Raw genomic sequence first — 72089 nt, 5'->3', positions numbered from 1 at the left:
AGAGATTTAAGGTTAGAGAAAGCTTTGGAAGGATGTACACCAAAATGTTGAGTTGTGAGACCATGAGTAATTTTTATACTAAAGTAGAACCTTTGTAAGTTGACCACCCAAGGAACTGTAACAAACGAGTCAACATTCTGGAGGTGGTCAACATAAGGAACTAGGCCTACTGTACTGACATGTGTGTAGGGTTCATGTTTGGTCTATGAAAATTGGATCAACTTAAACAGTTGGTCAAATGTAGAGAGGTGGTCACCTATGGACATTCTACTGTATTTTTCTCTTACAAACTCAAAGGAATCTCATCAAAGATTCCTCCTCCAGACTTGCCTCTCATCTTCATTTGAAACCAAGTTTCCCTGGCTTTGCTCCCAAGGTGGAAAAACATTTCAAACAATAATCCTTCTCACACTTTAACTCTGTAAATTCATCCCCAGACTTCTGTTCTCACTTATTTGCCCTAATCTTTCTTCCAAATATCTGTTTTTACCATTTTGTTGTGGTGATGGCTGTCTTCCTAAACTGTCCAAGTCTCAGGCTTAGATTGTGGTTCTTCACACGTGGCATATGGCCTCAATAAAGGTCTGACACTGAGTTCTACAAAGGTATATTTTCATAGTTTTGTGACTAATTATTGAGGTCATCTTTACTATTTATAATGCCAATAAGGATGTGCTGGGAATGGTTTGCAGCAAGTTTTCAGCCATCTCCTCTGACACATATATACCCAAGGCACTCATGGAGATTGTCTTTGTCAGGGCTCTCTCTAGCTATATTACATGTGTGTGTGTTTATTATAAGCAACCAGCTTATAAAACTTATGGAGGCTGAGAAGTCCCAAAGTCTACAGTCAACAAGCAGGAGACCCAGGAGTACCCATCTACAAGGTTGGCGGACTCAAAACTCAAGGCAAACTGAGATTTCAATTTGAGTCTGAAGGCGGGTAAAGACCCATGTCTCAGCTCAAGGCAGTCAGACATGAGGCATTTACTCTTATTTCAGGGAGGGTCTGCTTTTTTGTTCTAATCAAATCTTCAGGGGTTGTATGCGGCCCACATCCATTAGGGAGGGTAGTTTGCTTTACTCAGTCTACTAATGTGGATGTCCACTGCATCCAGAAATACCCTCACAGACACACCTAGAAACATGTTTGACAAAATATCTGAGAAGCCTGTGGCCAGTAAAGTCATCATATGATATTAATGATGGTGAGATTTTAAGGTTTGTGGCTGAGACACACTCTGTTGGCCACAGAGTATCTATCCTGGCCCATGTCTCCTCTCCTACTGCTACTGCTCCCAACTGTTGGGTGCATCCAGAAGCTTGGACAAGAACAGATACTTCCATGAAGGAAAGTCATAGGTGTTACAGCAAGGAGAGATAGGCCCACAGGAACTGAGAAACTTGTGCAGGGCCTTATGTTTTCCAAGCAGCAGAGCCAGGACTAGTCCCAGGACCTGGACATTATTGTGCCCTGGTGTTTATCCTCACAGAAGGGAGGGTAGGAAGGTAGGAGGGTAAGAAAACCCTAGTTCTCATGAGTCCTGGTAAGGAGCATACCTTGGTGCACCCCATTGAACTTGCTATGCTCCTGTGGCCTCCCACCTTCTCCACCTGACTTCAGACGGTCACGTGTACTGCAGATTTCCCAACTCCATCAATACTCACTGCCATGTGGACACATCTCTCCCTCCAAGTGAAGCTCTGGTGTTGTGTCAAGTTGTGTGGAACAAAATTAGTTAGCAAATGTCTATGAAAACTCTCTGAAAATGAGGAGAAGCACAGACCTTACACTCAGGCAAGGCATGTTTCTTCCTGTCCCTTGGGCAGTCCAAGGCCTGTGAAGCTGCTGGTTTCTGGGCAGGAAGGGGGACCAAAGGGCTCCCCTGATGAGTTCTGGGGAGGATAGACCTAGAACACCGAGGGTCCTCTTTGAGCTTTTTGGTTTGGTCTATTCTGGTTGTTGCTGCTGGGTTGTTTCCTGCCTTATTGATCCTTCCGTTTTCATGACATATTCTCCCTTTGAGATCTGCGTCCAGTCTACCCCATGATTTCAACGTTCAGTGACTTTGAAGGTCCATGCCTTGTTCATCCTGTGACATTTTATTTCTGCTCATTAGGGCCTTACATCTAAGCTCATGGAATGTATTGAAAACTAAGAGAAGTGAATCTGGGGCCAGTAGCACAACTAAATCTTACTGCCCTTAACGTCCACTTGGACTAAAAAAATGGGGATAAGTAGAGGTCATGGTTTCTTATTCTCAGTAGCTAGGAAATCTTACATACATTGCTAGAGGTTTTGTACACTGGGACTTTTGTCATCCTTGCTGTTGTTGCTCTTGAACTTTACATTGTAGAGTCGCTAAATGCTCAATTTAGCATTTCTGCAGGTGCTGATTTTGCTCCAGAGTATTACGTAAAGTGCGTGTTTCTTCTCTTGCCTCTTCTTCCTCAGAGCTCCACCCTGCCCATAACTCTCTCCAGAGCTTGACATCCCAGGCCTACCAGGGGATCAGAGAGGTCTGCACAGCACCCTCACCGCATATGCTTACCTGCTCCAGGTGGGAGAGGTGATACTAGGGATTACCAGAGGGATATATAGGAAAGGCAGGATAGGTACATCAGAATCCTTTGGGGCTTTGCAGCAGACAAACAGATCAGATCCTCACTCTACCACTTCCTAGATGAGGGTAGGGCATGCCACCTGGAATGCAGCAGGTACTCAGTAAATGTCAGTTTGCTGTGGTGTTAGAAAGATTCTTAGGGCTTTTAGAGAACCAGAGGGCAACAGAAATTAGCTGTCTTCCGTTAGCAGTCAGCCCAGGAAAGAGAGTACCTAAGGGAGGAGTCACCCTGAGAATCGCCATCTCAACCTCAGGCTTGGTGTTTCAACTGCATGTCCAACCTCCTGCTGGTGGCCCAAGCCTGTGGCCCTCTGTCCAACCCTCCTAGAGCTCAAGGGCCTATACATCACACAGACTGAGAATTTCTACTCTACCCCAAGGACATCCAGACAGGGTGGGAGTTCCTTTCCCCTGGCTCTTGCCTTTGGTGCTGACAACAGGAGTCTTTAGAGCCAGGAAAGCCAGTCCCATTTTGAGGTACCCAAAGAATCTTTGCAGGGTTGGAACTAGAGAATCTGATTTTTAAAACCCTTAATCCTGCCTTTAAAAGACCCCAACTACTTTCAAAAGAGGGCAGTTCTATTTGAAAGTTGTATTTGAACCACATCTTTAAAGGCATGGGAGAGCAGACGAGACAGTCAAAAATAGACGATGGCTCAGCTTCACCAGCCTGCCTATGCCCTAGGATGTTCTTAAACAAAAACATTCTCAAGTTTTTCAAGAAAATTGGAGGCTTGTCCTCTGCTCCTGGGGCATTAGCGTGGCTCACCTCCTCATCCCCCTACTGATTAAGCCTTTTCCCCTCTCCACCTGCGGGTTCCAGTTATTGCAAGAGCCCCACTTGCCTGTAAGCCTTAGGAAGGGCCCGCCCCACAGCTCCAACAAATCTAAAACCAAGCCAGAGGAGAGGGGTGTTTTGCAAGAAGAGGGAAAAAAACTCCCATAGCTGGTGGTCCAAGGATAGGAAGGAGGAAGTGATCCAAGTCATCTCCTGAGGCTGGTGGCAATGGAAATGGAGGAAGGCAGAGTCAGCAGACAGGGCAGCCGATGGCACTTCTAGCCCTTGGTGAGGTTGCTGAGCACAGGGTCTGCCAAGTGTAGGGCTGGAGCCTCCTGTGAACAGTCCTAGGAAGCTGTATTGCCACTATCCCACCCTATGGAGGAAGAAGTGACCTTGGCACATATGTATGTAGCCCTCCCTTGCTCATACGGTTAAGCGGTAGCTCTGATCCTCCAAGCCACGTGGTCAGATGCCCTCACCCATTCTCTTAGCTGCTACTGGCCAGGGATCAGCAAATATTTTATGTACAGGACCAGATAGTCAATATTTTAGTCACTCAGAGTTGCAAGAGTTTGTGTGGATACTTAACTCAGCCTTTCCCCCATAACACTCAAATGAGTTGGATGGGCAGGATTTGGCTTCAGGCCAAGGAAGACAGTGCTCCTGGGTGTCAGGTTTCCCTTCTGCAAAATCGGCTTAATACAACATCTCTCTGAACACAGTTGTAAAGGATCTAATGAGATGACACATGTGCAAAGATTCACCCAGCGCTATATTTTTCAATAAACGTAGCTTTTTTTCTTCTTGCTCAAGGACTTCCAAGGGCAGTTCTGAAGGCGGAAATCGCTGGTTGTCGAACCCTAGAGCAAGAATAATAATCACAGCACTTGGTAATCGGCGATGTTCACAGTACCGTCACAGTACTGTCACACTTGGGTTTCACAAAATCCATCTAGAGCACACCTGTCAGATCACAGGCCGCTTTTATTTTACAGATAGTAGGTCGGAGACTTAGACACAGTAAGGGATCCTCCTGAGACCACCCCTCTATGTTTTTTAATCCCTGGATCCCATGTATTTCATAAACTCAGGCCAGTTTTGCAACTTCCTGTGTGGCCCATGTGAGCCCTTAGCCTCTGTGTCTCCCTTCTTTTATACAAAATGGGGAGAATGACTCCATGCCCTTCCTGAAGTGACAACGACAATGATTTAATGTTAGTAAAACGCTGGTTGATTAATCCCGTGAGAAGGCTGACTTACTGACCTTTTTATGACCGCTGACTGTCTAAGAGAAGTCATAACAGTTGTCCCTCCGGACAGTTGGGTCAGCTCTCTTCCTCCTGTGCCCTGCAGTGTTTGAAACTCCTCTGCCCGCTTCATCTTCCTGGCTCAAGGCTGCTGTTCCTGGCCCTTAAATTACAACTGAGAATGATAGAGGTGACACAGTGCTTGGACAGTGGCCATGTGGCCTTTGTGAGAGCCTGGAGGGGCAGACGGGGATGGGCCCTTACCCGAAGGGACCTTTCTTCATGGGCAGAACCGCTCTTCTATGTGCCGTAACAGGCTGTGTTCCACATGCGGGAACCCAAGTTGGGCTGGGCCAGGCTGTGTTGCTGGGCCTTCAGGGACAGCGGGCATTCTGACTGGTGAGTGCTGACTATTTTTGATGGCGGTACTAGCAGTAGCAATAGAAAAGCTAAATTAATCATTGAAAAATGGCCCAAATCCTCTCCTGGAAAGCTAGTGGAGAAAAGTGATTTAATTTATAAAATTGTTGGATCTGTAACTTTTCAGTGACATGACTCTGTCCTGCTATTTCCTGTCCTTGGCAGCCTTCTTTTGGGGTTCCATTTCATGACTCATAATGAGTCTTTTCAGGCAAGTCTCTCAAACCACCAAAGCCCCCGTTTCCACAAGCCCAAACGGGAATAATGACATCAGGGATGTTTTGAAAATCGGTTATGTTAATGAATGAAAAAATACTTTGTGAGGTGTAGGACGTGGGTGGAACACAGGTGGTGGTGGCCCAAGTCTTTTACGTGCTTATGTATTTAGAATGACACCCAGAGGGAAGCCGCTCCCCCTGTGTTGGGCTCACAGTTGGATTTTCCACGTTTTAATTGCTGAGGCTATTCACAGCATTTTTCTCTTTCTGGAATGTTCCCATCTCATCTCCATCCATCCTGAGCGCTGAGCGCTGTTCCCATGGGCTGTGCAGGGCTGGCTGGACAGCACTAGTTTCCTCTGCAGCTGCCAGAAAGCCACTGCCAACCACATTATGTGCGTGTGTTGGCGGGGAGGGTGTTTATGACAATTTTATTGAGATACAAATATAAGTCACAGAGCATAGGATTTACCGTTATCAAGAGTACAATTGTTTTTCTTAATATATTCATAGCATATTGTACCATCATCACCATTATTTAATTCCAGAATATTTCATCATCCTTGAAAGAAGCCCCATAACTAATTAACCATCATACCCTATTCCTATGCATTCTTCTCTCAGCCTCTGGAAACCACCAGTCTACTTTCTGTCACTGTGGTTGGGTCTATTCCAGACATTTCATATGCGTGGAGTTACGCAACACATGGCCTTTGCATTTGGCTTTTTCCAAATATTTTTAGCATAATATATACAAAGTTCGTCCATGTTGTAGTATGTTTTTCATTCCTTTTTATGGCCTAATAATATGCCATTGTATAAATATAACACATTTTGTTTACCCATTCATCAGTTGATGGACATTTGGGTTGTTTCCACGGTTTGCCATTATGAATAATGCTGCTATAAACATTTTGTACAGATTTTTGTGTGGGCATATGTTTTCAGTTCTCTTGGGTATATACCTAGAAGGGGAATTGCTTGGTCATATGGTAACTCTATGTTTATCTTTTTGAGGAACTGCCAATTGTTTCCCAAAGCAACTACACCATTTTACATTACCTCAGCAACGTATAAAGTTTCCAGTCTCTTCACATCCTCCCCAACACTTATTATCTGACTCTTATTCTAAGCCCAGTGGCTTTACATTTTAGATTTGGACTTTTCTAGTGACTAATGATACTAAGCATATTTTAATGTGCTTGCTAGATGTGTGTGTATCTTCTTTGGAGAAAATGTCTTTTCTAATCTTTTGTCCATCTTAAATTGAATTCTCTTGTTTTTCTTGTTGACATATAAGAGTTTTCTTATATATTCTCCATATAAGACTTATCAAATGTCTGATTTAGAAATATCTCTCATTGTGTGGATTTTCTTTTAACTTTCTTGATAGGACTATGTGAAGGCCCCAAATTTTATAATTTTGGTTACATCCAATTTATTTTTTCTTTGTTGCTTGTGCTTTTGCTGTTATATCTAAGCAATCATTACCTAATCCAAGATTATTTTCCTTGAGAAATTTTATACTTTCAGCTTTTCCATTTAGTCCTGGGACCCACTGTGAGATATTTTTGGTGTATGGTGTAAGGGAGGGAGGGACCCAACCTTACACATTAGCATTCATATTTCCCAGCAGCATTTGTTGAAAGAAATATTCTTTTTTCCAATGAATTGTCTGCATACCTTTGTCAAAAGGCAATTACTCATAGTGTATGGGTTTATTTTGGTACTCTCAATTCTATCCCATTGATCTATATGTCTATCCTTTTGCTAGTCTTCATTACTATAACATTTCTAGTAAATTTTTCACACAAGAAGTGTGAATCCTCCAATTTTCTTGTTATACTTTAAGATTGTATTTTTTTTTTTTTTTTTTTGCTGCAGTTCTTTTGGCCAGGGCTGGGTTTGAACCCGCCATCTCTGGCATATGGGGCCAGCGCTTTATTCCTTGAGCCACAGGCGCTGCCCTAAGATTGTATTTCTATATTAATTTTAGGAGCAACTTGTCAGTTAAAAAAAAAGGCAGGTGGGATTATGATTGGGAATACATTGAATCTGTAAATCAGTTTGGGGAGTACAGTTAATTTATCAATATTGAATATTCTTGTCCATGAATATAGGATGTGTTCCCATTTTGTTTAGATTTGCTTTCATTTCAAAATGTTTTGTGCAAAAATCTTATACTTAAAAAAATAATTATTCCTATGTATTGTATTCTTGTTGATGTTTTTTGAATGGCATTTTTAAAAATTGCTCTTCTGGATTGTTCATTCATACTGTTTATTAATACAATTGCTTTTGCATATTGAGCTCATCCTATAATTTTGTTGAAGTTGTATATTAGTTGTAAAAGATTTTTAGTGGATTCCTAAGATTTTGTGTGTGTGTGTGTGTGTGTGTGTGTGAGATCACATTATCTGTGAATGAAGATAGTTTCACTTCCTCCTTTCTAATTTAGATACCTTTTATTTCCTTTTCTTGTCATACTGCCCTAGCTGGAACCTCCAGGACAATTTTGAAAAGAAGTAGAGACACAGACCATACTAGTCTTGTTTACTAATCTTAAGGGGAAAGCACTGAGTTGTTCATCATAAATATGATATTTGCGGTAGGTATTTCATATATGACCTTATCATGTTGAGGAAGTTTTCCCCCTATTTATAGTTTGTTGAGTATTTTCATTATTAAATATTGTTGAATTATGCCAAATGCTTTTTCCTTGTCTATAGTTTTTGTTCTTGATTCTATTACTATTGTATATTATACTGACTGATTTTCATACATGTATTAAACCAGTTTTGCATTCTTGGGACAAAATCCACTTGACAGTGATATGCTGTGTTATTGTGTTACTGGATTCCACTTGATAGACTTTGTTGAGCATTTTTGCATCCTGATATAGGGTGTTGGTTTATAGCCTATCTTAGGATGTCTTTGGTTTTGGTATCAGGGTTTTAATGGCCTTATGAAATGAGTTGAGAAGTATTTCCTCCTCTTCTATTTTTTGGAAGAGTTTACGAAGAATTTTTGTTAATTCTGCATTTCATAGGAATTTACCAGTGAAGCTTTTCTTTTTTTGATTACTTGTTATAGATTAATTCAGATTTTGTGCTATTTATTTCCTCTTGGGTCGGGAGCAGTAGTTTGTGTACTTCCAGTAATTTGTCTATCTCATCTAGGTTATCTAATTTGTTGACATATGATTATTCATAACCCCCCTTCTAATTCTTTTTATTTCTGTAAGGTTGATAGTAATTTCCTCTCTTTTAATCCTGATTTTACTAATGTGAACCTGTCTTTTTTGCTTGGTCATTGTCACTTTGTTCATTTTGTTAGTCTTTTCAAAAAATTTCTGTTTTCCTGGTTTTCTCACTTGTATTTTTATTCTCCATTTCATGTATTTTCACTTAAATCTTTATTATTATTTCCTTTTTTAAAATTTGCTTTGAGTCTCATTGGCTTGTCTTTTTCTGGTTTCTTAAGGTAGAAGATTTTGTTACATGCACTACCATATTGGTTTATGTAAGACTTCAAAGCACCCCTTCTTGGGCCTGATAAACTTCTGTCCATCACACTGCAATTGTTTCCTTAATCTTCTTTCTTCAGACTTAGTGAGATTAGCTTCTACTTGGCTATCCTTTCAAAGCTTTAGGACTTATATATTCTGGGATGTGCTTATAATTTTTCAGTCTTTCCATTAAATATGACTCATAGATGATGCTAAATAAGAAGTCATATAATTTTGGAAATTGAAAGGCCTTTGGATATCATGTAGTCCATTCTTTTCTTTTTTCAGATGAAGAAAGTGGAAACCAGAGAAGTGAAGAGATAGTAGTTAATGGCAAGGGCAGGGCTGGAACTCAAGTTATTCAACTCTTTATTACTCTTTTTACTGAACCATCCCACGTCTGTATACTAACTATGTTTTTCAGCAGTTTCTTGTGCCTGTCTACAGACTTGTGCTGGTTGGAGAGTCATATGGGAATCTTATTTAAAAATGTATATGTCTATGCATATGCATATGTATATGTATGTATTCCCTGTCTGTTTCTCTCTCAGGGATTCTCATTCATTATGTATGGGATGGGACCATAAATCTGCTTTGTGGGAAATCTTCCTTAGATGATGCTGATACATGGCCAGGTTTCAACACACTGGATACCAGCATAGATTCACAGTCTTTTGCTTGGTCCTACAGTTTGATGATATATACACCCTCTGTTAAATTTTTCTTAAAAAACACTAGCTCTTTTTTGTTAATAATCTTTTGAATTGGTTTGTCATTAGGCAGTCTTATTTATACTCAATGATCACAGTTCCCTGGGTTCTTCTTTCTCTCTTTCATGTAGCAAGTGAAACACTGAAGGTAGTGAGTAGTTCTCCATCTATCTTGGCAAAGAGGGGACTGGCCAGGAAAGTGGGGCTGGCTGGTGACAGTTTGGGCTGGAACAGAAGGCATCTTTCATTATCCTCAGTGCCTTGTTACATTTCTATCTCTCTCTCAAAGCAGGAGACTCAAGTTTTATGGAATCAGAGAACAACAGGGAGACTATTTCCATCCTTATATAAGCAAGATCAGGGCTATAACCTATATCAGGGCTTTTAAATCATGGATCCATGGATGCCTAAAGGTCTGAGAATGGGCTTCAGAGAGCTTATTACCTCCCTTGAATGTTAGTCCAAATTTCATATGCACATACTTGCTTCGTTATATGAGGGCCTCAGGTGTCATCAGGTTTGCTAATGTCCCACAGCCTTCAGTAATGAGAAGCTATTGCTAGAGCAGGCTCTTTGCTGTAGGATCATTTTGGGGGCCACATTACCCCTTTAAGGTTTCTAGTGGTCCCTTGTGTTAATCACTCAGGCTCGTAGGAAAGGTAGAAACAGAACTCACAATCAGTTATGTCCCCACCTCGGCAGATAATCCTTTTCTGTGTTATAACAGACATAGAGCAGATGAGTTGAGCATGACAAAATGAGAAAGGAATGTAGACTTCAAGGGACATTTACAGTGGCTCATAGCTATTTATTTTATTTTATTTATTTATTTTTTTTGAGACGGAGTCTCACTCTATCACCCTGGAGTTGAGCGCCCAGTGTCATAGCTCACAGCAACCTCAAACTATTGGGCTTAAGCAATCCTCCAGTCTCAGCCTCCTAAGTAGCTGGGAATACAGGCATGTGCCACCATGACTTGCTAGGTTTTTGTATTTTTTTAATTTTTAATAGAGCTGGGCTCTCGCTCTTGCTCAGGTTGATCTCAAACTCCTGAGCTCAGGCAATCCACCTGCGTTGGCCTCCCAGAGTGTTAGGATTATAGGCATGAGCCACCATGCCTGGACTATAAATAGCTATATGAGATCTTTGGTATCTTCAATAAGGAACAAATCTGAAAGGCAAGTTTTCTGCCAACTTTGACGTAATGCAAAATGTAAGGTGTTAACCCAGAAGGATAACCCATGGCAGGGCCTCAGCAAACTTTCTTTTTGAAGAGGCAGACAATAAATCTATGAGACTTTGTAGGTCATACAGTGTCACAGCTATTTGATTTTGCCATTGTAGTATGAAAGCCACCATAGATAACATGTAATCAAATAGATATGGCTATGTTGCAATAAAACTTTATAGACATTAAAATTTGGATTTTTTTTTTCTTTTCCTTGAGACAGAGTTTCATTATGTCACCCTCGGTAGAGTGCCATGGTGTCACAGCTCACAGCAACCTCCAACTCTTGGGCTTAAATAATTTTCTGGCCTCAGCCTCCCAAGTAGCTGGGACTGCAGGAGTCCCTCACAATGCTCAGCTATTTTTTGGTTGTAGTTGTCATTGTTTAGCAGGCCAGGGTTAGGCTTGAACCCACCAGCCTTGGTCTATGTGGCTGGTATCCTACTCACTGAGCTATGGGTGCCGAGCCTAAAATTTGAATTTAATATGCTTCTCTGATGGCACAAAATATTTTCCTCCATTTAACATTTTTTCAACCATTTGAAAATGTAAAATCTATTTTTAGCCTGAGGTCCATGCAGAAAAAAGACTGTAAGCTAGATTTTGCCTGTGGGCCTGTAGTTGGCTGACCCTTGGACTAGGGTAATTTAGAATCTTGACTTTTAGAATCTCAGTTAAATGAATATCATTCTCCAGTTTTCTACTTTGGCCTTGGTCGAAGAACTTAGAGCAATTGTAGTAATTGAATTTTAATGTCAGAAGGTCCTTAAAACTTGATTAAATCTTGTCCTATACAGTATTATGTCTTTCCTTAATTATACTGAGCCATTGTATGGTATTTTTCAGCTCACATAGGGCTTACATTTAATTATCTCATTTAATCTGGTTAAAAATCATTTTAAAATTTGTTTTATTCATATAAGTAGAACATGAAAATATTCTTATTGTTTAAAAAAATTTAACACAGAAAATGCAAAAGTATTCCTTGGCTTTCTTACTGAAGTCAACTCTTTGCACTGAAGGAAACTTTGAGTTTGGTGTAGATTTTTCCAAAACTCTCCTATGTATTTTGATTTAAAAAACAAAAATAAATTTTACTGTGTATATTCACAATATACAATATGATGTATGGGGTACATATAGATAGCAATAAGGTTACTATAATGAAATAAATTAATATATCTATCATCTCACATACTTAGCTATTTTTTTTGTTTCTGTGGCAAAAGACACTGAAATTTATTCATTTAGCATGAATCCTGAATACAGTGTAGTTTTATTACCAATAGTCTTTGTCTTGTACCTTATATTTTTAGGCTTGTTTATCCTACATCTTATGTATTTATGTAACATTTATACATATTGTTGTGTTTTGCGGATTTTTTGTGGTTTGCGATAATGTACATATTCCACACTCACTTTTTGTTACTTTACAACAAATACATCGCAGAGATCACTCCGTGTCAGTGCATGTCAAACACAAGACCTATTTCCTTTTAGCTTATCAGGAGTCGTAAAGAGAGTATACATATAATAGCTTGTTTATTTTTTCCTTGATGATTGCTTTAGCTGTTTCTAATTTTTCCCTTTGATAAACAGTATTGTGGCAAACATTATCAAGCACATTTGGAATGCCAGGGTAGAGAATTATTCACATGTTAAAATTTAATAGATACCATCTAACTGCCCTATGGACAGAATAAACAGTCTACACCTCCACCAGTAGCATGTGAGAATCCCTGTTCCCATTCAGATGATCACAAAATGGCATCTCCTTGATTTAATCTGCATCTTTTCACCTGTTTATTCGATGTATATATTTCACCTTCTGCAGATTTACTATTCTCAAAATTTGTTCTTTTCTATTAGGTTAGTTTTCCTTTGATTATCTTAACTACTGGTGCTTACATGTAAGGTAGATAACAATTCTTTGTCTACTATATGTGTGTATTTTCTTACTGTGCAACTGATTTTTAGTTTTGTCTTTGCTTGCACAGATTTTATTTTTTTGTGGCTGTACTGATCATCTTTCCTCTTTGTTTCTGTTGGCATTTGGTATAAAAAACTAGACCTTCGACTCCATAAAAATTAAGGATTTCTGATCAATAAAGGAAACTATAGACAACTTGAACAGATGGGTGACAGATTGATAGAAGATATTTGCAAAATAAAAGAGAAATTGACAAGAGATTAATATATAATACACACAAGAAAATCTTACAAGTCAACCAGAAATAATATTGGGAAAATATGAGCAATGAATATGAACAGCAATTCATAGAAGGGGAGCCCAAACAGTTAGTCATCTAAATCAAAGGTTATTCAACCTTCTAGCAATTAGAGAAATGACAATGAAAATGAGATATGTCATACTTATTAGATTAGCAAACGTTTAAAAATTATATACTACTAAGTGTTGCTGAGTGTTTAAAAAAGGGGAAGACTCATGTACTGCCAGTTGGAGCCCAGTCTGTTGCAGCCTTTCTGGTTAATGGATAGGACTTGGTGGTTGCACTCCTCAGTGTACCCTAGAGAAATGTATCTGAGGTCAAGCTTGTGCCACTCACTGAAGGATAGCCCATAAGTTGAGAGGTAGCTTTTATTTGGAAAGCCAGCAAACCAAGAAGATGGAGGACTAATATTCTGAAGACCCATCTTTGTGTTGCTATAAACTTTGGATTCCTTTTCATCTTACGGGAAGGGGAAAGGGGGAGTTGTTGCAAGAGGTAACCAGGGACCACACACATGTGGCTGTCAGTGAAGATCTCAGAAGGTAGTAAATGTTTTTTGCTCTTGGTTAGTTAACTTTGGGGGATGAAGGTCACATGTTTGACACAGCATCCTTACTGTATGCTTTCCATATCTCCCTGGGAGCTAGTTTTGGAGAAGGAACAATTGTCACCTTTCTTCTAGCCTATGTGGAGAGCTAAGCAGAAGCTTGTAACCTGAAGGATATTACTGCAGAGGGTCAGAAGTATTATGAAATGGAGCTGCTTATGCTAAGCCTCCCTTCCACTGTTACAGAAACTCATGTTGAATCTGTAAAAAGGCATGCTCTAGAGAACTCACTGTAGCCTTTTTTATGGCAGCAGAGTTAAAGGTAACCCCTATCTCTAGATGACCAGATAGGCCAAGTGTGCTGGGTATGAAGGAGCTAATCGCATAGAGTTGAGAGTGGATCATACAGAACAGTATCTGTAGCTTAGTACTATATGTGTGCATTTATACCATTAGTGTAAAAATGCAAATTCATTACAATGGGTGGGTACCTGTGTGGGGTGGGAAAAGTGGAATGATGATCTGGAATGAAGTTGAGAAGAAATCTTGTACAGGGTGTGGTGGTGACAGTCTATCAGCCAGGGAGCTTGATTAGCTTAATTCCCAGCTTCACAATACCAAAGGGAGAGGGGTCTTTCTTATCTTATGATTACAGATATAATCATTGGTGTTTCCCCCCCAAATAAGACACTGCCTTATATTTATTTTTTTCTCAAGAAGACACACTAGGGCTTATTTTCAGGGGATGTCTTCCTCTTCCCGCTGAAATGCATGGCTTGGCTATGCAGATAGACACACCCATGTATCTGCATAGCCATGCCCATCACTAGGTCTTATTATTGGGGTAGGGCTTATATTTAACAAATGCATAGAAATCCTGCTAGGGCTTATTTTTGGGTAGGTCTTATTTTGGGGGAAACATGGGTATTATCCTATAACCATTTCTAACATTCATAGAATTTGTTTACTAGACAGCTTTTTCATCTTTTGAAATTTATTTTTCAGTATGTTTTTAATGAGAGATGTAACTTAAATCCCTTTTCACTGACAGCTAATGGCTTTAATGTTATTAAAGAATCCAGGCTTTTCTCACCAACTTGAAATACAACCTTTTATCATGTACTAAATTCCCACATGAATGTGTGAAACACTCATTAATTTGAATATTTTTGTGGCATTTTCATGCTATTTTAATTACTATAGCTTTACAAAGTGTTTGTGTCCTGTCAAGCAAATTATCAGCTATTTTTCCACTTTTATCTTTCAGATTAATTTTATGATTACCTTATAAATTTCATAAAACTCTCCATAGGAAGTTTTGACGTGATTGGATTTATTGCATTTATAGATTAATTGAGGGAGAATATTTATTTCTCCACTTATCCAGGTCTGCGGTTCATGCAGCATTGACAGACTTGATGTTAAGTTTATTTATAAATATTTCTTAAAATGTTCCTTCTTCTCATAGTTGTTTCTTTTACAATTTTCTAACAATATGACTGCATAGTCCAATGATTTTAAGGTTGATTTTTACATCTGGTCATGTTAATGAATTGTTGCTGTCTAATATTAGTTTTAAATTTTATTATTTTGGATTTTTCAAGTGGATAATTCTATATTTTACCAAAAAAATGACAGGTTTTCTTCTTTCTAGTATTTTCATCCTGTTGTTTTTCTTTTTGCTATGTATCAGGTCATATTACAATGCTGCTTGGCATTGTTGAAAGTGAGTGTCTCCACTTCAATAAGCCTTCTGTTGTATCATCATCTTGTATTTGATTGGTTCTCATTTCCTGGTGAATGTTTCTTATTGAGTCAGGAGGTGGGAATTTTTCTTCCATTCCTAAATTTTCTATTACATTTTGTCAGTTTTCTTCCCTGCCTCTATTATAGCGATAACAATCACGTGGGTTTTCTCATTTAATGATTTGACTTTCTCAAAACCCTACTTCTCAAAAGTGAAGTAGGAATTACTGTACCTACTTTACGGATGGAAACTAGACAGCATGGAAGTTGAGAAAATTGCTCAAGTTGTTTGAATAGTTTGGAGCCGGGGGCAGCAGCGACTTCTGCTCTTGCTCTGTTGGCCATGCTGTGAGAGCAGTGGCACCCAGTAGTTTGTGGAGAAAAGATGGGGACTCATACCTGGTTGGTTCTGGTGCTGAGGGTGCAGCCTAGGAAAGGAAGGTGTGTGCAGATTTTATGAACAATCACATCACAAAGCACAAATGGTGAACACATGGAAAAAGTGGAATGAAGAGGTGAGGTGTCATCCGTAACACAGTCATTAAATGAAATGTAGTAGTGTGTTCTTAGTAAGTTATATTTGAAATCTGTTAATGACAAGGGAAATGCTCACAATGACATAATGCCTGGTGAATAAAGGCAAGGATAGTACATTCTTGAAAATCCCTAGAAAGACACTGTTAAGAAGAATGAAAGGAAAGAGTATATTAGAGTCCCCATAATAGGAAGGTACCTCCTTGGCAGGGGCTTGGAAACAGGCCAGTTTTAACTTGCTCATCTTGTGGGGGGCATTTGTACAAATATGTAACTAGTCGAGGCTATTTTGGGGGCTATAGTATGAGTCCCCTGCATTCCTGCCGTGAAGCTCTTGGTGTCTTCTATGCCTGAGTCTGGTCAACGCTTGCACTATGTCAGTGAAAAATCAGCATCATCAGCCTGTCTCTCTCTGGAATCCACTGCCAGCTCCTCTTGCCCTCCCGACAGCCGGCAGCTGTCACAACTAGCTCCGTCTCAAGAGCCTGCCACCCTTCATTTTAATGACCCTCTAGACAAGGCAAATGAGGCAGCTCTGCAGGGCCCTTCTCTTCACCTGGAAATGAATTAGTGGTCCATTAGCTTAATGAGGAGCTCTCCCCACCTCCCCCAGCAGAGGGACTGGTGCTTTCAGGAGCATGGAGGTGTTTTAGACCTAGGTCACAACTGCGACTATGTGGCCCAAGGTTCTCGCTGCCCACTTTCTAACTTTGTGGGTGATGACTAATAGCTTCTTTATTCCTTCTCTTCTGCAAGCAACTTACCATTTGATCTGAATTTAAACAGCCCTGACTTGCCTGGGGGAAGAGAAGAGATGGGGAGTGATACAAATAGCAAATGCTCCTCACAGCTGATATGACAGCCTGCAAGAAATTCCCTTTCCAGTTTGGCTCTTGTTTCTCCTTTAATTTTTTCTTTGTGAGGCATGGACCACCCTCTAGCAAACAAGGGCTGAATGCAGAGGTTTTCCCGTCGCTTCAGAGTCATTCTATATGTTAACTATAAATTGTCACCATGCATCAGGTTCTTTGTAAGAATTATGACTTTCTATCCACATAATAATACTTTCTGTTGGAAGCTATGATTATCCCCATTTTAGAGATGAGAAGACTGAGACTTAGGACAAGCACCTGGCCAAGATTTCACAGCCAGTATGTAGCTGAGCATGATAACAATAGGATTGACCTTTGCTGGGTGTCTTCTATCTGCTGAGCATGTTAGCTACATTAGTTCATTTGTCCTTACAACTCTGTGAAATAGGTATGACTGTCACCTTTTTAGAGCCAAGGAAACAGATGCTCAGTTGTTAAGTAACTTGCCTTGAGGCTACTTAGGAAGTGGCAGAAGTGAGGTTTGCACCCACAGAGGTCTGACTCCAGAAATGTTAACCTCTGCATCCTGCTTCAGCAGATAGTTACTTAGTGCTGATAACTTAGGAGGTCCTGCATTGAGTTCTTGGCTTCTAGGTGGAATAGGACCATGCTATCAAAGAATGCATCGTCAGGGAGAAGGAGACACAGAACAGACAATTCCACAGTGAGAGAGCAAGCACCAAAAGATCTGAAATCACAGCATTCCCAGAGGAGACAATATTTGATTTAAATATGGAAAGATGAGTTGGGATTCCTTGAGTATGTGGCCCTGGGTGCCATGGCTATGGGATGGGGGTGCTGTGGACAACAGTTCAGTAGCGGTGTGGCAGCTGGTGGCTGTGAGGGGTGGCCAGGGTGGTGGGAGAAGCTTGAGATTCAGTTTGCCTTGTGAGTGTGGGGATTTTGGTTGGTGAAGCTGATCAGGTGGGCAGCGTCCCCATCACAGAAGTCTTATGCCATGAAAAGGTTTTGAATTTCTCTTGGAGTTAGCCAACCGCTAATGAGATTTCAAATCTGGACAGCAATATGATCAGGAAGGAAGGAAGAGAGATTTGAAGACTACATGGGAGGGTTCTCCAGCCACTCAGGCTAGAGAGGAACAAGGCCTGAAGCAACTCTGTGTCAGCTGCAATTTCCTGCCTGCAATTTTCAGTGTAGGAAGCTGAGCCTTGCCGGGCCCAAACCCTCCAGCACACATCCGGGTTCTGGGGGCCAGGCTCGGGTGCCTCCTAAGGGACGGTTTGTTCTTCCAGGCTTACAGCTTGGAGGGAGACAGAAAAGCAATGCTATCTTAGCCTTCTCTAGGTCTTTGCTTGTTGACAAAGTTGAAATTTGCAATTTCATGGTTTGGTTACAATGAGGTTAGTTTATAAAATTCATGAGCTGTTAGGGGAGACTCAGAAATCCCTACAGATCAGTGAACACAGTGGCAGCCGCCACTAGCAAGGAGAGGCACAGCTGCTCCGTGTTCTCCTTGGTGCCGTCCTAGAGCCCTTGATTAGAGACTAATTTCTCCGGGGACAGATTGGGATTGGGGGCCCCAAACCAACAAAATGTTTCATTCCACATTCTTTAATTGAGCTGGGAAGGGAGTTCGTGGGAATAGTGATGTGATCAAAGCAGACTGGTGGTGGAGATGTGGGGTGGAGTGAGAATTTCAGAACACCAACAAAATAAGCAGTTCACTTTTGATGAATTCACAAGATTTACCTGGAAGGAATGTTTCCAGTTCAGCCTGCTGCGACTGCCTCCTTTTGGGTAAGAAAAGTTAGACACCCATGCAGTGACTTCTTCTTCTTCTTTTTTTTTTCCAAGATAAAGTCTCACTTTGTTGCCCTTGGTAGAGTGCTGTGGTGTCATAGCTCACAGCAACCTCAAACTCTTGGGCTTAAGTGATCTTCTTGCCTCAGCCTCCCAAGGAGCTGGGACTACAGGTGCGTACCACAACACGCAGCTATTTTTAGGGATGGGGGTCTCAGTCTTGCTCAGGCTGGTCTTGAACCCATGAACTCAGGCAGTTCACCCACCTCATCCTCCAAGCATGCTGGGATTATGGTGACATGAGCCACTGCACTGGGCCCATATGGTGACTTCTTATAAAAAAAAAAAAACTGGATTTATAGATTCCATGTTTCTAGAAAGCTGGGGGATGCTAGAAAAGTCATTTGCATCACTCTGAGCTATTTCTTGGTCTGGTATTTGAGACCAAGTTACCTGGATGATCCCAGAGTTATCCTAAAAGAGAGTCCTAGGAATGGGGAGAGTCTAAACTATGAGTTGTATTAAAGATGAAAATGGGATAATGGGCATTTCTGGCAAAGAAATGTATTCTTCGATCTTGGAGCTGGGACTGAGAACTAGATGGCTGAGTTATTGGTGTGATGACTGCCATTTAAAAGCAGATTTTTTATTTCTAATAATTCATATGTGCATAAAGTAAAATTTCCAAGGGACCAAAAGATGTGCCTACCAGCAGCTTGGCTCCTCCCCGTGTGAGCAGGAGCTGTGATTATATCCACGTGTTCTCTTCCAGAGACAGCCATGCATTTGCTGTATACATCTGTGTGTATGTAATTTTTAAAACATAAAACAGGACATTATATGTCTCCTTTCCAGCCTTGCCTTTCAGTGGTGCCATTTTGAAATACCTTCTATAGCAGAGCCAGCTCTTTGATTCAGTTTGTTTTCAAGACTATTTGCAAAGTTCCCTTGCCCCTCGGAATACTTATGAGCTCTGAGCTTGAAATGGCATTAGCAAATTCTGACCCTTCAGCTTCAATTTTCCTGGACTGATGTTTTCCCTCCTAGCAACCAAAATTGATTGTTTGATTTTATAGCTGAGAATTTTTCACTTGTTGATGAACTGAGGAAGAAACACAAAGAAGAAAGAAGAAATAGACTATGCAAATAGTTACCAATTAATTTGACAGGCAAATAGTTCAGGGTGGGAGAGGGAAAAGGGTATATGATCCAGGAAATATTAAATCGGCACTCTTGCAGCAGACAGCCACATGGCGAGGGCAGTTTATGAATACTGTGAGATTTGAAAGGAACAATTGTTTATTAATCTCATTCAGGATATTGGGGTGGAGTGGCTGCAAAATTCACAGGCAATTGTCCTGTTTTCTGATTGCCTCCTCCGGCTGGAGAATCACAAATCCCTGAGAACGGAGAGCTTGATAGAGCAATGACTGCCAGTCTTTAATCCTAGAACTCCGGTGGGGTTTACGATGGGAATAAGAAGGCCAATTTAGCCTCATCCATATGTACCATGCACTCAGGAATAATGCATTTTGACATGTGTATTTCCTCTAGGATCTCTTTTCTCAGCAAAACACCCCAATTTTAGAGGAGTAATTACAAGGATTACATAGGCTATAGAATATTAATTAATGTTACTTGCAAGGGGAAATATTGCTTCTCGTGCTATTTCTCTCTTGGTAGCTGACTTCTTTTTTATAACTCAATAGTCATTTCCTATTTATACCAAATATATCTTTCTCTCCACGCTGACAATTCTCTGTTTGCTAAGGTGGGATGGCCTCCCAAACTGTTAGTGTTTTAAGTGAGCTTTGGGTTTTCAAACATCATCTTCTCCTAAGTCAAGTTGCAAATTCCCATTTATTTCCTAGGTGTTTGCAATCACTAATATTAATTTTCATTAGCTCCTGGGGCTGCCAACCACGTCTGTTGAGTAACTCCATAGGAACTGGCCTGCTATGAATAGCTGCTATAGGGGAAGTGAGGCTGACCCTTGTTTGCTCTGAGGACCCTGGAAAGCTGCATGGGCTAAACACATAATACAAAAGGTCTTTACAAGTCATTGAATCATTTTTCCAGATTAGATTTCCAAATGTCAAAAGAAACAGCAGCTCATTAAAACTGCAGCTGTAAAATCCACCAACACCACACGTTGAAAAGTGATTACAGAGCAAGCTTGATTAATTAGGTGTGAAAATTTAGGACCAGCCATGGTAATAAATGATGGAACTCACCCAGCAGCCTGCTTCCCTTCCACTGTGTTTTGCTGAATGGCCAATTTTCCACTTGTCTGTTGTACAGAGATCACATTTCAGAGCTGGTAAAGTTTACATCTAAATCACGGACATAACAGAATACCATGAATGAGCTCAGGGTTCTGACTTGAGCTTGGTTTTCCTCTTTCTTTGTGGCCTTTGATACATCACTAAATCATTCTGAGTCTCATTAACTCCATTTATAGATGGTGAATTTCTGCTCTTCTATACCTTGCCTTTGCATAGAAGCAATTTCAATTAAAAAAAAATGAACAAAATGAAGTTTACATAATCCTGTTTTTGGCTTTGAGATCTTTTGGGTTATGAGATCCTATCAAATGTAAATATTATGTTCATTGTCGAGCATAGTTTACCAAACCAATCTCTTGAAAGGAGTAAAATGACATTTGTACAAGCATCTAGACTAGGGCTTGGGACATGGAAGATATTCAATAAACGTTGGATGAGTCACCAGCATCTGAATGGGGAGAGAAGATTAATAGTTCCAAGGAATGACAATAGAAACCTATATTCTTATCAAAACAAAACTACTATGGTGAGTACAATATAATTCTTCTTTGATGATTCAGATGATGGGATTATGCCATGCTTTAGGTCCATAAATATTAATCAATATTTGCAAATTCTCTCAAGTTCCAAACCTTCAGTGACTTCCAACTGACTACTAAATAAAGCTCAATTTCCCCAGCCTACTATTCCAGGACATCCATTATCTGGCCCAGTGTTATTTCTAGCTATTTATCTCTGTGTTTCTGAACCTGCTAGATTATATTTCTTCTTGCTTATGTTCCAGAATTCTACCCTTCCAAGCCTTTGCCATTCATTAAGTAATTTGCTGAGTGTTTACTCCATCTCAGGCACAGTGCTAGATCTTTAAGAGAAACTTAAAAATTATAGTCCTTGACTTCCGCAAGCTCCAGGAGCTCCTTGTGTAGCAAGGACAAACATATCAACAGACATCGGTGGTCTGGTGAGTCAGCACAATGATAAAGGCTCCACCATGCTAGCCGGTCTGGGAAGTTCATGGCTGCCTCAGCTCCAGTGAGTGTATTTTTATTTCTCTTCATATGAGCCCTGTACTTGAGCTGACCACAGCCAGAATCAGGTGCTTACCTAGGTCTGCTCCCTTTCCAAATTTCGCTGTAAGCACACCCTCTCCTGATTGCTTTCTCTTTGCTGTGAACTTTATTCCATTACTCTTGTGTCTTTGAAACTGTCAGTCTTCTGCTTCTGCTAGTTTTTATTTTCTGCCAGCCTATTTATCTTCTCCTTTTCTCATCTCTTCTCTATCAAGCTTGAACTCTATGAAATATTCCTTAAAATTTCAATGGCTCTCTGGAAAATACCCTAAACTCTGTTATTCCACCATGTCAGTCCTGGATCAATCCTTCTGTCTACCTTCTGTGCTTCTATAATGATCCTGCGTGCCACACTGAAGGCATCTAGCCAGGCAAAGCCACTATAGAAATCATGTTCTTTCAGCTCATTTGGGTCATTGGTGCTACTCAGAAGTTCTTTATGTGTTCCCCATAAGTTGCCAAATGACCATTCCAGAATTTCTCCTCTCTTCCACAATGGACAGATCATAATGAGCTTTGTATTCAAGAGCCTGAATCTTATTCCCAAGAACTATGTGGCTGGCAAGAGACTTCCAGGTATGTGTGTATCTAGGTGTGTGTATGTAGTCTGTTTGTGCGCGAGAGAGAGAGAGAGAGAGAGAGAGATGATCAGATCTACTTCTCAGAGAGATTCTTTCTGGAAGGTGTTTTGAGGCTCAAGACTCAAGTTGGGGAGGCTCTCAAAGTGGCACAGGCAAAGCTGATAAAGTACTGGGCTAGGGTCTTAGCAGGAGACCAAGATTTGGGAAATATGTACTAAGATTCGCAAACTCCAGCTGAGGTGGAAAATGGCAAGAGAAGGTGATTTCTTAGGGAAAAAAACCAAATGATTTTCACTTTCAGCATATTGGGTTTAAGTTGCCTGTGAGATATTGAAGTGGAGCTCTGCTATGTGCATTGGAAGCTCAGGAGACGAGGCCAGGGATGGAAATATAGACTTAGGAATCATCGGCATATAGATGGTAATTAAAATCATGAGAATGACTGTGGTTACTCAGGGAGCATGTGGAGTGAGAAAAACAGCGGGTGGAGGACAGAACCCTGTGAAATGACAGCATTTCCAGAGCAGATGGAGGAAAACGAGCCCACGAAGGGGCCAGAGAAGAAACCATCCAAGGTACAGGGAGAGCCAGAGAACGCGGTGTCATGGAAGCGTCAAGGAGGGAGTGATTAATTATATCACATGTAGAAAAGAAACCCAATAAGATCAGGGTTTTAAAATGCCCATTGCATTTGACATTTAAGAACTCCTAAATGACATTTTCTGAGAATATATTCAATTGAAAATGGGAGCAGAAGCCAAATTACTGAAGGTTTGGGAGGAGAGGAATGGGATTCAGTGAGATTTCTTTGGAAAATGGCAGATAAGAAGAGGAAAAGGTAGACCAGATGGCCACTACATAGACTGTTCCTAGGTAGACCAGATGGTTATGGTATAGCTGAAGCTGTGCCCTTTTGCTGGGGAGTCTTTTTATGACCACTGCACAGTCTTATTGATTGTTCAAAGAATAATTAAATTCATAGTTCTTCCATGAAATCTCTGAAGATCTTCCCATGGATTCCCACAACTACAAACCTATGGTTCTCTTGAGACATTCATTTCTGTTTTTCTTTCAACTCCATATTACGGTTATTTATTTATAAATCCATTCCTTTTTTAGACTGTAAGTCCTTCCAATGCACATAATGTGTGTTCACTGTTTATTTTCCAAGAATATATATGCCTATATTTTAAAATGCGAGGTACCCAGGAGAAGGCTGCAAGGTCAGTAGGGACTCAATGGATAATTATCATTGGAGGAAACACAGTATCAGTGTACGTAGTGACCAGGCCACATGGTCACAACCACACAGAAATATTTTGGAACTTTGGTTAGTATTGAAGTTTTAATTGGATCAAATTAATGGAAGGTGACCTGTAGGCAATATTTTTATTCTAATAGTTGATAAAGTTCTTTAGGTAGGAGTTTCTGCTACAAATCATCCTTAGAAAAATTGAAGCTGAATTCTCCATGCCAAGTTTGCAATTCCTACCACCTTGTAGTGTGACAATTTTAAATTGTTGGAAAGGATAGTCAACAGGACAGGCTCACCTTTTTTTCCTCTCATATCCTTGGTGGTAACAAATAATACGTTACACAAAAACTACTCTATCTTACATGGTTGGCTCAAGAGAGTCCTTCGTAGAAATATAAGCACTCTTTTCTCTTTTTGTGTCGTTTTAAAGGGTAATGGTTGTCAAGTCCCAGCTGCTCTAACATTTAATTTATATAAAAATTGCATACATTTGGATATTCTCATAGGATTGCTTTAGAAATCAACATGGATATGTATTTTTTTCTTTCTCCTGGGAAATAACTATTGAATGAGGACAGGGAAAGGCAGGGTTATCTATTCCTGTGTCTTCCCAGAAATCCTCCTAGCACTAGGAAATTATCTTCTAAAAAAGAGATAATTTTAGAGAGAGACGGGAAGCTTAAGAATCTGAGTGCATTGGCTGGGTTCGGTGGCTCAAGTCTATAATCTCAGCACTCTGAGAGGCAGAGGTGGATAGATTGCTTGAGCTCAGGAGTTTGAGAACAAGAGTCCGAGCCTGTCACTACCAAAAATAGAAAAACTAGCTGGGTGTAATGGCACACATCTGTAGTCCCAGCTACTTGGGAGGCTGAGGTTGGAGGATTGCTTAAGCCCAAGAGTTTGAGGTTTCTGTGAGAACTAGGACACCATGGCATTCTCCCCAGGGTGACAGAGTGAGAACTTGTCTCAAAATAAAAATAAGAAAGGGATTTAAATGCATTTATTTCCTTCTCTAAGCTCGTCTCATGTCGGACCTCTTTTTATACTAGATAAAAAACCATGGTTTTGATTGGGCAGAGGAAGTTTTCCTGGGCAGAGCTACTTATGAAGGGATTCTCCTTTGTGGGAGGTCCATTTGCACCCTCACTGGCAGTGTGGCAATGTCCCCTCACCTGTAGAATCTCCAGGGAAAGATTCAAGTAGCAGCCAGGCCAGTGTCATTGGCCTGCAACTCTCAGAAGGACCCAGTGCTTGGTTTAATGTTCTGCTGTCACTGATTTGAAATTCTTAACACATTTTGAACAAGGGAGTTGACATTTTCATTTTGTACTTGACCCTGAAACTGATGTAGCCTGTCCTAAATGTCAGCATTGGTCCACGCTTACGATGGAGTCTGAGCCCCACTTGTTTCCATGACTAGAAGATTCCTCCTGTTGCAGGTCACAGAACCTTATCTCCAGGAGCAGTGAGTCAGAGAGTGGGAGTGACTAGACTCTCACTCATTATTACTCTGGAAACAGCTCAGCCTAGTCACGGGCCAGCAGAATCATCTTAGTATATGATAAAGTGAACATTTTATGTACTTAATAAGAGCATTGGAGTGTCTGTTCCAATTACCTTTTTGGAGAAAAAGAGTGGAACATGCTGGCATGAATGAACAGCAGCCGAGTGTTCATTTAAAAGGTCAAGTCCATCCTGTCTCTCTACTCGGTGTGCTGGTCTCTCTACCCCACTCCTGGTGGGTTAATCAGATGCTTGTTTCAAAGTCCTGTGTGGCACACCCAGGGTTCAGGGGGAGCTGGGACGTTGTGCGTTTATTTGGGTTAACACGCCTTTTATTAAATTTTCTTTTCAAAGAGGTTTATGCAGAGCAATAGATAATGAAGTTTCTGCTGAAATGCCATCAGGAGACAGGGAGAAAAGCATCTGATGGATAAAAGACGTTTTAAGATTGTGAATTCAAACAAGTGAGCCTGAGCCTGCCTGGGGAGTGATTTTCTTAAAACAGTTGTGACAAAATCTCATACAGATGCAAAGAAGATGTCTGGAGGCCTGGAGCTATCCTTCATTTCGGATGGATGACCGCTGAAGACTGCAAATATTTGTGCAGAAGTTACGAGCTGCCAATAGCGATGTGGTACTTATGGGGGAAGCATAATTTGAGTGTTAGACAAGGAGGGCAAAGCAGAGCTTCTTGATTAAGTTAATATGTATCGATATTCCTCCTGTTGTTTTGACTTCCTAGGCTGTTTAAATTCCGTCTTGTCACAACAAAATACAAAAGAGGCTGCTATGATATTGATTTTTTCCTTTAAATCCTGCCTTTGAAGGATAGCGGGTTTTGTTTTTTTTTTTTTTTTTTTTTGGTTTTGTTTTCTGTATGTGCGTGTGCCTGTGTGTTCCTATTCCAGGGCTGACAGGAGGCCAGAAATGTTAAAATTGTGGCAAAAATAATTATGTTAAATCGTTGAGCCTAAATTATCAGGGGAAATACATTTCGATGGTAAGCGTAAATCAGTTTTCTGTGTTACGAAATTGCCACCGCGTTTGCTGAGGTGACTTACTTCTGGCACTTGTGAACACAATGATGGCTTAAAAATAGACGCTAGGGTGGCTGAGGACTCCATCGAAACCTGGACTTATTGATTCTTAGGAAGAAAACCACAAGTGAGGAGGGGTGCGTGTGTGTGTGTGTGTCTGCGTGTGTGCGTATGGGAAGAAACGCTCACTTCATACTCTTTAATTCAGATGAGTGAGCTGTCACCAGGCTACATTCCTCAGCAAGGTTTTAGCCACATGGATTCGCCTCTTCACTTAGTGCAACCTCGGAGGCCCAAGCTGCACATTCCCAACCAGATTTAGCTGCAATCTTTGCACCTCTTCTTGTACCATGAAAAATGCCTCATTAAAATTTAAAGGACCTGTTTGGTTTTAGCAGACAGACCATACACTATTCTCTAGCTGTCTCTCAATTATCTAAACAGAAAGGAACCAGTAATCTATCTCTATCAGCAGCATGTTTATAAACCAGAATGTTACTCTCTGCATTTTGTACTTGGAGGTTTTGGGGGCGGGGAGGTGCGAGGAAAGGAGTCGTCACATCTGAATAGTGATGCATCTAATCTAGAAGTTTTCAATACTCAAAACAAGATGAGTTTTGAGTGGTTCTCTTGGGAGAGCAGAGTCCGAGCAGCCTGCACGGTATCTTTCTTTCCCAGATTGGCAGCCCCGCTGGGTGCTTCTATCTGTGGGCAGACGGCCCTGCTGCGCTGGGAAGCCTCAGCCTGCCAGGCTTGCAGGTCTCTCTTACTTCTCTTTTTCTGTGGTTGAGCGTTTTTGGGGCACAAAGGATAAACTTAACTGTTTTGGGTCGGAGGGTCTACCAGTTGGAAGAAGGGAGCATAAACAAGCTGAGACTGAGATTATGATAATGAAAAAATATTCCCTGTTTTATTTAACTGCGCCCAAAAGGACTTTAAAACAACACCAGCTAAGAAAGGTGATGACACCAAGCTGACCACTGACTGCTCTTGAAAGTGCCCACACTGTCCTTCTGAGGTTGCCAATGTGCCTGGGGGACCCAGAGGGTCTGGTGTGTGGCTGGGAGCACAGACTCTGGGGCTGGACTTCTGGAGTCATAGTAATTTTGGCAAAGTATTCCACCTCTTTCTGTCTCAGTTCATCACTTATGAAGTGGGAAGAGCACCCACCACGAAGGTCTGCTAAATGAAATGAGATAAGGTGTAGAAAATGGTTTGAAGACGGGTTGTGGCTCATTGAAGAAACAGTATTTATCTATACATAGATAATTTGGAATGCAACTATCACCCCTCAGGCAGGCATTCAGGAAATAGCTATAATGACAATGTTATATCCAAATTTATTTCTACCCTTTGATTTGGAAAAAAAAAGTTCCAATTTATTCCTACCCTTTGATTTGGGAAACAAAAAGTTCCAATATTCCTGTAATCAATGTTTTTTTAACTGCTTTTATCTCATCATCCCAGAATGAGATTGGTATTTTAGTCAAATCTCTGGAAATTTTACAGGACTCTCCCAAATGAATGGGGTTGTTGAGATGTCCCCAAAGGAGAAGGTACCAATTGAATCTTGGGGGGATAACAAATGTTGTGAGTTAAACTGACCCCAAATTAGTATGAATTGAAGCACATGTTTTAAAATTCTTTTTCATATACAGCTATCATTTAATTAAACAAATTCTTTTTTAAAAAGAATAAATATGAACCAAAAATCAAAAGGAAAATGGTTGAGTTATCAGAAATTGTATTGGGAGATATGATGATCCTATATAAAGAAAACCTAATAGAATGAAAACATTATAACTCAAAACAGAGGCAAGTGAAGTGTTCAGATATGATATTAAAAAGATCAAATCCATTTCTGTATACTAGGAGTAACCCATTTGAATATTTTTAAAATCTAAGATACTACCTGTAACAGCCCAAACAAAAATAATATATGGGATAATTAGCCAAGAACACACTATGCATTTATTATGGAAAAAATATAAAAATCTATTATGGATATGTAGAAATAATCCAAATGTATAATAGGTTGAATCATTTCATACTCTGAATAGTATAATTTATCATAATAAGGTTGTCAATATTCCTAGATTAACCTGCAAATTTAGTACATTTTCAATCAAAGTACTAGCTGAAATTTTTTAAAGAATTTGATAAACTTATTCTAAAATTTGAGAGGAAAAATGTCTGTGTATATAGCTAAGTATATTTTAGAAAAGAACATTGCTCTCCTGTGTTAAGATGTGTTAAGGTCATAGTAATTAAAACATGTGGACATAAGGACAGAGAAAGAGACCACTGGAGCAAAATAGAATCTTTAAAGATAGAACCAAATTGATTTCATAAATTTTACAGGTGGCTCTAAAAACAGTTGTGAAGAAACTGTCTCTTTAATAGATGTGACTGGGGAGATGGCTTACTACATGAAGAAAAATAAGATTGGGTCCCTAGCTGAAACCATATACAAAGGTGGACCCCAGATTAATTACAGAATCTGAAAGGTAAAGAAGCTTTAAAGTTAGTAGGGAGTAATACTAGGGGAATCTTTGTAACCTCAGGCTGGGAAGACTTTTTAAAATACCTAAAGTACAGAAAATACACAAAGGTAAAATTTGATTACAGCAAGATAAAAGCTGTGTGTTCAACAAGATACTGTAGATAAAATCTGCAGGAACAGATTAAGAGATACGTATATGATGACATTCTGGAAAGTAATACCTAGAAATGTTTGCAACTCAGCAAGAGAAAGACAAGAACCCCCAAAGAAAAATGAGATAGGGGTAGCGATTTTGTCTAGGAAGAAACCAAATTAAAACTAATAAGAAATACAAAGAGATGCCAGAAATTATTTGAGATGCTCCTGTATAATTGGCAGTGGTTAAGAAGCTGGGTGATATGTCAGGGAGGGTGTGAGGATGCAGAAATCCTCCTGGGGGGAGCACAGACGGAGGCCACCCTTCTGCAGAGCAAATCTCACAGTCCTGGCTTACCTTAAGTTTACACATATCCCACGATCAAGCAGTTCCCTCCTGGGTATATAACCCGGAAAGATTTTTCCAGGCCAGTGCAGGCACACACACGAGGATGTTCTTCATAGCATTGTTTGTGGTTGTGGAGAGATGTATGTCCAGGGAGGAACGGATAAATAAAGCATGAGGACTCACACTATGAATGACAATGACGCATTTAAAAGCAACAGAACAGATCTACCCCAGCACAGCGTGGCTAGATCTCAAAACCACCGTGTTCAGTGTAGAAAGCCAGGTCTGTAGCACAGTACAATATGGGTAAAGTAAAATACATGTAAACAAATGACATGTTTTACAAGAACATACACCCATATCAGTAAAGAAATATATGTGTGTGTGTATATACACACATCTATCTATATATGTCTGCCTCTTTCCTTTCCCCTCTCCTCCTCTGTCTCAAAGATGTTCCACTGGTTGCTGGTGGAAGAGAAGGAAATGGCACACAAATGGGGCTGTGTATGAACCAGCGATGTGGTGTGTTCATAAATATAAGATTTATGATTGAGCCCATTCTCTGTTGCTGAGGTTAACACTCGTGTGTGGGCACATGTGCAGGTGCACGCATGCGCAGATACACACCCAGGACTGGGAAGAGGTATTCAAGTTGTTTAGGAATGAGCCTCCTCTGCGCTCCCACCAACCCCCATTAAAGACCATCCAGCGCGGCTGCCTTGCATACAACCTGGAAGCCTCCGCGTTACTTAATGATTCCGCTGCTGCTGTAAGCAGAAACTGATTTCTCCGGTACTGAAATTGACGTAACTTTATTTTTGGCACAGAGACACTTTCCCACAAGTGGAATATCAAGGCGTTCCTCTCCCCCAGAGCAATTTGGGAATTTCATTTAGCTTCATTATGATAAAACTTTGCCCAACCTGAGTGCATGATAAGCTACTTCTATTGCATTTCCTATAGTCGTATATTTAAGGAAAAGGCAAGTTGTTCTCCAGACTAGAATTCTAAGATGAAAAAAAATAGTGCGAAAAACAACTCACAAGTCCCAGAGGCTAAATAACAACAACAGGGGTTCAGAAACTGTTTCCAGATTTTCAGAAAATCTTTCGCTTCATCAAGGGATAAATCCGTTTGCAGGTGCTATTGACAGCTATTTAAACCGGAGGACGGCACATCTTGATTGGGAAAAATTAAAAGAGGCATCAAGTTAACTCTGTATAAATGTACCATTTGATAGATTTTCACACACTCTTCAGGTTTTCATCCTATTTTCTAGAAAATTATTAGGGGTCACTGATGTTTTTTAAATCAAATTTTATCTATTAAAATCCCTTAAATTTGGCTCGGCACCTGTGGCTCAAGCGGCTAAGGCGCCAGCCACATACACCTAAGGTGGTGGGTTCGAATCCCCAGCCCGGGCCGCCAAACAACAATGATGGCTGCAACCAAAAAATGGCTGGGCGTTGTGACCTGCGCCTGTGGTCCCAGCTACTTGGGAGGCTGAGGCAGGAGACTCGCTGGAGCCCAGGAGTTGGAGGTAGCTGTGAGCTGTGATGCCAGGGCACTCTACCCAGGGGGACAGCTTGAGGCTCGGTCTCAAAAAAAAAAAAAAATCCCTTAAATTTACAAAGAAAGGAAAGATAACAAAAATAGAGCAGTCTCCAGAGTGGGATGCAATAAAACTTTCTGGGAGTTAGACTATTCTACGGGCCTTCAGAAATGCCTAATAATTGTTGTACCTGCTTTATACCTACTAATGAGGATTAAATAATAATTTATGTGTATTGAAATAAAAGGTTAAGTGAGCTCAAAAGGGTAATGGACTTCCCACCTTAGCAGAGTTATTCTCAAACGCATTTCCTATGCGAGCGCTAGGTATGTGTTATTTTCATAGATTTCATTTATCCACTCATTCTCAAGTCCTTCCTTTCACTCTTTGGGTGCCTATTCTGTGTTAAGGACCATTCAAGCTTTGGTGTCACCTTCCCTGGCCTGCTTGTCCACGGCGGGGTCCCTGTCGGTAGGCCCAGCACCAGCAGAGTTCCCCCAAAACAGGAGGCACAGGGACTCTTGGCATAAAGGGAACTTTAAAAGAATCTTTAAAATCACTCGGTCTCCTTTTCCATTGCAGTTGAGACATTGCCTATTTTCTTTCTCGAGACTTTTTTAGGAAGACCCTTTTCTTCCTTGCTGTATCTCTGTCTCGCGTCCCTGATTTAGTATTTAATTCTGAGTATTTAGTAATATCAGTGGTGAGAGGATCTTTCTTACTCTTTGCGAGAAAATTCATTTTCTAGCATTACGCTTTAGCACCCGAACAAAGAAAATGAATAGCAATACTTCTTTTGCATCAAGTTTTTTTCCAAGAATTTTATATGCGTTTAGTCAACGAGGCCTTACCATACGCTTCTGAAGGTGGGAAAACAACCAGCTCTCCTGTCTCAGATGCTAACCGACGGCAAATCAGAACTTGCTTTCAGATTTTCAGAAGCCCTTTAACTTCATCGATAGGATAAATCAATTTCTGTTATTGACCGCTCCTATCACAGTAATTATTAATCCCGTTTATAGATAAGAGAGCTGAAGCCCAGAAAGTTTAAGCAATGTGCTCGAGCTAGCAGGAAAAGAGGAGATCCGTTAAGGGACGTGGTAGAGTGTACTGGAAGTCCTTTTCTGATGGAATCTTCATTTCCTCAGACCTGGAGCTGGAAGACAGAGAGTGCTGTGTTCAAGCTCCCCTCTCTGCTTGTGGTCTGAGATGATGGGCTCCCCCATTCCAGCAAATGCATGAGCCAAAATAGTGTTCTGAAACCAGGCATCTCCACGTTGGTGGGAGAGTGAGGGCCCCCGGGAAGGAAAGACAGATAAGGCTGGGATGGAGAATGGTTGCACCACAGAGAAGAAGGGAGTGTGGATGTTGTTGAAGATAGGCCAGGGGCTGGGGGGAGAGTATTAGCGCAAATCTGGGTACCTTAGCTGGTGAACACTTGGCCGAGAAAACTGTCCTAGGCAGGGAGGAGAGCCTTCATTTTTTTACTTGTCTCTTTTGATGGAAGGCTCCCATTTTCCCCCTCACACTTGCCCCATGGAAGGGGATTTTTGTGGAGGACAAACACATCATTTCAGAATCGTCTCCTATAGATGGGTTGATTAGGACTTAAACTCTGGGGTAGTGTACCTTGCAGACTTGGCCATAGCTTATTTTGTTTGGGGACAGGGAATTGCAGAGAGTTCATTCTTTCTTATTTTCCTTTTTTCTTAAGCAAAGGTTTCTTGTATGTAGAATAGCTCTCACAAACTAACATTTTGATGAAATTAGAAGCATACATATTAATGCCACTTGTTTTTCCAAATTTCCCAGAGAATGGTCTTGAAGTACAATGTTGTAGGTTCTGTCAAACTCACACATCAGACAGGAGCTGCTTGAGAGCTGAATTTATTATCTGAATAGCCCCTCACTCCCCTGTCCCCGCCCACATGTACCCTGTCTGGGATCACTCAGAGGCTGAGGAGCCATCACGGGTGCCACTCTGTCAGGAATCCTGCCTGTGCCTTTGGCTCATGATTGCTGATTGAAGTATGTGGCATATGTCCCCTATATATAGAAATGCACACATCTATACGCAGCCATGTAGCTCAGATAGGCACACTGACACCCCCACACGTGAATCTGTGCAACTTTTTTTTTTCTTGACTCTTTCCTTCAACCCAATGATTTTCTAACGATCTGTTACCCATCTAAGACAGATTGCTTTTCATGGTTCAGTGGGCCCAGCGCAGACATTCATTTTAATCAATAGAGCAGTCAAAAGAAAGAATAGATTTACTTGTTTTTTTCTTTTTTTGCATTTAATTGGAAATTTTCAAGTGATTACCAACTTGCATCAATCTCAGAGTTTAGGAAGCACCGGTGGTCAAGCGCACGGGATGGGTGAAAGTGCAGAATCACTGACATGCAGGCTTTGGGTCCTCAGGGCCTCGGCTCAGGTACAGCATTGCAAGATGTGTTTGTGCAGTAAGCCAGGAGTCCTCTTCTCTCTCCCACACCCTCATCGTCGAACACTCCTGAGGTCTCTCCCTTACCCTCCTGGCCAATACCTTAATTCAAGCCTTATATCATTACTCCCAGTGCTTCCGTACATCTGGTCTCCTGCCTTCAGTTCTTCTTCCAGCTGTTCTCTGAATTAACTTTCTAAAGAAAAATACAATAATGCTACGTCCTTGCTCAAAAAGCCATATTTAACTCTCTACTGTTATATGACCTTGACCTTGTCACGGTTAAGGTGCTCAACTGAGCATCAGTTTTCTTAAATGTAAAATGGGAATAAGAAGTCCAGGTGCCCAGGCACAGCAGTCAGAATTCTCACTCTCTACTGAATACACTAGTGTCTGAACACTCTGTCTTTGACATAACCCAGTCTCTATAGCACACTTGTACTCTTTTTTCAAGGCTCAGGCCAAATGCCTCCTCTCCTGTGAAGTAAACACTTTGGGGAAAATTAAGTGTTTCTCCTAGAACAGTGGCTCACGCCTGTAATCCTAGCCCTCTGGCAGGCTGAAGCAGGTGGATTGCTTGAGCTCAGGAGTTCAAGAGCGATGGGCCTGAGCAAGAGTAAGACCCCCCCACATACACACTTTACTAAAAATAGAAAAAAAATTAGCTGGGCATTCTGGTAGGTGCCTGTAGTCCCAGCTATTTGGGAGGCTGAGCAAGAGGATGGCTTGATTCCAGGAGTCTGAGATTGCTGTGAGCTATGACACTATGGCATTCTATCCAGGGCACAGAGTGAGACTCTGTTTGAAAAAGAAAGAAAGAAAGAAAGAAATAATTAAGTGTCACTCAGTTCTGGGGTCCTTATTAGTGTTTATAGCCTTTGCTTGATGACACCACTGACAATTGGGATGATGCAGGGTATAGGCACCAGGAGACAGAGGCATGGCCCACCTTCCCACCCACTGCAGCACCCAGCACGGAGTCCAGCACGGAGTCCAGCAGGCCATGTGAACCAGCGAGCAGAGCATGTGGTCTGGGAAGAATCTGGTTTATATAGTGATGTCTGGAACTGGTCTTCTGGATGTCAAATTCTGACTCTGCTAGGAAACTTAGGGGAAAGTTTTCTACTCAAAGTTGATGTCCACTGGATGCTAAAGCCCTCTTAGACCCCTGTAGGCAAATTATAAAGAGAGAAAACCATTTCAGAGGCCAATCTCGAGCGGTTTGGAAACACTCCTGCTTTCCCCTTTGATGCATTTAAATGCATAGATCATTTCCTGACGCAGTATTTTTTTTTCATATAGCCTAGCTTATATTTTGCTAGCAGGACTATAATCTTAGGAGATGCATATTGCCACTGTCCTTTCACTGGAGGAGAAACTGAGGCCTTAGAGAAGTAGCTTCTCAACTGTGTGTGCATGAAATATCACTTGGAAGAGCCTTAAAAACTCCTGCCACCCAGACCAGTTATATCAGAATGCTGGGGGTGGGCCCAGGCACCAGTTTTGCCAAAGCTCCCCACGCAACTCCAATTTACAGCCGAGTTGAGAACACCACCCTGGAGAATTTAGATTCCATATCCATGGTGACTGTGAGGTGGTAGATTTGGTGCTAGAACCCCAATCTCTGGCAGGTGGTAGGCCTGCTTCCGGGACTCACGCCCTCTCTGCGTCATGACCTCACACCCATTACACGAACTCAGGTTCCATCCCAGAGGGCCTGGTTTCCTCTGCTGTGACAGGGCTGGGTCTTCCGTTCTCTTTGTCCTCATCTGTAAATGAGGGACACTAATAATTGTTCTCTAACAAAGCTTCTGTTAGAATCCAATGAATTTTTGGGTGGGGCAATTTTAAACCAGAGGGTCATAGGATATTACAAAGTCAAGAAATAATGATTCTCGTCATGCAAATAGATCCCTTTAGGAGGCTGGCTTGTTGTAGAAGACTTGTGAGTCTGAGGCTGATAAGCTCGGGCTTTGGGGTGGAAGAATGCAGCACCTCCCTCCATGGTGGCATCCGGATGGGAACTTTTAACAGCAAGTATTTATTTTAGAGCTATCCTCGGAGTCTCACCTGGGGCAGGGCATCTTCTTAGTATGTTGTTCCAGTCGGCTTTCTACCTCCGAGGATATGGTAATTCGCCTACCTTCCAAAGAGACCAATCGCAGACTGAGTGTTCTGCAGGCGAAATCATACGCAGAGCGTCTCAGGTTATCAGAGTAAGTGGTAGTTGTCTGATTATAAAGTGGGAAGATATTATTCAGACATGGATGTATCTGTAATCAGCAGCGATGAAAAAGGAGGTATACAGGAAGTGAATGGTAATTAAAGGGAATGTAGGGGACATTTTTGCTTTTGGGTGTATTGAGTCTTAGGCCTATAGAATGACCCATTGCTTGTAATTTTCAGGGACCCACATTAGCATTGCAACTCTCATACAGCTTGGGAATAGGGATGTATGCATTCTATTTTGGAAGGATTCAAACAGCATCATTCCTGAAAAGATCTAATAAGTTGAGTCTCTGATCAATAAAAATACAGAATAAAAATCTGCTCTTCACCAGTACTTGCAGAGGATAATTAGGCTAAAGCCTGCCCGGCCATGTTCAGGAGAGGTATTGTGAGAAGTCTAAGGATTTGGAGATGAAGAATTGTACTTCCAAGGGAAGGAAGACAAGTAATTTGATCTGGTTGTGGGCCATCAAATTGGGAGCATGGAGACCTGATTTGATTTCTCCTCTGCCAGATGACTGACCTTCAAGGTCATGTTTTTACTTTTAGGCCTATTTAGTTCTTAGCTACTATGCAGACATATATTGAGAATTAGGTAAGCAAATGGTAGCTGGCTCTTCTGAACTTTGATACTTAAAATTTAACACACCCATATATTTGATAGCTTGTAAAATAGGGTGACCAGACGTTCCGCTTTTGGCGGGACAGTCCCGATTTTTAACAATTTGTCTTGCATCCGGTGGTGTTTTAAAAAGTCCCAATTTTTGGAAAGAATGCATGAACGGGCAGGAGAACAGGAAGGGAATATACGGTTTTTGGCTGCCATGTGGCTATTTCGCCAGAATACGAGTTTTATATTATTTTTGTTAGTTTTATAATGTTAAACTGTAATAATAACAAATAATTGTTGAGAAGTGATTATCGAGAACTGCTTATCAAAGTTTGCATTGTTGTCAGGCCCCGCCTCGCCCCGCCCCCTACCCCCCCATATTGTCCCACTTTACAAATGTTAAAATCTGGTCACCCTATTGTAAAAGAACTTGGCTTTCTTAACTTCAGACTAGTGTTCCCCTGAAAGGAGCCTCTGAGAGTTCATGGGGTCCTGGGAGGGGACATGGCCAGGATGAAGACAGCTGACAGGCTGGCGTGCAAAGCTACCTTCTTCAACACCGCAGTATCTGCCATCCAGCTTGCTTTTGTGCAGGTGCATAACCTGACCTTGTGAACTGAGGATGTGTAAAGACCCTCTCCCGAATTCTGCTTGCTGCTTTTTTACTGGTAGCAAAGCAGAGACAACTGTGTTTCATATGCAGATTTCAGGGAAGGATCCACCTGTCCCTGTGGTTTCCCTTGACTTAGGAAATCATTCATAGCCCCACTGCTGTCTGGGGAGGAACATTCACAAGCCCTCCTTGTCCCTTTAAATGGATGTTTAATAAGCTTGGAAATGGGATTGCCTCCAAAACAGCCAACATCAGAGAATTAGAGCCTGTTTCCTTAGATGAATATGAAACTTTAAAATAGTCCAAGAAGACCCCTGCAATCCCTGCTAAATAAGATTTGATTTCTCTTTAAGCTGTTTTTAATAGCTGGAATTACAGAATATCGCTGTTTACTAGCTAATAGGTTTGTGAACAAGTGGCTGGCTTTGTGCTCTCAGTGTGAATACACCTGTATTCACAAAGCAACCCCTTGGGTTGGCAGGTCTTTCTACAAACTGAAGCCGAGCCTGTTGCTGGGTGGAGTGTCCCTGCCTTCTGCTTGACTGTCCTTCTTCCTACTTCCCTGTCACATCTCTGTCCCTGTCTCTGCGTCTTCCCCTTTTTTCTCAATATATTTATTTTGTCTTTTGTGGGGGTCAGGGGAGCAAATGAATTTTACCCACATCCTGCCTCTCTAGTCTTTATGTTTTGGAAACAGGATATGAGGGAAATGAAAGGACCCTGGACAATTTGCCTCTTGTAATTAATTCAGGGAACTATAGGCTTGAGGCAGACCAAATTCTGATGGCCTCCAGGAGACCAGGTCTCGCTTTGTGTATCCTGTTCTGTGACGTTATCCAGGTCACAAACATACAAATCCCTATGAGGAAGAGGCAGCTGGGAAGTTTGTGCCTAACAGGAAGAGGCAACCTGCTCTTTAAAGCTGTGTCGTCTACCCCCTAAACAGGGGTCGCTATGACAGCTAGCTCGGATGATTAATACTGACCGTAGTTAGTATTAGTGCTGTTTGTGAGCTCTAAGGACGTGTCAGACCCTGAATTTTGTATGCATCCTGTCATCGTTGACTCTTCCTCTCAGCTGCTTTTGGATTTGTTGTAATCACTCCATTCACAGACTGGGACCCTGAATAGTCTCATCACTCAGAGGCTAGAGACAGAGCTGGCAAAGGGCCAAGCAGGACTTGAACCCATGGCCCACTGACTCCAAATAAGATGCTGGTGAGACTGCTGCTGGCCCAGCACTGCCTGCCTGCCAGGCGCCTCTGAGCACTCTGCCTGTGTTTACTCTTCCAGTCTTCAGAGCCATCCCATAAGGGAGGTCCTGTGATGATTTCCCATTTTCCAGCTGAAGAAATGGAGGCACAAGAGGACATGTGCCTTCTCCAAGCCACACAGCTCATGCCAGGCCTGTGGTGCTGGAGTGGTAGCTCCAGGGTCCCAGCCTATTGTTCCCTAAGTGCCAGAGAAAGCATTTGCAGCATTCACATTCACTCCATGATCATATATGGAGCACCTGTGCGATTCCAGCCCCTGGCACGCTCCTTCCTGGTTAGGAAGATTAGGAAACACCATCACCACTTTTGGCTTGAGTGGGTGCATGGGGGGGTGTGCAAAGGAGCTGTTCTCTCCCCTTTCTGAGTGTCTTTCTGATTTGATTTTGAAATTCCTATCTTTAAATGAAAGCTGCTAGGAGTGGGGTGTCCTCTTAATAACTGCAGTTATTTGGGGTGAGCCCTCCACTACCCAGGATGGGTTGTTCTGAGCCTCACGCTCTCCTGAGGATGGCTCTGGTCCCTGGACTGGAGGGCAGAGTCCACGGGGGAGCAGCAAGGCCAAGTGAGGAAAGGAGCTATAAATCAGCAACTGGATCCATCCATCTATCCATCCCACTACTGCCAATGGCCTTGTCTCCTGGGTCACACCTGCCACATTATGGGCAGATGCTCCGTACAGTCTAGAGGGGATCAACACAATAAGTGGTTTTCCTAGAAGAAAGGGTGGGGCATGAGAAAGGCCATCATAGAAGGCTTTGTGATCTTCTGGTATCTTCTGGAAAGGTGAAAGGCAATAGGGACTCAGGAATACATAGAAATAATCTGGGGCCATCTCCATGACCCAGAGCAGTGGTGTCCTTTCTCTACTGATTCTGCTTGTGCCGACATCGCTCATCACATCGCACCCATCACACCAGCCTCCTCTGTCCCTTCACTGACCTTGTCAATTTCTTCCTCATTCACAGAGGGAACAAGGGAAATGACAGACACTGCAAACAGAGCGGGGGCATGCTACTCAATCATTTTAAAGTATTAAAATTGACATTGGTTTTTTCTGCAATATTTTATCATTTGTGATTTATTAAACAGTTATTTGTCACCTGGTTAAGCAAGAACAACCACTATTTCCAATATTTCATTGGGGGGTCTGATGGCTCAATGTCCTTAGCCAACAAGGAATGTAAGTGACAAAGTCTTTACCAAAGAGAGTGGCGTATGCTACCTGAGGTTGGCTGGCAGGATGACCTTACGGATTCTCAGTTTACACATCATAGAGATAGTCCAGGTCTCTCTAGGGTAGAAGGGTGAGGGTCTGTGCCCTCTCCCTGTGTGCCTGGTCACTGTGCCTCAAAACATTGTGGAAATCAAGGACTTTCTGCTCACAGCTGCATGGAAGAATGCTGAATCTGATAAGATCAAGAAAAATGAGGACGGGCTTAGCGCCTATAGCTCAACTGGCTAAGGCGCCAGCCACGTACACCTAAGGTGGTGGGTTCGAATCCCCAGCCCAGGTCCGCCAAACAACAATGACGGCTGCAACCAAAAAATAGCCGGGCGTTGTGGCAGGTGCCTGTAGTCCCAGCTACTTGGGAGGCGGAGGCAGGAGACTTGCTTGAGCCCAGGAGTTGGAGGTTGCTGTGAGCTGTAATGCCACGGCACTCTACCCAGGGGGACAGCTTGAGGCTCTGTCTCAAAAAAAAAAAAAAAAAAAGAAAAGAAAAATAAGGACAATGTGAAGTTTAAAGTTCAGTACAGCAGATACCTTTATACCTTGGTCATCACAGACAGAGACAAGGCAGAGAGACTGAAGCAGTCTCTCACTGCCTCCTGACTTGACAGTGAAGAAAATGAAATGACCCAGACATGCTGATTTGAATTGTATTAAAATTTAAAAAATTCAAAGTTTAGAACAAAAACAGAACAACTAGACAGTCCAAAGCCCTCTGAATACCTGGAACAGGCAGAGGAGTGAGAAGTGCACACACTTTCCCTCGCTTGTGTGTCTCCCTTCTTCCAAGGGAAGGAAGGAGATGGGGGAAAGAAGAAAGAAGATGGGTGACTCATCTTCCCACTGTCCATTCCCTCCTGTGCTTCCTGTCACTCTCCAAGTATTTACGGAGCACCTACTATGTGCCGGGCACTGCTGGAAGCAATTGCGATATATCAGTCAACAAAACAAACTCTGATCTCTGCCCTGGTGGAGCTTATTTGCTAGCAACAGGAAAGTGATAATAAATCCGTAAATGTAAGAGCAGATGAGGTGATAAGTGCTATGTCTTAGCTAGAGCTGCTCTAACAAATTACCATAAACTGGGTGGTTTAAACAACAGACATTTATTTCTCACAGTTCTGGAAGCTGGGAAGTCCAAGATCAAGGCGTTGGCAGATCTGGTGTCTCATGAGGGCCTGCTTCCGGGTTTGCAGATGGCTGTGTTCTCCCTGTGTCCTCATATGGCAGAGAGATGGAGGGAGGGGAAGAGAGAGAGAGAGAGAAGAGTGCAAAGAAGGAGAAAGAAAGGTAAAGAGAGAGGAACATGCGGCTGTCTCCTGTCTCTTCTGATAAGGGCACTAATTCCATTTGTGAGGGCTCCACCCTCATGACCTGATGACTTCCCAAAGTGAATACTATCATATTGGGGGTTAAGGCTTCAACCTATGAATATTGAGAGAATAAGGACAGTCAGTCTGCACTGTGTTATCTGGTAAAATGGAGGGAGAAAAGAGAGAGCATGTGGGTGGGCTGACTGATAGCCCTCATGGCAAGCAGCAGTGCTATTTGCTATAGACCTTGTTCTTGCATTTTCCTGGTTGAATGGCATTGAGATCCCGAGTTGGTTAGAGCCACATGTGCAGTCTCAGGCTTACAACTCCTGGAAGTGTCTCTCTTTAACAGGTAAATGCCATCAAGGGAAGGCTTATCACGGCCTGTGCTGCCCAGGCCCAAGCCCCCCAGCATGCTGCACACCTGCTTACTGGAGGCCTGAGGAGGACTGTGCTGGCTCGTGGGACCTTCCTGCCCTTGTCTTTCCAGAAGATGGACAAGAGTCTTTTTTTTTTTTAATAGAACACCTAGATTCATTTGTCAAACTATTACAAAGACAAAACAATTACTGCTTGGAGTACTTTGAGGATTTCATCCCAGTTTCACGTTTTCCATTACAGAAACTAGCTTAAGATGTTGGAAAGTAAAGGATATAACTGAAGAGGTTATAACAGAGCAGACTGATGAAATAGGGAGAAAGGAGCTAAAGCTAGTCGAAAGCGCTGTGTCAGGGTAGCATATAGCTGGGATATTTCTGAAGAGGTTATCTAGAAATGCCTGAATGAATTAATCTGGGCTCCAAATTAGTGGAAGACTCTTGTCCACCAGGCATAGGTCGGAGAGGCCAGGTGGAGCGCACCTGTCTACGAAGCTGCAGAGCTGCCCCCCTTCTTTGCAGAGGAGGTTGAGGGAGCCGGCGCACCAGAGCTCGGCATCTGTTGGCCGCTGGACGCGTCTGGAAGCCGAGGGGTGAAAGTGCTCAGCAGCACAGGCAGCAAACACCTGCATCTGGGCAGCTGCCGCGACGCAGCCAGCTCCTCTTCAAATCAGAGCTGACCACTTCTCAGCATCGGCTGTGGGTTGTTTCTTGACAGAAATGTAAAATCCAGGCTGTGGTTCCCGGAAGTCATGGGGGAACTTCTGGTGCGAGTAAATCCTTGAATGCCTGCCTCCTAGGGCAGGCGCTCAGTCCACTCCTTTTGGCACAGGGCTCTGGTCTGAAGCGTCATTGATGTTATCCAAGAGATGGGCTGTGCGTCTAGTTTCTGGTCACAGGCCATCCCCAGAGATGGGGAGTAAGGGAAGAATGGACAGAACCTGGAATGTCCACCTTTATAAGCCACTAGTGCCACTTGAGACAGCTCTATGGGCGCATGGGTTAAGAATCACTGAATGAAAGAAGGCAGAATTTTGAAGTTTGCCTGCAAAAAATTACACAGTCATGTGGTTTATTATATTTATCGCAGCCTTAGGAAAAAAATCTGCTTTGCCTGTGGAAGTGTGTCAGTCACATAAATGGCACCCACCACATGTCTTGAAGTGAGGGAAAGAATGACCCTCATTGGCTTAGGAGGAAACGGGACAAGATAGCAAGGCGGGGCTTTTGTTGAGGCAGTTCAGTGCTTTCCAAAGGTGTCTTATCCTAGGAATCTTTCTGGGAGCTTGATAAAAAGATTGATTCTCAGATTGAACACCCCCAAATGAATCAACCAAACCAGGCCTCTAGGAGAGGAGCTGGGAAGTAACTGCCACTCCAGGGAGTACTACGGGTTGGAACCCGTGGCTCTCAAGGGCCTGCACGTTAGACTCAACCAAGGAGCTTTTGATACCTGTTGATACCCAGACTTCCCCCTAGTGACCCACTGGGGTTCATCCTGTTTTTTTTTTTTTTCTCTATACATATATATATGTTTATTTGGTTTCTACTTTTTTGCCTTCACAAAATTAAGAAGGCTTAAAATTTAATAACAATAACAGTGTCTAAGATAAGGACTAGAAACACAAACCTCCTAAAGAAAGAACGAAGATAAATACATTCAGAAAAGAAATCAGACGATTGCTGCAACGAAATATTGAGCAATAATAATAATAATGCAAAAAAAGTAATAGTCACATTGTCAGATAAGAGTATGTCTATCATAGAATGCTTTGACTCTGAGGTTCAGTATGGAGTCATCAGTTAACTTCTTCTTATGATTTTTTTCCCCAAAGTCTCAAAAAATAGACAACTAATCATTTTTAAAAGCTCTGAAGGTGATTCGGATGCAGGGTGGATGGGGCCCCTGTGTGGACCAGAGGGTTTCAGCTTCTGTGAGAAGAGCTGAGCTGGAAGTCTGTCCTTCCTTAACATGTCCCCATGGGCAGGTGATTTCTGCCTGGGCAGCCTTGTCACAGGATGAAGAGGTGTCCCTGTCAGCCCCCCTCGTGGTCTTTTCCACAGACCCAAGCTTTATGGAGGTGGCATCAGCCCTGCACCCTATGGGGCTGATTCTGTTCCTCTGTGGGGTTTCTTTCTCCCAGGGTCTGTGCAGTCTGGAAGAGAAAGCAAAGGGCACGGGAGGGTCCCGGTGCCTCAAGTAATGAGGTGGGAGAGCTTGGAGGCAGGCGACCCGCTCTGGTGCTGCCCTGTCCACCCCCCATTATCCTGACTTATTACATTGTAATAAATTGAACCATTCTACTTCATTATTTCATATTCGAGGAGATTTATAGATTGTCCTGGTGGCTGAAGAGGCAGTGATTAAGGAAGCAGCGTGCTAATGAATGAGGCCCGGCACAAAGCCTTTTAATTAATGCACAGCCCAGGGGCTGTAAACCACTTGCTGATAACAAACCTGCCCAGCCAAGAGTTGCACTGACAACTTCCCACAGAATAAAGACCGAGGGGCCACACGGGGAGTTATTCAAATGGCAATTAGGACAAATAAACTGAATCTCTCTCCCCACCCCTGGGCTCACCAGAGCAGAGCCACCCAACACATATTTATTTGTTATTTCCTGCAAATTAGTTTCTACTCTTAGGTCCCCTGGCAGCCCCCTGTCCGTCCCACCCTGTGGAGCATCCCAGCGGCTCTGGACATGAGTATTATATTTGAACTTTCTGAAGGTTTTGTTTGGCTCTGATTCGCAGAGCAGCAGATACCTGTCACCCTTCTCAAAGCTCCTAAGATACCATTCATTTCATCCCAAACTTCTTCCAGACCTCTGAAGATTTAGTCAAAGCTGGTGTGCTTTGAAATTTTTGTTATTGCTATTGCCTTTTCATTTGTGGTAGAGCAATCCTTCTTGGCCCCTGGGCTTTGAGAGTTCCAACACCCCAGCGACTCAGCTGCTAGCCTGGTTGCTGAGTTTGGAGGTACGTGGGGGGTCTCAGAGCAAGCCCATACATCCTCTGTCCTTGTCACACCGCCCTGCACCCTGTGGTTCTCAGTAAATGTTCTTTCCTGACACATTAAGTACAAAAGGTGATGGGCGATGCCGTAACCTGTCTCTGCTCTTTTTATAGTTTCCTGCCAGGATTTGCTGTTAGGAGATGCGGGCAGGTTGTGATAAGATGACTTTTCAGCAAGTACGTAACTGTGATGCTTTCTGCCATGAGCTAGGGCATTATTAGTGATATGATGAACAAGAATAATAGCGATTCTCGTAACAAGAGGGATGCCACCACAACAGGGAAAATCCTGGCCAACAGAAATGAAGTGGGATTTATTGAATTAACTGTTCCATTTAGCAGACACATCAGCAGAAGCAAGGCAGCAAAGACTATTATCAAGAGTGTGACGCTGGTGATAGAACTGAGCTAGATGTGGAGACTGAGAACAGCGCGGTAAGCGCAGCTAAGATCTCTGTGGCCGGGTTGCTATATTGCTCAGAGAAGCCACACAGTTCTGAAGATTTCTGATACCTGCCAGAGTAAGTTTGGCAATAAGTTCTTATTACATCTGGCCTCTTCCCCATAAGAACTTTGCCCATAGGAAGGTCATCCGAGGGACAGTGACTCTGTCCCAGGACAGGCATCTTTGGAGTGTTTTCAGAACAGACCTCCCAGTCAAGAGGAGAAAAGCCACACTCCACCCGGGTAGGTCTGAGATGCAGAAACAAATAGCTGATTTCACTTTTCTCCTGAATAAACACATGGGGGAATACTGACCCCCCACCTCTCTCCTGGCCCCGACACTGCACAGCTGGGGTCATGGTGACTTCTCTGCAGCTTCAAGCTGACCCAGGGTCTGTGAGGTTTCTGTGCACCCACCTCGTCTTGCCATCTGTGGCCGCCTCATGTTGGCTGGGCTGCATCCCCCTTGCTAAGGCTGTCTCCACTCCCTTTGCAGGAACGCATTCTCTCCTCCATAGAAGGCAGCCACAATATTTACATAAAGACTAGCATTTTGAAGGAAAGTCTGGGTGGGTCACGGAACTAATGTTTTGATGTACTATGCTAAAGACTGCTCATCTCAGTAATAATAACAATAGTAAACTTTTCCCTAAGCATTCAGGAGCTAGTCCCTAATTTAATTTACCCAGTTTTTATACTACCTTCGTTTGACATTTGGAGAAACAGAGGCACCTAGGTGGTATGAGCTGGGCATATAGTGTTACAGCACAGGTAAAAACCATAGGACTCCAAGTGAACTCGCCCTGGAGAGAAATGTGGCGAATTCCACATTATTTACCTCTGATTTTTGGCAACTCATTCTTAACTACTGCCAGGTTGCAGTCCAAGGTAAGGAGGAGCCTGAGCCTGAGACTTGGGAAGGGGGATGCCGGGCAGGATTTGGTGGTTTTCTCTATAATTACGCTGGATCTTACTTCCTGCACCGTTCCCAGACTGCTGGGTACCTGTCGGGTATATTTTAGGAATTAAATTGAGGAGGAAAGTGCATCTGGGAAATAGAATAGATTGCACTTCTAAATAACATATTAAGCTTAATTTTAACGGCAGAGAATATCATGTACATATGATCTGTAAATGCCGAGATCTGAGTGACACAAATGACAGGCACCTTAGCAGCACATGTAACATGTACAGTCAGACGTTACATTGAAAGCCATAGGAAAATGATTTCTTTCTTTTTTTTTTTTTGCAGTTTTTGGCCAGGACTGGGTTTGAACCTTCCACCTCCAGCATATGGGGCCAGCACCCTACTCTTTTGAGCCACAGGCACCACCCAGAAAAATGATTTCTTTTTTTTTTTTTTGAGACAGAGCCTTAAGCTGTCCCCCTGGGTAGAGTGCTATGGCATCACAACTCACAGCAACCACCAACTCCTGGGCTAAAGCGAGTCTCCTGCCTCTGCCTCCCAAGTTGCTGAGACCACAGGCGCCCGCCACAACGCCTGGCTATATATTTTTTTTTTTTTGGTTGCAGCCATCATTGTTGTTTGGCGGGCTCAGGCTGGATTCAAACCCACCACCTTAGGTGTATGTGGCTGGCTCCTTAGCTACTTGAGCTACAGGCACCGAGCTGGAAAATGATTTCTTAACTCAAGTTCTATCTCCAAGAGGCTCCTCTGGTTCAAGTGTAATGAAAGGCCTGGCTGGGAAGGCAGACACCAAAAGAAACTGAGACCCATCTGGCGGCCCAACCAGGGAGGCTGTTTTTTCACTGGCTGAGCAGCCCTGACTGTTCAGAACTGGAAACCAGGAGGAAGGAGGGCGGACTTATTTTCCAGGGCCACAGCTGCGTCACTGACACCTCTTTAGGAGAAGCAAGCATTTGCTAATCGAGATTTTCTAAGGAGATATAACACTTATTTCTTTGTCCTTCAATTCTGATCTGTACGTGGACCAGAATCTTAGTAGCAATGGCTTCTGGCCCGGCGTGTTCTTTCCAGAGCGTGCACTGGTTTATCTTTCTCTCTTCTTACCCCTTTAGTTAGTATCAAAGGCTCCCCACTCTCTGGAGGAGAGCACTGTGTTTTGCTTGCTTTCTAGTACCTTTTTCTGTTTCTTGTACCATTGAGCTAACCAGAAGAATGGAATCAATGGGACATCAGCTTGAAAATGTATGAAATCCAGTATTGAGAAAGGACAGTCAAATGTCATTCAAAGAGGTGGCATACTCAAAGGCCCGAGGGGACAGCCTCTACACACACGAGTGGGATAGTAACTTTTAGTAATGCCAAGTGGTTTCTCATAGGACCAAGAGTAAACGCTTATTCAGTTTTAGCTCCTTTTTGTAGAGCCAACCTGGCTTCCTGGCCAGGAAAGCACGGGGTGGAATGTTTTCCAGGTGACCCTCATGTCATGTGGCTGTCTTTTATTCCTTTTCTCAGCAAGCTGTCTCTTATCACCCCTTTACCCCTTCCCTCTATTAAATTTCCTCTATTTCCTTTTCCTGCCTTTTCTGTTTTTCTATCAGGATATCATCTCTGACATCTGGTGAACATGAGAAGAAAGATAGCCTGTGACTGTCCCTTGAGCCAGTCTCAGGTGGACAGGTCCAGACATAGACCGGGGATGGGATCCCACAACTCTTGGTCAGTGCCTGCAACAGTTAATGAATCACTTTTGAGAATTATTATCTCCTTAACTAGACCATTCTTGTTTCGTGGTAATCACTTCTTATTTTGTTCTTCGTTGAGTTTTAGAAAACACTCCGTTATCCCCATTGCTGTAATTAGTTCTGGTACCTTCAATGTCTTCGTTAACCTCCAGCTTTGCAGACCCCTAAGTGCTGCTGGCCAGGTTGCCGGGAAGCAGACCCCGGGGCAGCGGTCTGAGAGCAGGAGGTTTGTGAAGTCTCGCTCAAGGGAAGATTAACTTCTGGCTTTCAGAGTGGGTAAGGCTGAAACACCAATCTGGTTATGATTTATGGATGAAACATCGTGCTCTCTTTACGCTCTCCCTTTTCACTCTTTTTACATGTTTTCTGTACAATTCTGTGACAACGTGCAGAGTTCTCTCCCTGCAAAACTTCCGCTGGCTTCCTGACAGCATTTTGTAGCTGTTTATAAGTGACATGGAAAGCCCGTTCCAGGGAACACAGAAAGATACTCCACTGTATTTCAAGACACACCGAGCATTTTTCTGACGGCTACTCTAGAGGAAGACGTTTAAAAATCTTACTTGCCTGCATGACAAACGTTAGTAGATGCAGGACTCCGGTGCTGCCCCCTCCCCATGTCCTAGTTAGAAAGGTTTAGCTGAGAAGGCTTTGTGGGTTAGATTTTGAAGGCTCACCAGTGTCTCTCTTGGACCCATCTCTCATAGATATGGCCAAGGTGAGGCGGCTTGCAAAGGAGGGGCCGAGCTAAGCCTCAGCGAGCTTTCGGGATCTCAGTAAACAGAAAACAAAATACGAAAGATGGTGCCCGTGGTCTACAGCGTTGATGATATTTACTGGGTGATGGATGAATATGGTGCATGAGGCTGCGTGGCCTGATCAGGGTGAAATGGCTGAGCAGGAGAAGTGGGAGTGAATCAATCACGGGCCTGCTCCACCCGCCAGCTGGGTTCATCAGTTTCATGGCCTCTCTCAACAGGTTTATAAATTACCCCTGATGGAGGGTGGCATATTGGGCCAGGTTGCGGTGACTTCTCCAGCGGAGATCAATAGGCTGCGGTGAAGAGAGTCAACAGAACTCCAGCGAACTCCAGTGTGATTGTTCATGATGCTCCAGCTTCATTTCATCAGCCGTGCTTGCTCTTATAAACCCATCTATTTTGTGTCCAAGCTTCAATCCTCCACAGAGAGAGAGCAGGAGAGAGAACACATGGACTTAATTCCGCATCTACATAGTGAACTGTAGCATTTAAGAACCTGCCTTCCCGGACTTAATTCTGACCCATTAGTTGTATAACTTTGATGATTTGCTTAATTAACATGATTGGGCCATAACCTCCTCATCTTTAAAGATGACAATAATAACAAAATATCCCATTTTATGGGTTGTCTATTTATTCGGTTGATTTTTTTTTGGGGTCTGTACAAAAGCTTTCTAGTTAATTCCCATTTGTTTAATTTTGTTCTGGTTACATTTGCTTTTGGGAACTTAGTCATGAATTCTTTACATAGGACAATGTCCAGAGAGTTTTTCCTAGAGTTTCTTCTAGGATTTTTATGGTTTCAGATCTACATTTAAGTCTTTAAACCTTCTGAAGTTAGTATTTATATATGGTATAAGACGGAGATTCAGTTTCATTATTCTGCATGTGGCTATCTAATTTTCCCAGCATCATCTATGGAGCAGGGTGTTTTTTCCCTAGAGTATGTTTTTATCTGCTTTGTCAAAGATCAGTTGGTTGCAGGTATTTTGCTTTCTTTCTTGATTCTTTAATCTGTTCCACTGATCTTCAAGTCTACTTTTGACCAGTACCATGCTGTTTTGGTTACTATTCTCTATAATATAATTTGAAATTGGGTCTTGCGATGCCTCCAGATATGTTGTTTTTGCTTAGGATTGCTTTGATTATTCAGGCTCTTTTTTGGAACCATGTGAAATTTAAGATTTTTTTTTTTTAATTTTGTGAACAAATGACATTGGTATTTTAATAGGATTTGCATTGAATCTGTAGATTGCTTGGATAGTATGGACAGTTTCATAATATTGATTCTTCCAATCATGAGCGTGGAATGATTTTCTATTTGTTTATATTATCTAAAATTTCTTTTATCAGAATTTTGTAGTTCTTCATGTAGAGATCCTTCATTTGATGAAGTATATTCCTAGGTATTTTTTTTTCAGCCATTGGAAATGGTATTGAGTATTTTATTTATTTATATTCTTTTTGCAATTTTTGACTGGGGCTGGGTTTGAACTCGCCACCTCTGGCATATGGGCCAGCACCCTACTCCTTGAGCCACAGGCACTGCCCAGGTATTGACTGTTTTATTTGAGCCTCAGATTGGTTGTTATTGGTATACAGCAGTGTTACTGTTTTGCATACATTGATTTTATAACCTGAGATTTCATTTATCAAATCTAAGAGTCTTTTAGAAGAATCTTTAGGGTTTTCTAGATGTTAGATATACAGCCTACAGGACTGGAAGAAATATGCACAAATTGTTCCTCTCGTACAGGACAAATATCTAGAAACTTCAAGAAATTCAAAGAAATCAGCAAGAAAAAAAAAGAATCCCATTAAAAAATAAGTTAAAGACATGAATAGACATTTTTCAAAGGAAGATATACAAATGGCAAACAAACATGAAAAAATACTCAACATTAGTGATCATCAGGGAAATGGAAATTAAAACCACAATGGGGCCCCACCTTATCCCAGTGAGAATAGCCATTATTAAAAATTCAAAACCAATGGATGCTGGCACAGATGCAGTGAATGGGGAATGTTTATACACTGTTGGTGGGAATGCAAATTAGTACAATCTCAATGGAAAACAGGATAGAGATTCCTCAAAGAACTAAAAGTAGACCTACTATTCAATCCTGCAAGCCTACTATTGGGTATCTGTCAAAAGGAAGACAAGTAATTATATCAAAAAGACACATACAGTTGTCTGTTTATGACAGCATAATTCGCGAAAGCAAAGACATGGAATCGAATTATGTGTCCATCAATGGAGGATTGGATAGAGACAATGTGGTGTATATTCACCATGGAATACTACACGGCATTAAAAAAGAACACCATAATTATATTGCAGCAACATAAATGAAGTAATGGTGGGAATGGAATACCAAATACTGCAGGTTCTCACTTATTCTGCATAAGTGGGAGCTAAGCTATGTGTATGGAGGGGCATATAGAGTGGCCGACAGACACTGGAGTCTCAGAAGCAGGGAGCATGATGGGAGGGCCCTAAGGGAAGAAAAACATTGGTTGTGTACAATGTGCACTATTCCATCACAAGTATGCTGAAAACCAGACATCACCACTCTTCAGTTCATCCATGTAACCAAAACCCACCTGTGCCCTGTATCTATCAAAAGTTTTAGAAAAACATTCCTTCCTCATAAAGTTCTTAGTTCTTCATAGGATTAAATTTGTTAATATTTATAAATCAGTATTTTATAATCTTATCATTTATTCTTATGGGCTTAGATCTTATTGCAGAACAACCTCAATGCCATTCAGTTTTAGAAGAAGAGGTTGTCCCTTCCTTCACCAATCAAATAACCTCCTGCACATCCCCATGAATTACCTACGCCCATAAATATCCTTATTTATTTTCTTGTAGTTGGACAGGATGACAGGTGTTGCCTGTTCCGGGTCAACCCCTCTACCTGTGATTCTCCACACCCCCTCCACATCTTTCTCAGCTTAGTCCTGTGTCCCACTTTCATTCAAACTTAATGTTTTTTCTCTCCAAGTTTATTCATTTTCTCTCTAATAGCACCATCTCCTTACTCTGTGTACATATCTCAGTTTCTCCAACTAAAAAAAAAAAAAAATTAAGAAAGTCTCGGTTGATTCTGGATCCTAATCTAGTTACTTTTGTACTTTTCTCCCTCTTTCTCATCTAGTTCTCATCTAAACATTTCCAAAAAAGTTCTAAACTTTTTATCTCCATATAGACATTTTCTCCCTGCCAATAGCATGTTAATCATACTATTAAAATATAACAGTAAAATTATCCTGGTCTGTTGAAATCGTTCTGGCAAAGTCACCGGCGCCTTTCTTATTGCTAAACCCTGAATGATTTAGACTTTATTTTTTGCATCTTGCTGATGTTGATTATTCCTTCCTCCATCCTCTATTCTCTTGAACTCCATTACCCCAAATTCTTCTGATTCTTTAAAGAGTGCTTTGAGTTCAGTGTTTCAGTATATCCTTCTAAATTGTCTCCAGTGTTATTTTAATTACGTTTGTACCCAAGAATTCTTTAGAAGAGTGTTTTTCCATTTCAAAAGAGTAGGTATTTGTGTACCTATTTTTCTATCCTTTTTATTGTTGCTATTGATACCTACTATTATTACACGAAGGTCAGAAAATGGCTTGTATATTTTGGAATATGTTGAGATTTTTCCTTGTAGTCCACCAGTGATCATATTTTTATCAGTGTTCGAAGGGCATTTGAAGAAATAATGTATTCTCTTCTTTATATATGTATCCCTATAGGCAGTTTTGAATCGGGTTTGTTAATCATATTATTTAAACACTTTCTACCATTACTTCTTTTTGTGTGTTTGGTTTAACATTTATGAGAGTTTCATTAAAGTTTCCTACTCCATTTGCCTCAAACACTTTCTTGTTTTATTGGTCGCTGCATAGATACTTGTGTCATTGAGATGATATCTTCTTGGAGAATTGGACCTTTTACTTATATACGCTATCTCCACCGTAAGTTCCCCTCATTCCTCCATGCCAATATTTCCTCTGCCGCCTTCCTCAAAAGCTGGTCCACAGGATTCTACTCTTACCTCTACTACCCGAGAAGCCCCCTCTGCTCTTGGGTGTCAAATGTTGAATCTACGCAATGACACGCAAATTGAAAGCTGAAGTGCAGAAGACACTTACCTGATTCTGCTACTGTGTTCAGCTTTGATGAGCCGCTCCACTGAATGGTCCTCAAACCCATTATATCCAAAGCAGCTCTCTTTACTTTCAACCATAAGCCATCTTCTCTGTAGACTTTCTTTAGCTCATACCCAGTCACCCAGATAAAGACCTTAGGAAAAAAATAACCAACCACAAAAACCTAATGGATTAACAAGACTTGGGTCCATTGTTTTTTTGGATTAGAAGGAAAAAAAATAATCTGGAAGCCATTATTATTCATACAGTAGGGAGAAATTCTCTCCTAATTTTCTACTGTCATGTAAAGGGAAGAGTGAAGATTGCCGTATGGACAGGTCATAGTGTAGATCTCTTCTTCCACATGAAATCTGGGAGCATTTGGGAGTAGGGATTCTGGCTGAGGCAGCAGGGGTAGAAATCCAGGCCCCTGGGATATGCCATTGTAAGTTCTGGAACTAAGTGAACAGCTAGGTGATCTTGGGCTAGTGGCTTCTGGGAGATTCAATTTCTTTATCTTGGAATTATAAAGATTAAATAACTTTATTTGAAAAGGTGGCATGAAGAAAAAAAGATTAAATAACTTGATATAGACGAGGAGATAGTATTTTCCCTAAGCATACCAGAAAAATGATTCTGATCATCTCCTGATCTAATTCCAATGATTTGGAAAGTTAATAAATACATGTACAGATAAACCTAACTAATACTCCAACCCCATCTAAGACCACCTTCCTTTGATGTATGCTTATATCAAAAAGCAATGCTTTCTAGTTTTCTTAAAATAATGCCTCCCTTATTTCAAGATATGTGGTCTACCCTCATTTTTCTATGCCTTTGATAAATCACCCACATTCATTTAACCTTTTTCCTGAGTTTTTATTCTCCACCCCTTTAATCATTTTCACTGCTCTGTCTTGGACCCCCTCCAATTTCTCTGTACCTTTTGGAAAATTAGAATCCCCAAACCGTGCATAACACTATAATAAGGGCCAAGTCAATGCCAAATATAGCTCATTACACTCTTTCTTGTCACTTGAGTGACAGACAAGACTGTTAAGACTTCTTAGTAGCTTAACAGTGTTAAAAGGCATACATCTACATTGCAGACCCCAAGATCAGGCTTCAAGGATGTGATCAGCATGCACTCATGGAAGGAACTTAATACTGTTATTGATCCTCTCTGGAGAACGAGGAGATGTGCCCAGAATTTCTACAGGGTGCCGCCTAATGTGCCTCATGCATGGATCCCAGGGAGCCAGCATATTCTTGAGATCTGGGAGAAAACCACAGTGCTTGGACTAATAGTAGGGACCATTCTCCTATCATAAAAACTGCCGTTGTTTTAGGGTCATCTTAATATAGTTGCAGTGACTCCGGTTGTTCAGCTCGCACGATTACTTTAAGTTCCCTCCTTCCACAGACAGAAAGCATTTAACTTTCTTAGTTTAAGAGCAGAAGGCTCCACAGGGACTAGTGAGAAATAGAATCTGGAGCAGGAGGCAAATTAGCGCTGATAAGTGGTCTGATTGGTGTCCTGGAAAGTCTGAAATATTACAGGCTCATTACATAGGAAGTACTGGGTGATTCAACGAGCTATGGAACAAGTGACATAAAGAGGAAAATTAATTTGGGAGTCAGGGCGGGTAGAAGATCTTGGTTTGGAAATTTTCACCAGGGTTAAAAGTTTAGGGACATTGTAATGAAGATAGAAAGTGATGAGTTTTTAGGAAGAAAGTGAATTGGAAGGTGTAGCGCACAGGTGCATTAATTCAGCCCTGCTGCTCCTCCAGCCTCGTCCTGTGAGATGTAGCTAGGAGGCGGCAGATTCTCCAGCCGGACACACAGGCACTGAGGAGGCATTCGGGAGGGCGAGCAGGTTGATGGGAGGATCACTCACTACTGTGGCCGAGGGGCAGAGTGGGAGATGGGCACACCAGGCAGCCAGCCACTATCCTCCTCAACAGGCTCATGGCAAGAACCAAAGCCTTTCATCTTCCCTGCTCCTTGCCTGGATGAGGCTGAGCTCATGCTGAACTGGTTAAATTTTTTCCACGGTTTGGAATGATGGAGAGTGGATTGTTTTGGCTAGAAGTAGCTGAGGACAGGTGGTGCCACCTGCTACAAGTGATTTCCTTCCAGTTGGCTCTAGAGCCACCATTCTTGGTCTTTTTGCAGTTTGGGGAGGTTGGAGGGGAGGGCAGGGAGGGGGTGGGAGCAGATGAGAGAGTGAGTCTGGGTTTGTCAGTGAATCATGATGGGCTTTCACAGGTTGGCAGCCCCTTTCTGATGTTGCAGCAGATGCACTGGCATTGAGAGATGGTTGTATGAGGACACGTTTGAATTATTGATGTTCCAGGATCCCTGTGGTGGCCACTTTCTACTGCAGATGCCGGAGACCTTTCTGTGCTTCATCAAGGTGACAAAAAGTGTTTGCCTCCTTGGCAGATTGAAGTTCCTTGGAGCCAAGAGTCCCGAGAAGGCTCCTCCAGGAGCCCTGCCTGCCTTCAGCCATTTCCCTGGTGACAGCCCCTCAGCCCATCCATGTGCACCCAGAAGCTGACCAGCAGTAGGCTGGCCAGAACTGTGGGTCTTCATGAAGTTCAACCACAGAAAGCCATTTGGACAATTTTTCTCTGGAGCAGGAAGATTGACGTGGGGTGTCTAAAACTGTCTTCTTTAGTTATTAAAGGTGGCCATGTAATGCCCCTGGTGCTATCCGAAAGCCCATATTTCCTAACGGTGACCTGGTGTGTGGATTTGGATGCGCTCAGAGCCGGAAAGGTTCTCCGTGGAGCTACTACTCTGGCTATGGGAGGTTCACAATAGCCCAGTTTTCTCAGCCTCTCTCTCTCCCTCCCTTGGTGGTCTTGTTTACAAAAGACCAGGCAGGAAGAGCAGGGGCAGGCATCCCAGCCAGCCTGGAGGCAGAGAGAAACTGGGATGGGCAAACTGGCCACACAGACTCTGTGATGAAGCTCAGAAGCGTCTTCAGCTTCCAAGGGCTGTGGCTGGCACTGCAGGACCGCTGCGTGCTGCTCTGGCCAAAGATCCTGGGTGGGGGTGGGGGGCAGGGAGATGTGCCACACCCATCCTGAGGGTGTCATCCCACTTACTGCAAGTCTACCAGGGGCCAGACACCAAGCCAGTCCCTTTGTTTGCAGTACCTTTGATCTTCACAACGTCCCTGTGGGGTGGATATTATTATAATTCCATAGTAGACTGGGAGGTGCAGCGATAGGGTTAAATGGGAGATAATAACAGCCTGGGGGGTGGGATGATGATTGGCAGGGCAGGAGGCAGAGGCTAGTAAGAATGCTCCCGAGAGAGGCGAGTCAAGCAGGAAGAGGCGGACTGTGTGGCATGTGGTCGCTGGGCTTTCCAGAGAGAGGCCCTTGGCTGAAGCAGGAATCCAGGCAGACTCTGTTTTCCTGGCTAATTGGACACTTGTTCTTCTCCGAATATCCCCACTCACAGAACCAGGCAACAAAGGACACTATGCTGTCCACAGGAGGGAAACAAAGCAAAACCAAGCCCAGCCCAGTGCCGTGCTATTAATTCAAATTAATGACCCTCACCTACAAATAAAGCTGGTGCCTGACAGCTTGCTGGCTCTGGGAGGGCGGTGATGAGAACAAACGATGGGCTTTGCGGTCTGGCCAGGTGATCAATGCCTTCTCCCTGTCCCCGGCTGCTCACATCCCCCTCTTACAGGTATTCCCTGTCTTCTGCAAATTCTCCCACCCCACTGCCCCCTGCCACAGGAGGCCTGCAAGGCCAGGGTTGGCTCAGGGGGCTTGTTTCCAAAAGAAAGGGCCACTGACAGATGCAGAGTCACACTGCATAGTGGAGTGGGCAGGGCACTCACCTGAGAGACGTGTCTGAAGTGGGTGGCAATCTTCAGGCATACTGCTATTGCCACCTAGGCCCATTTCTGCCTATGTCTATCAGCTCTTAGTTAGCTCCACCAAAATAAAGACGTGTTTAGTTATAAAGGCCTCTCTTATTTAGGATCTCAGGCACTCTGGCACGATAGATGCAGAGATGAATAAGACGTTGACCTTCACAGACAAAAAGTGAATCCCTCTGAAGTAGGTAAGTTCAGTGTCACTTTAAGTCTGGGGACTCAGAGAGGTTAAGAAATTCTGCAAAGATCACTCAGCCAGTATGTGTTAAGGCCAGGATACGAATCCAAGGCCTCTCATTAAAGACGTATTTTAATTTTACCAAAATACCGATCCTCCGTTTTTTGCCTTTGTTCTGTTTAGCATAAATGTAGAACAATCAAATAACTAATTTTCAGAAGGATTACAGAGAGTTAGAACTGAAATAGTCTTTGAAAATCTCCTGATCTACCTCCCTGAGTTTGCAGAGGGAAGCTGAGGCCCAGGGTAGTAAGGGGAAGGGCTGCCTGGGTCTGTTGCAAGGAAGTAGGGATTGTCAGGGCCACAGGCCAATTCTCTTTCACCCAGTAGAAAGAGGAAAGGTTGGGATGTGTATATTTTCATGCCTGTAGCCACATACGTAGACAGAGGTACAGGGCACTAAAGGCAGGCACCTGTAATGTTTATGCCACATCCTCATGGTCCTTGGTCATATCTGTAAGAGCTGTACTCAGTCCTGAAATAGCTGCCTGTATCTTCCTCTCCTCTTCCATCTGGGGAAAAGCCTTTCTTTTAAGGGCAGATGGAAATCGGGAAGATGCCTGTCCCACTCTTGACCCAGACCCCCACCATTATTTTTTGACAGACGTCCAGGCTCTGATTTTCCAGATTGCAGCTTTGATGCTGAGAGACGCTGCTATTTGAATAAGCAATCCCTCTTTGTTTTCTTTTTGGTGAAGAAGGAGTCTCCTTCACCAGCATTTCCATACGTCTCACTGCAAACACAAAAGCCCCAGGAAAGTTAGTGGATCTTGGATCTGTCCCATGTTTGCTAATTGCCAGAGACCTTTCTATTGAAACACGTGCTTCTTTCACCGCGGTCTTTGCACAGACACAGCTTTGGAGAGAGTTTATATTTTTAGGGGAGAGTAAATAGCTCTGCACTGTGTAATACTAGCAACTGTGTGTGACACGGGGACCTGCTCCAGGCACAGTGTCCCCTGCTTCGGAAGCTCTACACAAATGCTTCCCTTTGCTATTTCAGTTCTTCATTCATTCATTCAACACATCCGTGTTTACTGAACCCCTGTGTGCCAGGCACTGTGCTGATTACTGAGACTATAGAGGAGAGATCATTTCTTTCTTTCTTTTTTGTAGAGACAGAGTCTCACTTTGTCACCCTTGTTAAGAGTACTGTGGCATCACACAACTCACAGAAACCTCCAACTCCTGGGCTTAGGCAATTCTCTTGCCTCAGCCTCCCAAGTAGCTGGGAGTTCTGATGCCCACCACAACACCCGGCTATTTTTGTGATACAGTTTGGCCAGGGCCGGGTTTGAACCTGCCACCCTCGATATATGGGGCTGGCGCCCTGCCCACTGAGCCACAGGCGCCACCCTGAGGAAAGATCATTTCTAATCAATCCTTTCAAGAACTTCATAGTCTAGTGAAGGACAAAGGCAAACATACAAATCATTGTACAAAAAAGAAATCACAGCACACTTATGAAATAAAACAAAAGGACATCTAATCTCTTCCAGAGGTACAGAGAAGGGAGTTAGAGCTTTCCTGGAAGAGGAAGTGGAGTTACAACCTAAAACGAGGAACAAGAATTAGCAGCACAGAGAGGTGGGGGATGGTCAGTGCCATTTAAGTCGAAAGAACAATTTTGTTAAAAAAGGTTCATGAAGGGGAATGATGAGCCACAAGTAGTTTTATTTAATTATCTGGGGTCCAGTAGAATTCTAAAAGAATAGCCTGAAGCCAGAAAGCTGGGGGGACAGATTATGGGCTTCCCAGTTTAGGATACTGCGTGGAGGCAGGATAACAATTATCCAATAGCAGCAGGTGCCATGGAAAGACTTTAAGCCAGAGAAGACCTTAATGTTTGTACATTTTAGAAAAATCACTGTAATGGAAGTAGGGAGAAAGCTCAGGAAAAGGGCCTGGCGTGTTGGAAGTCTTGATGAGATAGTGGCCGAGCATGTGGGAAGGGCCACCTCCAGACATGCTGAGGAAGCAGAGCTGGCAGGTCTAGTAGGTGGGTTGCAGGCTGCAGAATGTATAGGACAAGAGAGAATGATCCCTGGGGCGCTGGGATGGGAGCTCTCAAGGAGAGAGAGGTTGGGGAAGGAAGCACATTTGTTCTTAGATCTGTCTAATCCGAGGTGTCTCGACACCCTCCAAGTAGAGACGTCCAGGAAAAAGCTGACCATATGGATCTGGAGTCCAGAGGGACATCTTCTAAAGATTCAGGCCTGGACGTCAGGCGACCCAGTCCAGGGAGAGCATGTTTCCTGTGGAGCCCCCAGAGAGTGCAGGTTTCTTATAGAAAAAAGGGAAAACCAGGGGGAGAGACATCAGAGGAGGGTAGAATTCAAAGATGGAGCTGCTAATACCGTCAAGGGGTGCTTAAAGATTATGAAAGGTGAAAGATGAAAAATGCCCCCTGAATTTTAAAATAGTGGAGACCACAGGAAATCTTTAGGACTGAGAGTGTGGAGAAAACTCTCGAAGCTAAGTTTGGAAGCAAGAACAGAAATGAAGCATTAGCCATGGGCATGTGAGATTGAGGGAGCTGATGACCCTGACACCACATGGTTTAGATTCTGCACCCCTGACAGCAAGTCCTGGGTGAGAGGACGTAGCAAAAACTTTGGCAGTTCCTGGATAATTTGTTTCCAAAGGAAATTACTCCAAATAGATCAAGAGAAAAAGGCAAAAGTGAAAGGACTCATTGAAAATAGTTCCCTGATTCCTACATTAGGAAGAATTTCTAATTATGAAATCCGTGTCTTACGGTGTTGTTAAAGAATGGGATCTAAGGTTAAATTGGTTTACATTTCAGTTCTGCCATTTACCAGCTGTGTGAGCTTGGGAGAGTGACTTAACCTCTCTGTGCTTCAGGTTCCCAGCTTGTAAAATGGGTCTCGCGCTAGAACCTCCCTTGCAGAACTATTATGAACAAGGACAAACAAACCCATGTTAAACACTTTGCATTGTTTCTGACACACAATTATCATTTAATACATCTTAGCTCCATTATCCTTATAACATTTTATATTTATACAGTGATTTTAATCATGCCTAATGTTTAAAGCTGATGCACACTTTTAATAGCATTACAGAATACAGAAAAAGTACTAATTGTAAAATTAGTGCAGTATTACATCCATAGGGTTCTTTCACATTTTAAAACTCAAGGGAAAACTGAGACCCAGTGCTGCAAGTGATTTACGTAAGAGCAGAAGTGATTTGAGTGCTAGAGTAGAAGTTATACCCTGGCCTTCTGATTTTACTCTTAGTGTTTTTCTATTACTGGTCACCACAGAACTTTAGATTCTTTTTTTTTTTTAAGTTTTTTTATTAAATCATAGCTGCGTACATTAATGCAATCATGGGATACAGTGTGGTGTTTTCATAAACATTTTGAAATACTGGTTAACGTAGCCTTCATGTCATTTTCTTAGTTATTGTGTTAAGACATTCATACTCTGCTTTTAGAAAGATTCACTTGTACCCTTGTAGGATAAACTATAGAGGTGACCCCTCCAATCACTGTCCCTCCTCCCATCCTCTCCCCTTCCCCCCCCCCCCCCCCGAACTTTAGATTCTAAGAGAACTTTTAGTGATTGGTAAAAAAGGGACCTTTCGTATTTTTATAACTCCCCACATGTTACTTTTATTAGTATTTCCCCAACTGATATTTTCATTGATATATCTTTTCACACTTTTACCTTCTGAGTATTAGTGCTTTTTAAAAAATATATATCTTATATATTTTGTTTTCTCTTATTTAGTACCTGGCCCATAGCAAGCCGTGATCCTCTTCCTCTCCCTGAACATCCCTCCTCGTCTCTTCCTCCTCCTCTCCTTCCTCCCTTTTCTTGTTTTCTTGGTCTCATTTCTTTACGATAATGATCCTCAAATCTAGTATTCATTAGAATCTCTTGAGAAACGTCTTAAAAAGAAGAGTCTTGGGCTTTCCCTCAGAGATTCTGCTTAATTAGGTCTAGGGTAAGAATAAGAAGAAACTTTTTTCTTATAAATGTCTTCACTGATTCTATCATAAGGGATCTTCCCTCAGAAATAGGTTTTTCTAAATGTTTAGGTAGATGAATTCCACTAAAAGAATTGCGGTGAATGAGGGCATTTTCATTCTAGGGGAGAGGATAGAAAGTCACAACGTTGGTGGCTTGTCTGACCCTTCCTGTCCCAGGGGGGTATGGGATTTGGAATTTGGCCAGACTCTACAGTTCAGATTTATTACTTTTACTGCTGCATGTTGAAAGTATCTGAGCCAAGCAAGGGTGGCACAGCTGAGGCGGCTTCCATTGGGAGAGCGGGAATTCCATTTGGCTCTGAGAGAGGAAAACGTGGTACACTCTCTTTTCAAGTAGGCACCTGAAGTAACTCTGGCTAAGAACTATTTTAATGAGTCCCATTAATCTATTTATTCTTCTATTCAGTAAACATTTACTGAGATGGACATTCTAGTGTATAGTAAGATGATGATGAGAAGCAGGACCTTTACCTATTTCTAAGGAAGTTGTGGCTTAGTGAGTGTTTGATGGGCCTGGGGCAGGCATGACGCCTTGAAAGAGACAGGAATACAGAGGAATAAACAAAAAATCCTGAGACGGTGGTTCAGGGCCACAGTTGTCCTAACAGTATTTTCGGGGAGTCTTCAGAGAGACATTGCAATTGGAACTGGTTCTTTTTTTTTTTTTTTAGAGACAGAGTATCAAGCTGTCCCCCTGGGTAGAGTGTCGTGGCATTACAGCTCACAGCAACCTCCAACTCCTGGGCTCAAGCGAGTCTCTTGCCTCTGCCTCCCAAGTAGCTGGGACCACAGGCGCCCGCCACAACGCCCGGCTATTTTTTGGTTGCAGCCGTCATTGTTGTTTGGCAGGTCCGGGCTGGGGATTCGAACCCGCCACCTTAGGTGTACGTGGCTGGTGCCTTAGCCGGTTGAGCTATAGGCGCTGAGCTGGAACTGGTTCTTGATGACTAAGAAGAAGTTTCCCAAAGTGGAAGGGTAGATGGCAGCAGGTGGAATAATTTGTTACACAGTCATATTCATAGAAAACAGCGTCAGCATAGCGGACCATGGGGGTGAGCAAATAATTTTAAGAACCCAGAAGTGATGTTCCTTAAGTCACCCGTTTGGTCTCTGTCTTTGTCTTCATGCCGCATTTGTGGTGAATTATCTGTTTTTCCATCCAGTAGCAGTTACACATCTGTAGGCGGCAGTGGCCTCTGGCCCTCTCCTCTGAGCAGCTGGTGGTTTGTTTCCCTCACTGCCTCTCCATTCTCTCTCCGCTCCGCACGGTTGGGGCTTCCTTGTTGTCTCATTCAATTGGTGTTTCTCAAGCCCTTCTGGTTATTGCACTTGACTGCCGTGGACAGCATCTCCCCTTCCGTTCGTCTCTCCCCATCCTCTTTCAGCTCTGCAGAAACAGCTGGGTCATCTCAGATATTGGCTTATTATTTTCTCAGAGAGTAAAGTTATTAACTTCTTTTGAGAATGTCAGTCTCTGAGGAAGATAAAGGAGAGTTTGCTGGGGGAAAGGCCCTCAGAGGGGATCTCGAATGACAGGGTGAGATTTCAGGGTGCTGTGAATGAGAACTATGATGCTATCGAAAACTGAGATTTGAGGAGCCCCTTCAAAAGATATGTGGGGCTATGTAGAGGGACATCTCTGAGAGCATCGTGTGCGGAGAGGCAGGTTAGCAAATAGTGCTGTAGTTGCTTATCTGGAAGGTCTCTCAGTTCCCAGAAAATTGGGGCTCAGAGTGCTGGAGAAATCTCCTGCCAAGTCAGCAAATGATGAGGGCTGTCAGACAGTGTGAGACTCACCCAGAATTCAGATCTCTGTCCGCTGCCTCTTGACTTACTTTTGGTTTCCATTTCCTTCCAATTTCACAAGTCTCATGTGTTTTGTTTTAACCTTCCCAGTGGATACCGGATACCAAAGAACAGCCAGCCTATATTTGGGGACCACAGTAAGTCAGACAGAAAAAGATGGTGGAGTCTGGCAAAACCTCCTTTCTAGAGAAGCTCCCAAATGTCACTACTGAGCTGTCTAATTTCCCTTGTAAAAAGGATAAGAGATGCTTCAGACAGTAGGCAGGAAGCTGGTTGCCCACGGATGGGCAGATGCAATAAGAGATGGGAGAGAACGGGAGATTACACTTAGTTCACGGCCCTGCCTTCAAAACAGAGCGTCAATTAAATCGCACTAGGGCGGTCTGAGTTCGGGTTGTATGTAAATACTGGGAAAAGATACTGTTTCTATAATACATTATGAAAAACTATTTTATTACCTAATAACTCTTGCATTTAGAAAACCATCATCATAATTAACAAATATTTACTGAACCTTAATTGTCATTCATTGAGGACTTAAGTCCTAGGAGCTGTTCTCTGAGCTTAGCAAGTAAGATCTTATTAAAGACAAACAATGATTGCATTGTGTTACAACATTTATTGTAGAGATAAGAAACTGGGGCTTAGGGGAATTAGTTCTTCAGGGTCATGTGGTCAGTAAGTGGCAAAGCCCTAATGTCTTTGACTTTTCACTTGTGTGCTTCTGCCTGAAGCTCTCCATTGTACAGAGTGAGGCAAGAGGGTGTATTTAAAAGTATGACACAGTCTCTATTTTCAATGCATACATCTTGTTATGGATTCTAAATTCTTCACACTTCATTTAAACCTGCTGACTCTCTTTTAATCTTAGACAAGAAGAAAAAAAAATCTTTGTAGGATCTTGATTTTTTTTTTTTTTTTTTTGAGACAGAGTCTCACTTTGTCACCCTCAGTAGAGTGCCAGGGCATCAACCTCAGACTCCTGGGCTCAAGAGATTCTCTTGTCTCAGCATCCTGAGTAGCTGGGATTACAGGTGTCTGCCATGACACTCGGCTATTTTTAGAGGTGTCATCTTGCTCTGGCTCAGGCTGGTCTCAAACCCATGAGATCAGATGATCCACCCTCCTCAGCCTCCCAGAGTGCTGGGATTACAGGTGTGCGCCACCTCACCCAGCCCTTGATCTTAATCTTAAATAAAAAGTTACGAAGGCTACTTCTTACGACTTATTTTGATGATCAAAGAATCATCCTATAACCTGTCTTTCAATGCATTCTCAATTACTATGGCTGTTTGCTCTGTTTCTAAGCTCCTACTGGTACTTCTTATATGGCATCATGGTAAGTGACTTTCCTACACAGGCAACATTATGTCCCATGGGGGGAAGAGTCCACCATACTTATAGATGAATTTGATGCTATACTGGCCTCATCTCTCTCCACTCCCACCCAAATCATCAAACCTAAATCTAAAGGCCAATAATAATAACCGTGATCTACTAAAACATCATTAACGAGAACTCAGGATTGCAAGTTCACGGGCACTTGTTGCCTTTGGCCTCAGACATCACCCCCTTTCCCCGAAGCACTGCACTTCCCCTCTCCCGCCACATATGGTCATCAGAGATGATAAACACCTGCCCTGCCTTCCTCTAGCCAGGCAGAGGCATAGGGCTAAAGCTAGGCTCCTGTGATGTTCCCTCTCTTGAACATGAGTCTGAAGCTGAGTGGAAAAGAGATCAAAATGGCTTGTGTGAGTCTGTTTGGCCTGTGTCTGTCACATAACCCAGCCTATGTTCTTGCTGCTCTAGCCGTGCCTGGGTTTTGAACATTTCTGACCAGGCTTACATCCTACCCCAGCACTCCTTTTTGCTGAACTTTGCTTGAGGTGGGTTCTCTTGCTTGCAAGCAAATGATCTTAACTAACTCTTTTCTTGGTTACTTTTCTCCACACATGCATTTGCTCAGTAAATATTTATTAAGGACCCACTGCGTTCTAGGTACTTGTTAGGGACTGATGCTATAGTTGCAGCCAGGGCAAACCGCATCCCCGATCTCCGAAGACTTACCTGGTGGGGCACAAATCAGAGAGAGAGGCAGTTACAAGTTGTTACAATTAGGAGGATCCCACTGCACTTTAAGGAAGGTGTGCCCAAGACTTTCAGAAAGGGCCATCAGAGATAGTGTCCTGGGGGAAGTGAAATGTACGCTCAGAGAGGAGGGGTAGGTAGGAGTTTGCCAGGTGAAGAGGTGTGCAAAATGTTCTCAGATAAGGGGGTGCCAAGGATCAGTGGAGGCCTGGAGGGAAGAGGGAACTGAGGAATTTGGGGAACCAGAAGTAATTTGACCTGTGTAGAGGATATAACTTCTCCCCCATGGGACATTATGCTGATTCTGTGTAGGAAAGATGCAGAATCTTTCCATGATGCCATATAAGAAGCACCGGTAGGAGCTTAGAAACAGAGCAAACAGCCATAGTAATTGAGAATGCATTGAAAGGTAGGTTATAGGATGATTCTTTAATTATCAAAATAAGTTGTAAGAAGTAGCCTTCATAACTTTTTATTTAAGATTAAGATCAAGGCTCGGCGCCTGTGGCTCAAGCAGCTAAGGTGCCAGCCACATACACCTAAGGTGGCGGGTTCGAATCCCCAGCCCGGGCCCGCCAAACAACAATGATGGCTGCAACCAAAAAATGGCTGGGCATTGTGGCGGGCGCCTGTAGTCCCAGCTACTTGGGAGGCTGAGGCAGGAGACTCACTTGAGCCCAGGAGTTAGAGGTTGCTGTGAGTGTTATGCCATGGCACTCTACCCAGGGGGATAGCTTGAGGCTCCGTCTCAAAAAAAAAAAAAAAAAAGATTAAGATCAAGGGCTGTAATCCCAGCACTCTGGGAGGCTGGATGGATCATCTGAGCTCATGGGTTTGAGACCAGCCTGAGCCAGAACGAGACCATAGAGTGGGAATGGGGATGAATAAGGTTGAAGAAATAAAGGAAAAAGAAAAATCGATTATGAAGCATCTATTAGGTCCTGTTAAGGAATTTGTGTTTAATTGGAGTCAATGGGGAATCCCTATAGAATTTTCAATAATGATGTGACATTACAGCTCGTGGTTTTGAATGACATTTCAGAATACTGTGTAGGGAATGTCTTGGAGGGGGGCAGATTGACCTTGGGGAGGCCTGCTGCAGAAACCTACGTTAGACGTGGCAATGGCTGAGGCCAGAGCTGCAGCAAGAGGGAGGGAAGGAAGATGGCTACAGAGGACAAAGCGGTTGCTGGGACAAGGGAGTCGAGTGTAAGTGAAATAACGAGTGTATTCTCTTGAAGCTGGCCGTGCCCTCTGTGAGCTCATAATCTAGACGTAATAGAGAGCATCAGCAAGACAGGAGTGTGTGTGTGTATGAAGTCTGAGTGCTGGAAATTAATTTCTTTGTTCTGCTTGAAGAGCATACATGGGAAGAATGCAGAGAACAAACCCAATGCTAAAAAAGAAAAGTGAGGGTCAGCTTTATCTGACAATCCTACATCAATGTGAAATAATGAAGGTCCTGGGTGAAGCTTTGCTGTCTGCAATCTGTGTCCTTTAGCGGGGAAAATAAACTGTTCTTGGCCATGGCAGAGCCGGTTCCGTATTCCATTAGCGGCAGGAGCCCAGGGTGTGTGCACCTCGGGCTGTTTGTCTGGCTGAGAGCTGGGCATGTGGGAGTGTTTACACTGGGGCTACTTCAGCCCAGGCTGGTGGATAATTAATGAGTTTGTTTTTGAGCTGGTGAGTTGGAGCTGACACGATGCCAGCAGGTGCCTTTGTCTCTGTCCCCTCCATCCATCTTTATCGGATTTGCCAGACTCCCCTTCACTCCCTTGTCTTTCTTTACTTTACACTGAAGGCAGCTGGGAAGGGACCAGCAGAGGGATGCTCCCCGGACAATAATAACGGCGGGAACGTGCTCCGTGTGTTCACGCTTTCTCTAAAGATTCTTGTCCACCCCCCAACCCATCCTCTACCTTCCTCTTTTATGTCTTGAGCAGACCACGGAGAACTGCATGCTGAAGAAATAGCAGATGTTTCTCAGGATGACGTTTTCAGTAATGAACTTCGTGTGTGTGTCTCATTTTCTTTGTGTATGTGATGAAGGAGAATGTTAGACACATGAGCCACAGCCTTATATCAGACTGATTGGAAACCTGGTACCACAGCTATTCTCTTATTTTCTCCTCTGTTGGAAAAGCCTCCACATAACCTCCAGCCCCAATTCTAATTCTGTCTTTCATTAAGATCTTCTCAACCTTCCTCCCACCCTCGTCCTCCCTTTACTTCAGCAACAGTAAATGGCAGACCCCGTTGCCCAGGCCAGCAACCTGGGCATCCCACCAGCATCCTCCTATCCCTCCTCTCCCATATCTACTTAATTATCAGAAGCTGTCACCATATCCCCTCGATATCCCTTATTATTACTACACCTCTACTCCCGCTGTATTTTACATTTGTTTCCGGATTTATCACTTTCGGTCCAATTTTCCATGAGATCGTTAGAAACTTACAGATTCAGGCAGATTATTATGGAGTTCACATAGGTTATTATTTTTCATCTGAATTATTCTGATATCCTCATGGAAAGCCTTGCCTTCCGTTTCCCCCCATCTGTACTTTCTTAATCTGGGTTTAGAGGAAACAAATAAAAGCCCGACCATTTTATTTCCTGGTTTAAAAATTTTCGGTGGGTTTCCCCTGTTCTCAAGGCTGGAAAACTTACTAAGCATCTTATGGCTACATCAGGCGTACTAGGAGAGCTTCCTTTTCCTTGAAAATCTCTTCTGAGCCTTTTGGTTGAAAATCTGTACTGGGTCTTAAATACATCAAAATTTAGCCACGTGCTTCCTTCTTCCAAACGTATCTTTGTGCCGTTCCTCTTTCCTCCTTTACCTTTGTCTGCATAAATGTCACTCTTATTTCAGTTTAGATGTCATGTCCCCTGGAAATCTTTTCCTGACCTTGTTCTAGAGTGGGTCACATATCCTTCCCCTGTGTTCCCAAAGTTCTCTTGTATTGACTCACATCACCATTTACTACAACATGTTGGAAACGCCTCTTTGCATATTATTTTTGCACTAGATAGTAAGCTTTTTTAGGGCAGGGACTATATCTCATTCACTATTATTTTATTCTGATGTATTAGGTGCTTAATTACTGGAAAGCCCCAGGCAGGATTACTTATTGTTGTCCCTGGATTATCTGCTGGGTTCCTTGTTTATATATTTATGAAAGAGCAAAGAACGTTGCTTTGTCATTTTTTGTTCTGTGTCTCTGTCCCCCACTAGGTGGTGTGTTCCTCATTGACTGGGGCTGTACTGTGTCTATCTCTGTGTGTAGTAGGGAGCTTAGTACAGTTCCTGGACCCTAGTAGACACCTACCACATACTGCTTGTTGCTAGACATTGTAGGGACTGTGTTTTCATTGCCTGTGTCCCTGTCATTAATAAGCTAAGTGATCTGAAGAAACACTATTCTTGTCTGTAAAATGAATGATTCCTAGGTGATCCTTAAGGCTCAAGCCTTTTCCCTGAGAACTCGAATTCTAGAATTGTCACTCTCAACCCCGTTTGCATTCTGTTCACACCGAGACGTTACGGGATAAAAGGCAGCGTATGCTATTCCTTCCCAATGCCTGCTATGCATTGCACTTCCTTCTAAATTCATACAACTGAGAATGATTTGTGGGCTTGGGGCACCAAGTTAGCTACTGTTGCTAACATGAAGCCCCTCCTCTCATCGCTGTTACAATCTCTGGATTCAGGCAGCCTTCGGTGGCAGATCTGAAATTCCTTGGAAGGTTACGGTGGAATGCAAACTCTCCCCACCACGCTCTGTAAGAGCCACAGGTGAGTTGGAACGGGAATCCTTGTTATTGCCAAAGACCTGGTAACAGTTTCAGTAAGTTTTAAGAAGAAGCTGAGACTCCTGATTCCTTTTCCTTTCCCTGGTATGCATACCTAGTTTTGGAAGACAAAAGAGACTGTGTTTGCATAGTATTTCTCAATCCTGCCAAGCTAGTATGGTGTGCAGAAGATCATTTGGGAGCCTCTTGGCAGGAGATGGTCACATGCAGCTTCCAGGATCTTGAACACCTCTGGAAATAAGGACCTTTCTTTCCTGAACAGACACCCAGAGGCTGTCCCCTTCCATCTTCCACAAGCACTAAGGGCACCCAAAGTTATGATTAAGTTCAAGAGCTGAGCAAGACATCCCTGTAGCCTGGGACTCCCACTGTGTTCCCTGTAGCCTGGGACTCCCACTGTGTTCTCTGTACCTGGGAGCACCTGCTCGAAGTTACCCCTTGACTCCCTGCAACAAATCTCCTCACAGCAGCCTGGCTGGGAAAGCCAAATTCTGCGAATCCATTTAGTGAAAGAAAAGCCTTTTAACTTAATTTCTTCCTTGGAATTATTTATGTCCCTGATCAAAAAAGTGCTCTTTTACCCTTGCAGTGTCTTCTAAATGATGTCAGACGTTACCGATGTCACCCAGTGGCAGGATTCTCGAGTTGCAGGCTGCCTAATGCTTTGGAAATGATGTAAGGCTGAGAGCAGAGTGAAGTGCAGTGGTGGGGAAAGCTTATTTCCAGGGTCCAGCGTCCCCAACCCATCTGAATTAGGGAGACCTGTGAGTTATGGCAGCTGAGCAGGCTTGAGAATGATGGTTCCTTCAATTGCAGAAGACAGGCCTAGGAAGCTCCATTTACCAAAGTGCCCTCCAGTGGCTTCTTTCCTAGCAGGCACTAAATGTACATAATGGGGAAGTCTTGAAAGATTTTCTCTCTTTTTTGATTTGGGGTACTGAGGGCCTCTGTGCTGAGGTGCGTAATCCCTGATGATTACGGGTCAGATTTAACGCCACTTCCCTGCTGTCTGATTACCTGAGGTTTCCCCCAGCCCAGTCTAACTGTTGGAGAGTGAAGAACAATTATGCCCCAAAGATTAAGATGTTCTTATCTATAAAATGGGAGAAAGAAGAGCTTTTCTTCACGGAGTTTTTCGTAACTACAGGAACTTTATAAATCCTCAGATGTAAAACGTAAGGCAGTTGGTACCCTCAGAGTTTTCACATCATCCTGTTTGCTTCTATTGTTGCATTTATCATCCTTTGAATTTATCTGTTTTACTTTTTTTTTGTGGTTGTTGTTTCTTTTCCTTTCCTTACTTTTGATACAAGATTGCTCTGTCTGTCAGGCTCTAGTGCAGTGGTGTGATCACAGCTCACTGGAACCTCAAGCAATCCTCCCTTCTCAGCCTATAGAGTGACGATTACAGCTGTGAGCCAACCTAACCTAGTTTTTATTTATTGTTTGACTTTCTTGACCTAACACCCATAGAAATTTAAAATCTAGAGTCAAAGAATTCTGTATTTTTACTTCTGATCATGATAGATTAGATTGTAGCAGACCAATGAGCTCTCTGAGAGCATCTAAAAATGGCAAGTAAAAAAATATCTATTTGGAGACATCAGAAATATACTGAAATGTTGAGAACTGCAAATCCAAAATACCCCCAAAGGGAAAACCTCAGAAATGTAACACAGTATTTCACAGTTCTTTTCTGAGGGTGGGGGGGATGATTTTACTCTATTGAGGTTTAAAACATGGGACTGAGAATTCAGATGAAGGTTACAGGCAGAGGACCACTGCTAAAATGTACAGAAATGAGCAAAACTTTTGGTAGTCTTCTGGGGCTAAAGGAACACAAATTAAAGACTTAAGGGCTGAGGATCATGGTCAGAGGGGAGACTGGAGAATTAAGCCTAAAAGTTGGCCATTTTTTTTGCTGAAGACATGTACTAAAGACTGATATTTCAGGATAGGAAGCTAAGAACTTCAGCAGAAAGCCTTTGCAAAGTGAAGCAAAGACTTTATAAGCCTTATAATAAAAAAGAAATAAGCCAGCCACATACACCTAAGGTGGCAGGTTCAAATCCAGCCCGGGCCCACCAAAACAACAATGACAGCTGCAACCAAAAAATAGCTGGGCGTTGTGGCAGGTACCAGTGGTCCCAGCTACTTGGGAGGGTGAGGCAGGAGACTTGCTTGAGCCCAGGAGTTGGAGGTTGCTGTGAGCTGTGATGCCACAGCACTCTACCCAGGGGGATAGCTTGAAGCTCTGTCTCAAAAAAAAAAAGAAAAAAAAAAGAATTAAAGTTAAGGATCTACCAATGGGAATGACACCTATTAAAAATCTCAGGCTTTTGGTTGGGACCACCAAAGGGCAACCAGAGGTAGATAGAGCTTATGAAATTTCTACTCCTTCTTTAAGTCAATTTTGTACAGGTATAAACTTCATATTCTCTCCCTGGAAGAGGAAAGGGCAGGCCCTCTAAGGAGGAATATAACACAATTTGGAGCTGCCACTGTTGAATACTTTGGTGTCGTACACTCAAAAATTTATCAGGGATAAAACTGAAAACCAAGGGGCAGAGGAAGTAGACTATTGATAATTTCCATATTCAATTCACCTCTATGTCTTTATCAGAAAAAAAATTTAAAAAATATTATTAAAATCTTCAAGAAAACAGAGGAAAGAGGGATAGAAATAGAATTTCAACAGAGAATTAAAATTGAGTTTTTTAAAAAATCAAATCTATCCATGATAAAATTTAATAGAAACTCACACAATTTAGATAAGTTCTTTACTTTATAAATAGTAGGTAGTACTGTACTAACCTGATTGTTTTGTTTTGATAATAGACTTTGGTAATGCAGAACATTATCATTAGGCATGTAAAAACTCTGTGCTATTTTTGCAATTTCTTGTGAGCTTTAAACTACTTTAAAATAAGAAGCTAAAGTGACTGAAAAATTAAATGTAAATTGTAGAATTAAAAATACAGCATCTGAAATTAAGCTCAATAAATTTGTTTAATATTAGATTTCAAATGATAAAAGAGAAGGATATGAGTCAATAAAAAATATCCAGACTGAAATACAAAGAGGAAAATATAAAAATATATAAAATAGACTAAGAAAAATATTGGTATAGTAAAAAAATCCAAAATAATGTAGTGTAGTTCCAGATTAGAACAAGAATGAGTTAAAAAACATTTGAACAGTTTGGTAATTTTTCCCAACTAATAATAGGCAGCAAACCCAAAGTTCAAAAATCTCTATTAGTGTAAATGTAAAGTTACATGGGCACATCATAGTAAAACTTTAGAAAATCAAAGAAAAAATAAAAATCCTAAACCAAAAAAAATATACTTTCCCTTTAAGGGAGCCACACAAAAGTTACAGCTGACTTTTTGACCAAGACATTGGAAGGCGGAAGGCAATAGAATGTCAAGTTTAATTATATTGAAATAATAATCAAATAATTGTGTCAACCTAGAATGATATATCTAGCAAAATTATCTTTAATTTAAAAAATTAAGTAAAAACATTTACAGACATGTAAAATCTAAGGAAACTTGCTACTGGTAAATATGCTCTAAAAGAATTAGTAAAAGAATTCCCTCAGACAGAAGAGAAATAAAACCTGATACCAGCAAGCAAATGCAGATATAAATGAAGAACAATCGAGTTTGTCAATATGTGAATAAATATAAATGAATTTACTTGTACAAAATAATAATATTAATTTCTTATTTTATGGAATTTAAAATAAATGCAGAAATAAAATGCATGCTAATTAAAACCACAAAATTTGAAAGTGGATATAATAGTTTTAAAATATTCTAGGGTTTTGGCATTGAAAAGCAGTGGTAAAGCTAATAATCTATATTATAATGTAGCCACTTAAAATGTGTATTTTAATCTCTAGTATTACTTCTAAAAAGAACATACCTAATAAGCTAATAGAAGAGGACACTGAAATAATAAAAAAAGATTAGTCAAAAATAAATAATAAAAGATAAGAGAGAAAAGGTGAAACTGATAACTGATCAGTCAAACAGACATAAACTGTAATCTAATAAATAGAACTTCACACTTTGGGTAATTATGTTCAATGTCAATGGACTAAATACATCAAGTGAGATACTATGATCATCAATCTGAGTACATCATACTTATAAGAAACATGTCTTAAATATAACATTATGGAGGTTTTGAAAATAAAGTAATGTAAAAAGATAAAAATATAAACCAAATTAAAATTATTATTGACTCATATTACACACTCAATAAATAATTGTTGGATGAATATTTATTGTTCTTGTTCAAATCCTGATGGTAGTGGATTATTTAAAATAATTTGTGTGGCCTTATATGAAGGCATATTTAGCTTAAAAATTAATGTTT

At 42.2% G+C, this 72089-nt stretch overlaps 1 pseudogene; it reads left to right on the top strand.

Annotated features, from left to right (window-relative positions):
• The first annotated feature begins 36490 nt into the window (after positions 1–36490).
• Positions 36491–39728, top strand: LOC100959461 (annotated as a pseudogene).
• Positions 39729–72089: the final 32361 nt, after the last annotated feature.

This window comes from Otolemur garnettii, unplaced genomic scaffold (genome assembly GCF_000181295.1).
Source record: "Otolemur garnettii isolate 467f Iridium unplaced genomic scaffold, OtoGar3 scaffold00097, whole genome shotgun sequence".
Lineage (NCBI taxonomy): Eukaryota > Metazoa > Chordata > Mammalia > Primates > Galagidae > Otolemur > Otolemur garnettii.
The sequence above is the reverse complement of the archived record's forward strand: the minus strand, read 5'-3'. Positions and strand labels throughout refer to the sequence as shown.